This window comes from Amborella trichopoda, chromosome 8 (assembly GCF_054954075.1).
Source record: "Amborella trichopoda isolate Santa Cruz 75 chromosome 8, AtrichopodaSantaCruz75HAP2 v2.0, whole genome shotgun sequence".
Taxonomy (NCBI): domain Eukaryota; kingdom Viridiplantae; phylum Streptophyta; class Magnoliopsida; order Amborellales; family Amborellaceae; genus Amborella; species Amborella trichopoda.
This window is the reverse complement of record NC_142343.1, coordinates 34,299,455-34,371,543: the sequence shown is the minus strand read 5'-3', so window position 1 is coordinate 34,371,543 and position 72,089 is coordinate 34,299,455. Positions and strand designations below refer to the sequence as shown.

The 72,089-nt window shown below is 37.9% G+C and overlaps 2 protein-coding genes across 3 annotated transcripts in view; both read right to left on the bottom strand.

The window, feature by feature from the left end:
- SCAR2 (SCAR homolog 2) overlaps positions 1-19,379 on the bottom strand; it is a 21,605-nt gene extending 2,226 nt beyond the window's left edge. Inside the window, exons 1-6 of one of the 2 annotated variants that reach the window (XM_006828106.4) lie at positions 19,087-19,379; positions 17,780-17,943; positions 5,310-5,433; positions 4,677-4,806; positions 3,912-3,979; positions 1-3,734 (exon numbers count right to left, since the gene is read on the bottom strand). The exon at positions 1-3,734 is cut by the window's left edge and continues 302 nt beyond it. In XM_006828106.4, coding sequence (XP_006828169.2) covers positions 1-3,734; positions 3,912-3,979; positions 4,677-4,806; positions 5,310-5,433; positions 17,780-17,943; positions 19,087-19,241 — 4,375 coding nt within the window. In that variant the 5' untranslated portion in view covers positions 19,242-19,379. The remainder of the gene's footprint in view (positions 3,735-3,911; positions 3,980-4,676; positions 4,807-5,309; positions 5,434-17,779; positions 17,944-19,086) is intronic. The other variant, XM_088874216.1, reaches the window with a different exon arrangement.
- A 4,488-nt stretch (positions 19,380-23,867) lies between these two features.
- On the bottom strand, positions 23,868-47,919 carry LOC18423506 (U2 small nuclear ribonucleoprotein B''). The gene is made up of 5 exons (XM_006828107.4): positions 47,506-47,919; positions 41,761-41,933; positions 26,136-26,229; positions 25,010-25,086; positions 23,868-24,443 (listed from the first exon to the last, which is right to left on the bottom strand). The coding sequence occupies exons 1-5, from the start codon at positions 47,723-47,725 to the stop codon at positions 24,156-24,158; spliced, it is 852 nt and encodes a 283-aa protein (XP_006828170.2). The 5' UTR covers positions 47,726-47,919; the 3' UTR covers positions 23,868-24,155.
- Positions 47,920-72,089: the final 24,170 nt, after the last annotated feature.

Genomic DNA, 72,089 nt, shown 5'->3' with positions numbered 1-72,089 from the left:
GTTCTGGGATAAGCTGAACTTCTCCCTCCAAATTTAGAGAATTCAACTGAGGCTTTGCCAAATCTAGTGAAGATGCAGAAGGGTTAGCAATGTGTTCAGCTTCCCACTCCATAGTTAGAGAGTTCAGCTGAGACTTTGCTATGCTCGGCGGAGATGCAGAAAGGTTAGGAATATGTTCATCTTCTCTCTCAGAAGTCAGAGAGTTGTACTGGGGATTTCCAGTTCTCCACTGAAGAGGAGGAAGAGGTGGGAGAGGTGGCATTTCTTCTACCCCAGCTCCTAGAACTTTAACATCTGGTAATACAAATTCCAAAAAATGCTGGTTTAGTCTGGGATTGACCCAATGTTGTGATGAAGTACCAATCTCATTATATTCTTCTTGGGGTGTTTTCTGTGGTATGGTCACATCAAGGTTAGGTTGAGAAGAGAGAGAACCAACTTCATCCAATGAAGAACATGATGTGAATATCATTGATGAATATGCTACCGTAGCATTCTCAAAGTCCTTGGTTGCAGCTATCTGAGAACCATCACAGGGTAGATGCTCATATCCTGCTCTTTGACTGAAATTATAACCTGAAGAAGCCTCAGAAGAAACCTTAGAGAACCTTTTCTCAGAGTTATCAAGAGCACCTGATTCTCCCGAGAGATGCAACCTTTCAAACTTAAGATCTATATGCTCCTCATTAGGCAAGGGCAAAAAACTAGATTGTTGAACTGCTTCTGACCTGGTATCATTCGCTGGAAGAATTTCTGGCTGTGTGTGTTTAGGAGGAGATGGGGGGATATCCTTTTCACTTTTATGAGGGGCCTCAAAGACTGGTTCTTGATTTCTTTCAGTGGAATCAATAGAAAACTGCAAGAAATTTATGGGAGTCAAAGACATAGTAATTTGTTCCCTTGGTTGTGATTCTTGGGATGGTTTCTCCGGCTGCAAGGAATCAGATTCATGAGGCTCCAATTTTTCAAATTTCTCAACATCAATGGATTCTGAGGCACGTACTTCTGGAACATCTGAGGATACGAAACCTTTGGCCCCAAAATCCTTCTCCATCAAGTTCTCAAAGTTTTCTTCATTTTGTTCAAAAGCTTCCACTAAAGGAACAATTTTCTCTTTAATTTCTATCTGAGAAGCTTGTGGAGAAGCAATTTGGGGGGAAGTAGAATCTGAAGGTTCAGCTTCTAAAGGGGCCAATCCACCAACTGAATCAACAGATTTCTTATAACCGTCAATTGGAAGTACAGCCTCTACAATTTTGGTTGATGAACTCTTTGATATCATCTCATCCTCATGTCCCTCTATGAAAGGTTCCATCATTGTCTCTTCAACAATAGTGGATTGAGTAAAAGTATCTTCCATAGGAGAGAACCCCCATTCAGAACCAACAACTTTAGCATGGTTCTCACTCACAATTGCTTCCATTGAAACATCTGTTGATGAACACTGACTTGGCATCATGTCCACAGGGGTCAAAGTGTGTGTCATTAGTTCCTCGACATTATCCTCCATGCCAAGCTCCAAACAGGTTTTGTTGGGAAGATGGGTCCCTTGAACTTTGTATGAAGCTTGCAGAGATATAATTTCCAGGTAGGGCCCTGATGGGCCCGCTTCTATGGGAGAAAAGCCACCCTCAGAATCAATAGATTTTGCATAATCCTCAGTTAGTGAGGGGCTCTGAGACACCAAATCTGAAGGGTCCAAATTTTGCAATGATTGGTGTGAATCCAGATGCTCATCAACTGAATCATGGCACTTTTCAGGTTCAGACTCAATTTTGAAATCATAGGACTGTGGCTCGGAGGCACCATTCATTGAATGTGGAGAATGCATTGATTTGATTGTCGGGCTTTCAACAGATACATCTTCAGCAGTCCCAGCAGACGTATCCCCCTCGCCAATGGCACCAGTGTCGGAGGGAGGTTCACTGATATGGGGCATAGCCAATTCAACACTTCTAGTATTAATTTCATAAGTAGCTGATGTTTCTGAAAGATCTGAAGTTGCAATGGCATTATTTTCCGATAAACTAATGGAACTTCTATCAGTGATGTCAGTTGGAGAAACCCCAATTATTGGGCTCTGATCGATATAATGCTCACCACTAAAAGAATCTTCTTCAATGTGAACAGTGTCAATGAACAGGGGCATTGCCAATTGAACACTACTTGCAATAACTCCATCAATAACTGGACTTCCTGAAATCTCAGCTGAAATGGCATCAGTTCCATATAAACTCCTGGAAATTTCAGCAGTGGTTTCACATGGAGAAACCCTAGTCGCTGGACTCTGTTCAATTGTGTGATCACCATGCAAAGAATCTGATTCAATCACAACAGTTTCAGTTGACAATGGCATTGCCAGCTGAACACTACCTGAACTAAATTGATTGATAACTGGCGTTCCTGAAACCTCAATGGCTGAAATAGCATTACTCCTGGAACTTTCATCAGTGATTTCAGTTGGAGAAACCACCATTGCGCAACTCTGGTCAACTGGTTGATCACCCTTAAAAGAATCTGGTTCAATCTTAACAGCTTCAAACCAAGGATTATAATAACCTGAACTAGAAATCATGCCTTCTGATGCTTTATGATTATCATCCAAAGAGTTCAGGCCAGGAGCATGATCTTCTTGCACATTGGCCAAACCACTGAAAGAGTCTTTCTTTAACAATGTCTCCCAGTCATGAGAAGAGAGAGAATTCTCATTTGAGAAGGAATGCAGACTTCCAGCTCGCTGCTCATGTTCTTCATTTGTGTCAGAATCCAATTCTTGACGTTCAAAATCATGCTTAGGTCTATATTCAGACTCTGTTTCCATTTCTGAGAAGGAATGCAGACTTCCAGCTCGCCGCTCATGTTCTTCATTTGTGTCAGAATCCAATTCTTGACGTTCAAAATCATGCTTAGGTCTATATTCAGAATCTGTTTCCATTTCTGATTCCATGGTGGTAAGTGCATCCATATAATTATCCAACTCACTAGCAACATCATCGGATTCATATCCACCCCCATTTTCTTCTTTTCTTTCAATCCCAAGAAAGACATCTTCATACCCATTATGATTTGTTTCTTGTTTCTCATTTCCAATGAAGGCATCCACATAGCCATCACCGTTTGCTTCTTCCTTACTCTCTCTCTCAAGCAAGGCATCCAGTAGCTCCTGGTTCCCCAAGGTGAAAGAACTCTCCATTGCCTCCTCTTCTCTCTCTCTTTCAAGCAAGGCATCCAATTGCTCTACATGCCCCAAGGTAAGAGAACTCTCTGTTGCCTCCTCTTTTCTTTCCTTCTCAAGCAAGGTATCCAATAGCTCTGCATGCCCAAGACCAAGAGAACTCTCAATTTTTCCAGTTGATTTGGGAAGGGATTCTATGGTCTGCCCCTTTCCATCCTTTGGACTTCCAGGCAGTGTAAGAACCTTCTCTTGCACATCAATAGAGGTTTTCTTAGAAATGCCCACAGGACGTGATCCATATAATGAATCTTTCTTAATGTTTTCATGCATTTCATCATAATGAGCAGATGATGTCCTATCATGAGGCCCCACATTTGTAGTTATTGAACTTTCAATTACCTCTTTGCATTCCATAGGTGAAGGTGTTTCAAGAACACATTCCATGTAACTTCTTCCACTTTTTGAACTAGAATAAAGGGACCCATTCATCTGCCATTTCAACTTTGCACCGGCAATGGTGATATTCTCAGAACTACGGATATTTATCGTGTGGACAATACTGCATAGATTGGAAGAATAAACATACTTAGCAGTTTTCCCAAAAGGGATTAAGCTTAATGAATCAATAAATGAACAGACAGAATTGTGATATTGCAAAAATCAGTTATTCTAGTGTTGAAGTGTGAATGTTCGAGAATGAGAATGAGAGAGAGAGAGAGAGAGAGCTCAGGTTTACCTCGAATTACCGTGGGGTCCTTGACCAGCCTCTTGTGTTTCTCCATTCCGTGTCCACCATCCTTTCTTCTGTTAGAAAATGCAAAAGGAAAAAAGGCTTGAGAAAGTTATGATGTTTTTCTTCTAAATCAGACTATAACAATATTCAGCTTCATACCATGCCAAAATTTTAGCAAGAATTGCTCGAAAAAAGGAAAGGCAGCACAACAAATAGAATGAGATTTTCCAGCTCTCATAATATGCATATGCTTAAACTAACAATGTCAGTAACCAAGCATGAGGATGCACTTGTAGGATGTACAACTCCTACAAATACTGTCAAAATGATAATGGCAAGGATTAAGAATACTTCAAATTCTAAGAAAAAGCCAAAGCAGCAAGGTTCCCTTTGAAACCCTTCTATTCAGTTATCCATAGACAGTCGCCACAATCTCCTCTCAAAGCCACTAAGTGGTGTTTCAGGGCACAAGTGACAAGTATGAACCTTTGCATACAACATAACCAGGATACATGTAGGTAACAATGATGATGTTGCAGAATAGGAGTGTTTTGTGATATATAAACCACGATATGGTATTACCGGTAATACAACAGACCTGTTAGTTTTTGTAATCAAAGGAGAAAGAAAGTAGTGACATCACAGATTTCAACAGTTATAGAGTGGGTACTATGGAAAGTGAGGTTGAGATTGCAAACTGAGGATAAACTACACGCTTAGTTTTAATTACAACCGCTTCTATCAAATTCAAATTCCAAAGAACCAGACCTTTGTTCTACGAGCCTTCTTTCTTGGAATTTCCTCTGTTCTCAACATTTCAGAGGTGGCCAAATGTGTCTTGAAAAATGATGGATCTGAATATCTCTTTAAACATGTCCCAGCACCAGCAACATCAAATCTGAAACTCGAAAGCAATCAATGCTCTAAAGTATATAGATACCGTTTTGATGGTGTGATATAATCTAGTGGCCTATACAAAACCATCGTCCAGTGAGATCATCAAGATCCAATTAAATGACAGACGGTGGAGGAGAGAAGGTGGGGTATTTTTTTGGGTGAGTGAAAGTGGTAAGTCAGTGGCGATTTGGGCCCCTACCCTTTGGTGAGAATGGAGTCAGAGACCTCACCATGGGGCTCAGCAATACTACCACTAAGGCCCCAGGCCATCTCAAGAGGAGGTGGGGCCTACCATTGGCATAATGTCCTTTTCTGAAGGATAACACTCCCAACCATTGCCCATCATTTCATATGACATTCATGATGGCAATGGCCATATTCGTTTTGATTTTAGTTTATTTTTCCTTATTTCCTTAAACTTTCATTTTTTCCTTAATAGATAAATATATAGAACATATAGACCCCATCATAAAACAGAATCATCAAATCAAATGTTAACCATACCTGTCTAACAAGAACAAGCGGGGTGGACCGCGGCATTCTTCATAGGAGTCCAAGATAAATCGGGGCATGTTGTCTTGAGTAATCAGATTCTCGTCAGTTCGAACATTAGCATGCCACTCATAGCCTGAAAAAGGTAAAAGCTTTGCTTTAATAACATCCAATGAAGAACTGTGATTAGTACCATCCAAGATACGATTTCATCTGCATACCAGGCTAGACCACCTGCCAACTTCAAAGAATAATTATAAGGACAGCTTTAGATAAATCAACTTAGGAACATAAAGGGCAACAATTTTATACATAAGACAAATGGTTATTTTATTTTATCTTTTATTTTTATTTTTTGCGTGCTGCTTTACAATAAAGAAGTTTAAAGCCTACACATACTGATAAGTGAGGATAGTTGTCGACAGTGGTTACAAACGTGATAACTACAATACGGAAGTGTACCATCATATGTAGGTGCAATACAATGATAAAGACATGTCTCTAGCAGTTTCCCTTCAAGTTAATTGTAGAACCCTTGCATAGTGAACTTGTCCAAAACAAGTGATAATCTTCATATTTCTTGTGAACAAAATTAGATATCTTTAAGGTTTCTTCCTCCTACTAGGAATAGTCCTTACAACCAAATCCACCTAAATACTATCGATATCAGACAATATTTCTCCCACGAGGAATTACCATGTCCCAATCGTGATACTTCCAAGGAAATGCCAAAGCTTTTCCACATTGCTGTTGAAAATTGTTGTGCTACTTGAGGGCACTTTTGTAATTTTGTATTATGGGCAACTTTGTAAGTATTTAGTGGAAGGCTCCAGATAAAGTAGTATTTTCTATCACATAACCTATTAATTGTCTTTGATGCGATCGCTTCAAGTCATGTGCAGCCTTACTTTGAAGAAGTTTCAAGTGAGGTGAAAGAAGATGAGAGCATGAATGACAAGCTGAAACGCCCAAGTGCCCCTTAGTCTTGATTTAGATTAAACCATGGAGAATGAGCTCTAGGAAACCAAGGTTACTCTAAAGAAGAACAGGAAATTCAATTTAACTGAAGAAAAAGAAGCACCCAAAGCTCAATATTTGCAGCCACTAAGAAAGTCAACAAGACTGAACCAACCACATATCAAGAGGCTAGAAGATCTGCTAAATGGGAAAATGGCATGAATGAGGAAATGACTGCTTTAGCCAATAATGACACTTGGGAATTAGTCCCATGCCCAAAAGATGAAACTCCCATTACTTAAAAACGGGTTTGTGAATGTTACTTCTTGTTTCTTTGCAAGTCCATTAGATGATGTTGAACCAACCACATATCAAGTGGCAAGAAGAACTTCTAAATGGGATAATCCCACGAATGAGGAAATGACTGCTTTGGCCAATAATGACACTTGGGAAGTAGTCCCATGCCCAAAAGATGTAGCTCCCATTACTTGAAAACGGGTTTACAATTGATTGATACAAATCAAGAGTTGTGGTTTAGGGGTTTTCTCAAAATGTATTAGATTATGAGGAGGCTTTTAGTCCGGTTGCAAAGATGACTACGCTAAGAACCATTTTTCCACTAGCTGTAAATAAAGAATGGAAGTTGTGGCAAATGGATGTGAAGAATGCATTTCTCTATGGCGAAGTAGATCAGGATACTTACATGATGCAACCCCCAAGATTTGAGTCTAAGAACCATCCTGAGTATGTGTAAATTAAAGAATGCTCTATATGGTTTAAAATATGCATCATTGGCTTGGAAGGGAAAAATCTTTGCATATCTTGTATTTTGTGGTTATAAAGCGTCAAATGCTGACTCAAGTTTGTTAAAGTGCTAAACAAGAAAATTCCCATTATATTGTTGTACATGTATGATTTAATTGTCACAAGTGACGATGTCGAAGAACTTGAAAGGGTGCATGACGAACTTTCTATTCGATTTGAGATGAGGGATATGGGGGAGGTTTCTTATTTCCTTGTGACAATTAAATCAAGAGAAGTAATAAAGGTTTGTTCCTAAGTCTGAAACCCATAGAAGAGATTTGGTATGGAAAATTTCAAACCCATAGCAACTACCTTAAAATAAAATCATAAGTTGAGGGCTGATGTTGGATACTTGCTTCCAGAAGTTGCAATGTATAGAAGGATCGTGGGGTAGTCTTGTTTAACTAACACTTTCCAAGCCAAATATCTCTTATGCTGTGGGGAATAATGTTCAAGAAGGCAGACGAGGCAGCTTAGACGGCCAGGGGTCTGGGCCGCTTAGGCAGGGCGCCCAGATTCCTGGGCAGCCCTAAGGGGAGGGGGTTGGGGTGGGGGCCATATATTGGGGTGGGGGCCATATGTTGTTTTGTGAGTGTATGTGCATGCGCACGTATGTGTGTGAGTGAGGTCTCGCATCAAATTCTTAAAGATCATTCTCTTTTTTTCTTTTTTTCTTTTGGATCTGTATTTGTGTGTGTGTGTGTGAGAGAGAGAGAGAGATTGTGAGATAGGGACCTCGCATCGAACACTTGGAGGTCATTTTCTTCTTTTCCTCCTTACATGCAAGGAGGGAGCATATGGGCCCATGTGTATCTTTGTGTGTGTGAGAGAGAGAGACGCCGCGCATTGAACACTTGGAGTCTATCTTCTTCTTCTTCTTCTCATATGAAGAGAGAGCACATGAAGCTGCAAGAGAGAGAGAGAGAGAGAGAGAGAGAGAGAGAGAGAGAGAGAATGGCAATACCAAGCCTTATTTTTGTTTGGGTGGATTTGAATTTTTTTATTTTTATTTTTTTTAGGGGATGGCACTAGGTGGGCGCTCAGACCGCCTAGGCGCCTGCCTTGGGCATGCCCGCCTTAGGCATGCCCGCCCATACTCCATCACGTAGGTGGTTTGTCAGCCAGGCCTCCCAGGCAGCAAGGCAGCCGAACTTTCATTCATTGGTTGGGATTGTAAGCGAATTTATGCAATTACCCCACCCAGAAGCATAAGAAGAATTCTTCGATATGTTAAGGGTACTAGTGACTTTGGATTGTGGTACAAGGCATGTGGCAGGTTTGAAAGTTTGGGATATATTGATATGGATTGGGCCGGTTGCCAACTACTAGAAGATCAATTTCAGGAAATGTATTTAACACAAGTTCAGGTGCCATATCTTGGTGCAAAAGAAGCAAAACACCATGGTGCTTATCAAGCACAGAAGCTGCAACAATGCCAGCACAAGAAATCATTTGGGTAATATGACTTATTGAAGATTGGGCCCATCCAAACAATCATGCATTAAGGTTGGAATGTGATAATCAAAGTGCGATTTTAATTGCATCTAACTGTATGTTTCAAGCTCAGACCAAGCACATAGAAGTGCAATATCATTTCATCTAAAGAAGGTGTTAGATGGAAAGATCGACCTTGTGAAGGTTGATACTCAAGATCAACTCCCAGATATTTTTAAAACGGCACTACCAAGAGACAAATTCAAAAGCTTCAAGGTTAAACTTGGTGTTATTCCTCAATCTAGCGCAAAGGGGGAGTGCTGAAAATTGTTGTGCTATTCGAGGATATTTTTGTAATTTTGTATTAGGGCAATTTTGTAATCATTTAGTAGAAGGCTCTAGTAGAAGGGAGACTTGTAATATGGGTAGAAGCTTCTAGGATAGAGTGGAAGTTGAAAAGGCACCTTCTTGGAAAATTCGTATGGTTCTTTAGAGCTCTAGAAAAATCCATCATAACTCATTGTGTAGAGTCTAGAAAAGGTCTAGAAACAACCATAGGCGTCTATATATACCCATGGCCCATTTTGTGTATGACGGTAAGAGGGGAAAAGGTGAAGTAAGAGAGGAAATAGAGGTTGTTGTATCCATTGGGGGTTTTAGGGTTTTTCCTAGAGAATGTGAGGGCTTGTAATTTGTATTGTAAGTATATTTCAGATTTATATGGGCAATTTAGTAGAAGTTGTCTTTTGTCTTTGGGACCTTTGGGCCTACCCCATCCTTTCCTTTGTTTTTTTTCAAACAATTGCAAAAATAAACCTTAGTCAGAAAAGCTTTATAACTATGAGGCTAATCCACATGATCCTAGGAAGCAATATATAATTAGGGTTCTTGACATAAAAGTTATCATATGACACATCGTACAGGATTGGATGCTTTGACCAAATCTGATTTCCATATGACAATGGATACTGAAAAGCGAAAGCATAAAAAGGAACATAGCACTAAGGAATGAAGGAAAACAAAACTATAGACAAACTGTAGAAACGAAAGGTTGAGATAGCCGGTTATATTGAACGTAAGGATAAGAAAACCAGCTTCTTGAATGACCTACAGGGTATCAACTATGTCTCTAAATCAATTGGATCACCCTCCACCAAAGGGTCTGCCTTCCATCAACTAGTCTCCTCATTCTACCAAAAATTCCTCCAACCTACCACATTTCCCTTGAATCCTATCTTTGCTACTGCCAAGGCTTAGTTCTCTCTTGTTCCTCCCAAGATCCAAGTTTCCAATTGGATCGCCCTCCACCAAAGGGTCCTCACTATCGACCAACTGCGAAGGAGAGGTTTATCCATACCTAACCATTGTATCATGTGTCTGAGGAAACCAATGAACATTTATTCATTCATCGCCCGGTTGCCTTCCTCCAATGGAGCTACCTTCTATGCCTTTTCCATTGGCAATGGGTTACTCTTTTCTTCTCTTCACCCTTATTCCTGGTCTAAACAGGTATCCTCCTCTGGAAGGCATCCATATTTGCACTCTTCTGGACAGCGTGGAATGAGCACAATCACATAATTTTCCGAGGACAATGCTCTTCAACTGCTGTTTTGTTCGATAAGACCAAAACTTCCATTAGTTTTTTGGGCCTCGAACCACAAGCTGTTCAAGGGTATTCATCTTTTGGCCTTCCACCTCGATTGGCTGCCCTTGCTCCACCTTTCCTGCCCTCGAGTGCCTCACGCCTCACTGTGGATGCCACCCAACCTTGATTTCATCAAGCTTAACTTTGATGGTTGCTCCTTAAGCAACCCAGGGCTGACTGGTATAGGTGGTCTATTCAGGAACCACAAAAGCACAATCCTTGCATCCTACTCCAAACCAATTTGGCATTTTGATTCCCACTCGGCTGAAGCCTATGCTCTCCTCAAAGGCCTTAAGACTCGATGACCGCAGGTGGTCTTCAGCCCTGATGATAGAAGGCGACTCAAGTAATGTAATTCTCTAGGCCTCTAGCTCTGCCTCATATCCATGGTCTTTGGCACACATTTTCGAAGAAATTGCTCATCTTTGTTTGGGCCTCTCTGTATCTTGGAGACATGTGTGGCGTGAATGCAATTCTCATGCAGATTCCCTCACAAAACATGGTGCTAATAGTCTAGTGGCTGATTTTTTTGTAGCCTCTAGTGGAGAGCTCCCTAACCTCTCCTATTCGACCCACTAGGATTAGGTATAGGGCTCCCCTAAGCAAAGCCTAATATTTTTATTTTTACAAATAGGGGTTAGAGAGGTGAAGAGAGTTGAGAGAGGGAATTTAGAGAGTCTCAGAGAGTCTTTTGAGAGGTAAAGAGAGTAGAGATAGTTGAGTAGAGAGAGAAAGAAAGTCTCAATATGAGAGACTCAAAAAGTGGAGAGTAGAGAGGGTTGAGTAGAGAGAGAGAAAGTCTCAATAAGATAGACTCAAAAAGTGAGGGATAGAGAGAATTGTTAGTGAGAGAGGGAACACTTTAAGATAAAGGGTCTAAAGAGGAACTACAAAGACAAAAATGTCTTTGAATTTGAGAATACGAGACAAAATAAGAGAAATTCTTTAAATAGAAGAAAAGGTGAGAAGGAAAGTGCATAAGACTTTAATAAGATGTGAAAAGAAGTACATAAGACATTAATGAGATATGTATAATAATTAAGGTAATAAAAAAGCAAAGAAGAGAAAGAGAGATTACGAGTGAGGAAAGAAAGCAATTGGATAGAGAGTCTTAAAGATGGGTAAATAATTGAAGGGATAAGGAAAAAGTACACAAAGAAGGGAAACAAAAGGAATTTTTACGAACTCAATAACTAATAAAGAATGGATTACAAGGACTGGAAACACATAAAGATTTTAGAGAGAACAAAAGGGAAACAAATATAGAAACAGAAATCCTCTTCTTCTTTTTTTAAATAGGGGTTACTTGAACCAACATGCAACAAGGGAGGTAGAAAGCAATAGATGGGATGCTTGACGAAGGGAGATGAGTACTGTGTTCAACTGCCAACAGTCCACCGAGATATCCTTTTAAGGGCTGCGACTTGCTGGCCCTCTCGGTCAGATCAGCTACCAAAACAATTAACAACACATCTCGGTGTTCCTAACCGAATTACGCTCACAATAAAAGAGAGATTCGTTGTGCTGAGTTTCGTTCAGGTACGGGATAAGACGAATCCACCAAAGGACTATTAGAGCGTGTTGACTTTACTGGGCTTGGTTACCCAATTTCTTTGCACGAAGCAAATTCAACTTCAATTCTGATTCAAGTTTAGACCCTTTCTTTTGAAGTGCTCCCTCTCTCACTTACATTTTTCTCTATCCCCCACTTTTTGAGTCTCTCTTACTGAGACTTTCTCTCTCTACTCAACCCTCTCTACTTTTTGAGTCTCTCATACTGAGACTTTCTCTAAATTCCCTCTGTCAACTCTCTTCCCCCTTTTTAGTATCAGAGTCTTCCTCAATTATTCGGCAAGGGTAGGATGTGGAGCATTCTTCAGTATGAGAGAGAGGTGAAGAGAGTTGAGACAGGAAGAATGCTCGACATCTTGCCCTTGTCGAATAATCGAGGAAGATTCTGATACTAAAAAGGGGGAAGAGAGTTGACAGAGGGAATTTAGAGAAAGTCTCAGTATGAGAGACTCAAAAAGTAGAGAGGGGGAGAGAGGTGAAGAGAGTTGAGAGAGGGAATTTAGAGACGAAAGAGAGAGAGAAAGGCTCAGTATGAGAGACTCAAAAAGTAGAGAGTAGAGAGAGAGAAAGTCTCAATAAGAGATACTCAAAAAGTAGGGATAGAGAGAAGTCTCAATCAGAGACGAAACACTTTAAAAGAGAGGGTCTAAACTAATCAGAAGTGGAGTTGAGTTTGATTCGTACAAAAAAATTGGGTAACTAAGCCCGGTAGAGTGGTCACGCTCTAATAGTCCTTTGGTAGACTCGTCTTACCCCATACCCAGACTAAACTCGAGACATTGAATCTGTTTTTTATTGAGCGTACTTCTGTTAAGAACACCGAGAGGTGTTGTTAACTGTTCCGATAACTGATCTGACAAAGAGGGCCAATAAGTCGCAACCCTTAAAATGATATCTCGGTGAACTGTTGGCGATTGAGCATAGAACTCATCCCCCTTCGTCAAGCTTCTCATCAATTGCTTTCTACATCCCCTGTTGCCTGTTGCTTCAGGTAACCCCTATTTAAAAAAAAAAAAAGATTTTTGTTTCCAACTTTGCGTCCCTTTTGTTCACTCTAAAATCTTTATGTGTTCCCAGTTCAGTGTTTTCAGTTTTGTTTTTCCAGTTCCTGTAAACCCTTCTTTATCAATTATTGAGTTCGTAAAAATTCTTTGTGTTTCTCTCTCCCTTCATTATTTACCCATCGTTAAAATTCTTTATCCAATTGCCTTCTTTCCTCACTCGTAATCTGTCTCTCTTCTTTGCTTTTCCAATTCCTCAATTATTATGCATATCTCATTAATGTCTTATGTACTTTTTTCCACTTCTTATTAACGTGTTATGTACTTTTCCTTCTCACATTTTCTTCTATTTAAAGCATTTTTCTTCTTTCTTCTCATATTCTCAAATTCAAAGACATATTTGTCTTTGTAGTCCCTCTTTAGACTCTCTATCTTAAAGTGTTCCCTCTCTCATTAAGAATTCTCTCTATCCCTCAGTGTTTTAGTCTCTCTAACTAAGACTTTCTCTATCTACTCAACCTTCTCTACTCTCCACTTTTTGAGTCTCTTATACTGAGACTTTCTTTCTCTCTACTCAACTATCTCTACTATCTTTACGTCTCATCTCATTGATGTCTTATGTACTTCTTTCCACATCTTATTAAAGTCATATGTACTTTCTTTGTCACCTTTTCATCAATTTAAATCCTTTCTCTTCTTTCTTCTCGTATTCTCAAATTCAAAGACATACTTGTCTTTGTAGTCCCTCTTTAGACCCTCTCTTTTAAAGTGTTCCCTCTCTTTTTTTTTTGAAATCAGTTACTATGAATTACATTCACCCATGAACGATTACAAGGAGGTTCAAGAAGAAAAGGATGTAACCACCAATGAATGTTGGTGCACATCACCCTTTGTTACAGCATCAGCTTCCATGTTAGCTTCCCTAAAACATGAGATAACTCAAAAGAACCACTACTTAAAATGAAAAAGATTTCATCAAAAATACTGCATAATCTCCAAGGTGGCTTCATTTCTCCTTTTGCCCAAGCAATGACATTTGCTTGAATAACCTTTAATCATCTTTTGGCCCTCGAGGTTCTTTATTATCGTTAATCCCTCCAAAGGAGCTCTTGCCTCAGCTTCATTCACTGTTGTAGGTCCACTTGGTCCCGAGTAGGTGAATTTGTAATTACCCATATGATCTCTAATGGTAGCACCATAACCTGTTGGGCCTGGGTTTCCAATCGAACTTCCATCAAAGTTGAGTTTTAAGCAATTTACACGAGGAGGCATACAAATAGCATTTCAAGTCCGTCTATCATTATTAAGCTTAGCAACTTCAGATGGGTTCTCAAAAATCTGTGATTTTGGGATAAACTTACAATCCTTGTTTGTTGAAACCATTCAGTTGTTGTTGCTAAGGTGTTGGACTTCAAAACTTCAATCTCACTTTGTGTTCCTTCAAACGTTCTTCTATTTCTCTCTTTCCAAATATTCCAAATAGTTCACACCCATAAATTCTCCATAACACAGTGCCAATTTTCGACAAACCTAGGTTCATCCATTGAGAAAGGATCAACTCTAGACTTTGTGGGATCAGGATATTTAGATTCAACAACTTTCTACACCAATCCCATATGCTTAAAGTGAAAGGACAATGTAAAAGAATATGGTCCACATTTTCGTTATCCCTCAAACATAGCCTACAAACATTGACAACTATGAAACCTCTCTTACAAAGGTTATCCACAGTAGGCAGCTTTTTTTGAAGAGCTACCCACAAAAATAACTAAACCTTCAACGGCACCTGCAAATTCTATATTCTTGCTAAACTATGATCAGTCGCTCTGTGATTCTCCTCATGCAGCAGTTCTATCAACTTGACTGAAAAATCCCTTGAAGTTGTGAGTTCCCACACCCATCAATCATCTTTATTGGGAACATAGAAAAAATTATGCAACAAATTTATAAGCAATTGGAACTCATGAAAGAAAGAATTCGAGACCTTCCTATACGAGCAAACAATATTCCAAAAAGAGTTGGTAAAATCAGCTCCTCTGAGATCTTTCACTGAGACCAATGGATTGTCGACTTTGGAGAATCTCAATGAGTAAGGAGTCCCAACCACTTATCAAACCAGAACAAGGTTTGATCTCCCTTTCCAACCACTTTGCAACAATGACTAAAATATAATGATCGGCACGCATCAATTCCTTTCCAAATACTTGAAAAACCAACTTTAGATCTTGGACTTTTAATGAGGCCAGTCAATACATCTACCCCATATTTTTCTTTTAACACCTTTCCACATAAGCTATCCTGCTGATTTTAGAAGTGCCACCACCACTTATTCAATAGGCTAGTGTTCATCAATTTGAGCTTCTTAACTCCTAGACGCCCATCTCTCTTGGAAGTGCATACCTTTTCCCAATTCACGAGTTTCAATTTTTTTCCCATTCCTACATTGCCCCATAAAAAATATCTCATGATGGTTTCCAAAGTCTTCACCACCTGTTTTGGCATTCTGAAAATTAACATAAAATAGATGGGTAAGTTGGACAAAGTAGAGTTGATAAGAGTAGATATTCCTCCAAACGACAACACTTTAGACTTCCATAGATCCAATATCTTATTAAATCTTTCAATAATAGGATCCCAAATAGTTGCAGATTGGTTTCCTCCCTCTCTCACGGAGACTACTCTCTATTCCCTACTTTTTGAGTCTCTCTTACTGAGACATTCTCTCTCTACTCAACCCTCTCTACTCTTTACTTTTTTGGTCTTACTGTGACTTTCTCTCTCTCTTCTCTAAATTCCAACGGCAGTCTACCTACTCCCGCTTGATATCCTCCAACCTCAATATTAACAAAATTTACCAAAATTACTTTTTCTCTAATTTTAACAGGAACATTAATGGCAAATTCTGTTAATTTTCTTCTAACATTCATAGTATCAACTTCTTGTCCATGAGAATATTTCACCAGTTTTTCCAAAATTCTTTGGTGTAAAAATTTATGTTAGCACTAATATCAAGAAATAATTTTAACTTTTTCCAATTTTCACCTCCATCTGTAGAAATTTTTGCTGGCACTAGTAACAAATTTTGAGAGTGCACCATTTTCCGAAATTGATATAAATTTGCTTTTGAAAGTTCATCTTCTTTGAATGGTTATTCAAACAATTTCATGTAATCGCCCTTATAATAGTTGAACCAGAAAATACTAATTCGACTACAGGAAATTACCCTACTATTGATTGCTTTCTCACCTCTACTGGAAGAATCAGTATAATGATAAACAATTTCAGAAGGGCTTCCTTAGAGCCCAAATTAATTGCATCGATTATTGACAATGAAGTATTGGATGACTTGCTAATTTTCAGTTTTGGATGACTTGCTAATATCCTAATCATGTTGCCAGAGATTTTATGACAAAATTAGTAAGATATACAAATTGAGAAACGGATTTATGCAAATATTTCCAAAGGATTAATCTTACTGAGCAAGGTTTTATCAGGAGATGTAAAGATGAAATTCTTTATAATCATGAAGCATTAAGAATAAAACCGCTGTCATCAATGCAGTTACTAGACAGCTTCCATAAAAATTTCAAAAATTGCAAGAATTGCCAAACTGGAGGACATTTTTGTATGACTCATTACAAAGAATTCAGCAACATATTGAAGATGAGTCAACAGAGGAGTCTCCAGAATCATCTCAAAATATCTCGCAAAGAAACCAGACATGGTTTTTCTGAAGCAGTTTTACTTTATGAAAAGCGGATTTGTTTTTTATGAGTGGTTTTACTATTTACCTTTGTAGTGTGTAAGAATGAGTGACGAGTGGCTTTGTACTTGTTTTTACTTTTGAGTGGATGTAAAAAATAAGTGACATGTAGATGTACTTGACGTACCAAGGTTACTGTTTTAAGTGACACATGCATGTACCAAGGTACTATATGGTTTTGCTTTTTCGTTTAGGGTTTAGCCCATGGTTTTGTAAACCACTAAGTGGAAAGTCGGTCTATGTTTCAATACAAAGTGAACATTCTTAAATAAATAAATAAATAAATAATTGTCTCTAAATCACCAATTTGGTGCGGAGCATAGTGAAAGTTTTAATTCAAGCAACCATATGAACTGCTATGTAAAGGTAAAAATACATTATTTAGGTGAATCTATATGAAATCAAGAAAGGATATGTATCCATTCCATTAAGAATTAGAAGACGAATGTAGGGAAATGTCTTTCACAGGACGCCATAATTGGTACCATGTGAAGCAGGAGATGACACATATCAACTTCAGCATGAACCAAAGATATGAAGGACACTAGAACAAAGGACAATGACGGAGAACATAGTTCCCCAACAAGACAATAGATCTTGAAGGCGGTAAGCAGCGGGGATCACCCATAGGAAATCATGTCATATAATGGCATGTCACAAAGATGAAAAATACTTTTTAGTAAAACTCCATATACTCACGAATAGGCATTCTTCTTTTTTTTTTGTTCTTTATTTTAAATTTTCTAATTCATCATCGTCATCAAAAGCCTTTTCCCAACTATTTAGGGTACGCTACAAGAATCCTGGTCCGTCATTCTACTCTATCAATGACCATACCCTAAGTGAGGCCATAAGTCCTCATTTCTTTTCTCACTACTTCCAACCATGTCCTTTTGGACCTACCCCTTTCCCATTTTGCGCCTTTCGCTAGGAATTAACTTGCACCTTCCACTTTAACTTGCACTTTAGAGTTTATGTTGAGCACCTCAAGCAAGCATTTATATTGGACAAATGCATTGAATTGCAATCCATTATGTAAACCAAGTTTTCTTTTACCCAATTTCATGGTATTAACACATGAATTGTTAATGAAGAAAAAAAGATCAATTTACATGCGGGTACACCTCATACAGAAGTTCCCACATGGAGAGTACTAAAGCAATTATTCAGGTAACAACCAACATAGTTTCAGGAAAAAATAGATTTCCACCTGAAGTGGTAGACTGAGAAGCTTTTCCCTTTCTCTGGTGAAAATCACAGAAAGCATACCATTCATAAAAGAAAATATATAAAAAATCATACTAACCTACAGTGTAAGCAAACTGTAATTGATTGGTTTGTGAGAGAAGAGTCTTTTCAACAGAAGGAAGTTCAGCCTCAAGTTGCTGAACACGTATCATAAGGTCATGGCCCCTTGCAGCAGTAGCCATCACTTCTTCATGTAGGTCATGGAAAAGCTCTGCTGCAAACCTATTTGATAAAAAATAACAATTACATATTTAGAAAAATCCCTCATTTTGATGATTACAACAATTTCTTAAAAGAGCAATTACTTATATGTCGGGGTATCACTGACAGGCAAATTGTATGTATGAGAAAGTACTCATCAATGTGCAAAGAATGTTAACTAATAGTCATTTGCCAATAAGAAGGACTAATGTGGCATTAACATATAGCCTGTTACCAATTAATCCTCAAAATCATTTGGTTTTTCAAATAGAATGATATGAATGTCACATATCAAGCACTCAGTCGACTGATTTCTTTCGACTTGACCTAATGCAAGAAAAGATACTAAATGGCAAAGAGATAACTTTAGCAAATGGAATATCCTACTGATTGAAAAGCGCCACTTTTCATGCACACGTTCTAGATGCTTATGAGGAATAGGTATAGAACTCGGTTTGATAAACTTTTATAACTACTTGTAATTATATCATCTGGCAAAACCGTCGTGGAGGACTGAGGAAGAATCAAAGGAGGCATATATAGTCGTCAAAAATCTTCATGTGCAAAGGACAAAAGAACAATTTATTCCCTTTAAAGAAAAAGAAACGAGTCAATAAGGTTGACAAAAAGGGTAGAAAAGCAATGGCAAACTCCATTATGAAAATGAAGTAGCTGTCAGAGACCCAAGAGGGCTAGAAACTAAAAATAGACATTGTACAAGCCAAAAATCTCATTGAAACAAACAATCCAAAAAGATTAAACTATCAGACGAAGAAATGTAAATGCAAGATCTAAATAGAAGCCCTCGATAACAGTAATTTGAGCCATCTCAGATCCATAATGCAGTGTCATTTCATTGTGAAAGCGCCGACCAAGAAGGAGAGAGCACAAAAAACACATATCCTATTTTCATTCAAATCCAGAAACTAAACCTATTTCACCCATTTTTCATGAAACTAAATCCTTATTACGCTTAGCACACAAAGAAACACATGCTGAAACTAGAACCAAATTCCCAATTAAAAAGAAAAAAGGAACGAGATAAACAGAGGCTCGTTTGTTGAAATTGGAATTACCCAAGTTTCCAGGAGAGCAAGGAAGAACAAGAAACCCCCAAATTCAGAAACGAGAGCGAGAGAGAGAGAGAGAGAGAGAGAGACTTACTCAGCTAGGTCACCCAACTGGCGCAAAATGCCGACAAGACCGGCCATGGCAACCCCTTCAAGGAGAGCTTCAGGGTCGTCCTTGTCAGCCCCTCTGTAAACCTCCGGATCAGCCAACCCATATTCGCTTCTTATTTGGTATCTCACCAAAGGCATCGCTTTGTTCCTCTGAGACTCTGCTTCTGGTTAGCCCGTCATGTAGAGAGAGAGAGAGGAGAGAGTGCGAAGAGATTTTGAATTTGCAGAGGGTTAGGGGAGAGAGAAGAGAGGCCTGGCTGTGCGTTTTTGAAAGGTGTGAATGTAGAGAGAGAGAGAGAGAGAGATGGTACGTGGGTGTGGGTGGTGGAGGGAGGTGGAGTGGAGTGAAAATGCGGTCTGTGTATTTAATGATATAATTTATTTCATGGCGGGTGTTGGGGGTTTACACCTTCCAATAAAGGCCTCTCTGCGTATTTACTGATTCTCTCTCTTCACTGTATTCCTCTCGCTCGGCCGTGTCCTTTGGTTTTTTTTGTCTCCCCGGTGGACTCCAAATCCAACCCACTAACGTCTCTCTATTGGAGGCCCCCTCACTCTAAATCACCTCCCCCGTCTCTCCCTCTCTCTCTCTAATTTCCCGCCTCCTCTTCACCTCCCCCCGCGTTTAATGATTACAAGGGGCACTCCAAAAGTCCTCACAATTTTTTTTTTCTCATAAAAAACACGCTTTTCTACGAAATTTTCGAGGACATAATCTCTCTCTTAAATCCCTTTCGCTTTCGATTCAAAACCTGAATTTTAAATCTTATTGGGATTTAGATTTAAACTTGAATCAAAATTATTATTCGGATCGAATTTGAGTACAAATAAATCCGATATAGCTCTGGTTATTAAAATATATTATATATATTAATTATTTTATTAATTTATATAAGAGTGTGGTTTTTATAAGATTGCAACCTTAAACAATCCAATTAAGACACCTCCAAATTTTATCTTAACATGTCATTTTGGTGTAAAAAATTCTTACGATTATCTCAAAATCTATTTTTATATCTAATTATAAAATTTTAAAAATTGTCAAAATCAAGTAGATCTATAAATATATAAAATTCTTGGAAATAGACGATCTAGATAATGTGGTGCAAGATGCATTATTTAAGGGACTCAAAATCTTTTTTTTTCTTTTTTCGTATTCATACATCTCGATGTCGAGATGATCAATTAGAGGGTATTTCAACATTAAAACCACATTCTCCGATGGATTTTTAAAGTGCATTTGTAATTCTACATTTTAAGGTTGCAACTTTATATAAACTTTTTCCTTTATATAATGTATATAATATATTTTTACTTTTAAAGACCTAATCTCCATTTTAGATTAGAATGCCGAACTGATCGAATCCAAATCCAATTCAAATTTGGATCTCATAGATAGGGGATCCATACATTCCAAATCCAAATTCTGTATATATTTTTTGGATCCAAATTTAAATCTAGGTAGATCCAAACCCGATCCGAAAAATTCTTAGCCTTCTCTCTATATATATCATCACACCTTACGATTAGACCGAACATGGACCGTCAAATATTCGTATTTTCTCTTTTATTTATTTTGTTGGGTTGCTTGTTTCTGAGTTAGGTGGAGAGGGGAAAGCACATGGCGCTTGGCTTGTTCATGGGATGACAAGAACGTGAGTTTGTTTTCATGTGCCGAGCGTTTGAGCCCTAAGTTCGCTATTTCCTTGCATTTTCTTCGCATTTTTCAATTTCTTTTTTTTTTTCCTTTTTAAGGGCGAGTTAACAGGATCGCTTTTTTTGTTTTCTTCTTTTTTGGAATGCTGAGTTAATTGGAACACTTTTGTCATTTTGTCTTACTTGTTCGAAAGTTTAATTTTTATATTATTGCAATTTAACATTTTTTTTAGTCATTGCGTTCACTCTTCCTTAGTCTCTTTGATCATCTTGGCCATATTTCCTTCAATGAACAAGAATTTTTGTTTATTCTTTTTTACTATTTTAGGAATCGATATTTATTTACAGGGCTATGTTAGGGTACGTGCACATACTATAGAGCATTTTACAATTATACTTAACAAATTTTAAATATTCATATACCTGTATTTTGTACCACGCGTTTTTTTTAGCAAGGTTATTTTTAATTATTATGAGGGGCGTAACATCTTTCACACCGGTGTACCAATACCTACATGGAGTATTAAATGCCACTAGTTTGTTTCATGTAGGTAATGTCACACTCATGTGAATGATGTCATACCTCTCATAATGATTAAAAATACCCTTACTAAAAAATATTATATTACAAAACAAGAATATATATATATCCAAAATTGTTGAGTACAATTATAAAATACTCAATAGTGTGAATACCCTAACATAACCCTTATTCACATTTAGGAACATAAATAAGCCTTTAGCTCTTTTTTACAAAATAAGTGCCAATTTTTCAAGAGCACAAATTTTATCAATGGGCGTGGTTTCCATGAGGTTGCAACATTAAACAATTAAAATAAAGGAGTACCTCCAAACTCTATCATGAGATACAATTTTGGTGCCAAAATTTCTTAGGATGGCGCGAGAATTTGGAGATATTATTTTGATCTCTAATTATAAAATTTAAGCTCTAAAAATAGTTAAAATCAAGCATACCTATAAATGCATAAAAAGCTTGAAAATAGATTATCTAAGTCATGTCCTACAAGTTGTACGTTTTTGGGGGGCTTGAAAATATTTCTTTCATCCATATCCATACATCTCGATATCTCGATGATCGGCTGGATGTTTTCCCAACATCAAAATAATCTTTTTCAATGGATTTTTTAAATGTACCTTAATTCTACATTTTTAAGGTTTTAACCTTATATAATTTTTATCCTTTACTATCACATCATCAACCAAGAGATCCCAACATTCCTCATGAGTCATGATGAAATTAGTAAACATTTCCAACTATGGCCCCACTCTCCCTCTCTCGCCATAAACATATACTATGTACACATTATGGTATCCTATTAATGTATTTCACGTGAAGAGGTCATCTACATGGTAACGGTGACATTTCTTTATTCATGGCCCGCAATAAGAGAGATTTGAGTAGTGATCCATGGGAGATAATAATGTGTCTTTGCCTTAAAGTTTTCTTCATTCAAGGAGTAGAATATGGTGTTAGTTACTAGCAACATGGTACCCAACAACCGCAACATCACAACTCCTATACAACAGATTATATATATACTAATAATACCTAGCAGCACCATTATTGTTAACATTACAAAAAGGTCAAAAGTTTATAAGTACGAGGCTCTAAACAATCAAATTAAAGCACACCTCAAAATTTCATTAGAAGAGGTTGTTTTTTTGCTAAAAAATCCTCAAATTGATCATCTCGACCTCAAGATGCATGGATACGAGAAACAAATGGATTTCAAATTTTGGAAATAGTATATCTTGTAATGCATTTTTGCACTTTCAATTTTCAAGATTTTTTAAAGTTTGCATAGATTTGTTTGATCTACACTATTTTTGAAGCTTTAAATTTATAATTAGATATGTACATAAAATTTAAGGCTATCATAAAGACTTCCGGTATTAAAACGACATTTCTAGATACTTTTTGAAGGTGCGCTTTACTTTGATTGTTTAGAGCCTCGGCCCTATACAAACCGCACCCTTAAAAAAGAGAAAAAGTTTATACAAGGTATTAAGTAAGTGCACCTAAAAAACCACTACATAAGGTTGTTCCTATGCTAAAAAAACCTTCATACCGATCATCTTGACCTCGAGATTCATAGACATGAAGAAATGAGATTTCTAATCCTAAAAATATTCATCTTCTAACGTATTATCTAGACCGTCCATTTTGGAGATTTTCTAGTGTTTATAGATCTACTTGACCGTCACCATTTTTGGCACTTTAAATTTTATAATTGGACGCAACAATAGATTTTCATATCATCACAAGGCTTAGCGGCACCGGAACTGCATTTTCCACATAGTTTTGAGGTGCACCCTACTTCAATAGTACAAACCTCACCCTTAATAGATTATGGTGAATTTTCCATTAGGGATACATTGTTTGGACAATTTCCTCCATATATTGGAAGCTCTAACAGTGCAGAGACCCCACCTTTTAAAAAGAAGAATTTTTTTTAATGATTTCTAAGCATCACATCAAAGATTAACGGAGTTTCGGATTATACATTGGAAAATCTTTCAAGTCTTTCTTAGTTATCTCTAATCATTCGGCAGTCACCTCATTTATTAATTGAAAAAATGGACAATTGCAATCAGTTTAATTTGGACACCTCTAGACGAGGGCTCATTAAACAAAAAAGAATAGAGAACAAAAACTTAGGACACGCCACGACCATAATTTTATACATGTTTTAAATAGAAGGATAATTGACCTTTGTAGCATATGGAGAACTTTATTAAAATCGGGGCTGTCTAAGTTGTTCGCATGATGCAGAAGTGTCATACCTTGCAAATTTAGAATTGGCACTATTCCAAAAAAAAAAAAGCCCAAATTTTGGTTTCTTTTCATTTTCGTGTTTGGCTTTTTCAAGATTAACAAAGTGTGGCCAAAATGTGGTCGCGAAATGAGACCCATGGTATTTCATGAAGTGGGAATTCACAGGCATAGGCATGGTTGGCATTTTTGCTTGCAGATTTGAGAGGGTAACATGAGAGAGAAACAAAAGACGATGCCATCTGGGTGGGCCATAGCGAAGCCCAAGGCCCAAACATAATTCTCTGTAAAATCAAATCAAAGTTAAACAAGTATTGAACAAAATCAGCAGTGTACCAATCTCTATTTCTGAAAATGGTTGAGACTGAGGGTAATACAAAGGCCACTTAAAATGAAAACTGTGAGAGAAACATGTTCCAAAAAAAACATCTTAATATGGCTCCCATAATCAAACTCCACCCAAATTTTACAATGCCTACCAACACAAAACTCCGACTACTTGAATACGTTTGATGATAAAGTATGACGAGAGACAAAAAGCTGTCAATGTTGTCATTGAAATGATGAGAGATGGAGAGAGGGAAAACATACTGAAATTTCGATCACTTCTTTGCGTAAGTGATGCCCATGGGGTTCTGAGGAGTGATCTTGAAACCTTGGAGAGCTTGCATGGCTATGGATGCCTGGATCTCATCAGCATACTCCACAAAAGAAATGCCTGGCTTTGCTTCAACCATTCTCACCTCTTTAAAACCTGGGTACTGTTGGAAGAGCATCTGCAGCATCATACTCGTTGTTTCATGAGGCAAATTCTGAATGAAAAGAATGCTATTTGGTGATGCAGCACCCTCTTGGGCACCAGGCTTTCCTGGGCGGGAAGTATGAGAAGCCTGTAAAAGACCAACATATAGCACATATAAAGTATTTAATAATCAGACAAAAAGTTACACCTTTTGTTAATATGCCAGGAAAGAGATATGGACAATGCATTTATTGTATCATTTTCTTAAAAAAAATGAACAATGAATAGAGGTTGTCCACAGGGAAAAATTTAGACTGAGACTTCTCCTAAAGAGCATTTTTTCTGTAGGCATTAACTGATTATTTGCAGGGTATAGGGTTCTAGGCACCAACTGTGCATGTTCGTTGCAAGCAAGCTAGGAACATTGTAGATATCCACTTGTTCGTGTGTGCTTGTTCATGGCTAATATGGATAAGTATTCAGAGTTTTATTCCACATGAATTGGGTTATTATTGATTCACTACTTGCTTTCACGTTGGAGTTTGTTTACTATACAATGGACAGGTCTCAGTTTTCTTTATGAGTCATTTAGTGCCTGTTCCTCATTTTAACATTTCTATACTCCAATGGAATTATCATATATCAGAAAATAGATAAATGATGTCCTTATCAGGAAAATAATAAGGATTAGATGGAAGTGTAGGGATAACTCACATTATTTGTGCCATTGTTCTGCACGACATTAGTAGCAGTTTGTTCTGCTTCATTTTCTGCCTTGCGCCTCTTTTCAGCTGCAATAGGATAATCATCACAGTCAAACAATAATAAACCAGTTTATGCAATCCTAAACACAAGATTTACAGCAATGTAGGGTCTAAAACCAAATAATCTATTCATAAGAAGTAAGATTCTCAAATAAAAACATGGAAATAACAATGAACACTACAAAAATAATAAACTCAAAGAACAAGAATACTAGCTGAATAAGATTTGGGCTAGGGCTTGACTGATTAGCAGTTAGTGGTCGACAATTGCAACACTACATCCCCAATTCGATACCTACAGCTTACATAAACAAAAAAGGAAAAGAGCATTGGCTGCATCGACTTCTGAAATTTGAGTGATAAATTAAAATTAAAAAGGGTTTAATGGATAGGAAAAAAGAGAGACCAGATTTTTGGCATCCCAATTATAATGAGGACCCGGTTTCTATGCAGCCAAGCCCGCAAATGTAGAAATGCGAGCCTCTTAATAAATCTATCTTTGAGATGGATTTTTAGACCTAATTTTTTAGGACATTTAATCTCTAACATGGAGATCATGAATATGAACTAAAAATAATAATTCTAGTAAGAAAATATTTGGACCGTTAGTTTCCATTGTTTTTAGATGGAACACCTACTTGCATCCATCTTTAACAGGGATACTTTACACTTACTGGACCGCATATGTAGAAATGCGGTCCGGCCCGCATGAAACAATTTTCCTTATAATGAACTACCTCATTGAATGGAGAAACTGAATTGGGCTCCAAAGATACAACACAAGAGGTACGGAAGATTGGTATCATTTCTCAGTGATTTTCTGAAACATGAATCCTAAATTTTATTTCATCAAATTCAGAGAACAAAACACATATAAATGGCAGACAGAGGCTGACCACAACGAATGTCATGAAACAACAATCAGATATCTCAAAATAAATATTAAATTGGAAATATTACAAAACAAGCGGAAAAAAATTATCATCAACAAAGAAAAAAGAAAAAGGATAATATGAAGTGAAAGTATATTATAATCCAACTGGCTACAGGAAAAAGGGGAGGTAAAAGCAGGTCACCTTTTTCTTCCTGCTTCTTTTTCTTTTCCCTTGGAACATATGTTCCATCGGCTTTTGCGATACAATCAGACTTTGTCTTTGCGTATTGTATCCGCTGCACAGTGAATAAACAAGAATATAGTTGTTATATGAAACCTCTATCACTCACTCAGGGAGGTAATTCCCTAAATGAGAGTAACAAAGCACAGATACCAAGAATAAACTGTAGAAAAGGAGAACACAATTTCTCCCTATTGGGAAAAGCGTTTGCCTTTTGGGAAGAATATCATAATCTAATGGACAATGGAAAATCATAGTTCATTGGGGTCACCCTGCCCGATGAGATGGTAAGCCCCACTCTCTTGCAACTGTATGAATGTGATTCAATGGTAATACTCCAACACGCAATGGATTTCCATAGTCCATTTGGTTAATAGTTAATTTCCCTTACCTTTTTTGGTTTCCCCAAGAGCTAATCTTTCATACTACTACGATGGATGAGCTAGTTAGTCCATAACCAGTAACAAGACAGATGGAGATCAATAATGGCAGGTTTATCCAGCACGTATTTCCAAATAAGTTTTCATCATAATATTGCGTATAGATAGTTTTTTCCTAAGAAGTGTTCAAATGGGGGAGACAGCTTTTTTTTTGAAGTTGAAGGTATTGTAATTATAGGCAAATAAGGCAATACATAATACATACAGTTTACATGGTTACAAATAATGAGCAATCTAACATGGTTTGTAAAACTCATAGAAAACAAGGGTTTCTTCAGCAAAACGTTTTGGTGGGAATTCATAGGGAACAGGGGAGGGAGGCCCTACAATTGAGAGGAAGAGAATAACAAAAACTTGGCAAAGGAGCCCCTTGTTGGGAAAGTGAATCAACGGTATGATGAGCTTCTCGCAAGGTATAGTGAAAAGAAACCTGAAACAAGGCATACAATTGAAAAAATCTGCTAAAAAACTGGATCTAGGGGCTGCAGGCGGGGGGAAACTTGTTTGCCCAGCTTACTATGATACACCTTCAATCAACAAGGGAACCCCACCTTTGCTTGTGGAGCTTCAATCCTTCAGGAAGAGTCCTAGCCTCAAGCATGCTTGAAATGGCCTCGCCTATAGGACCCGAGAAAGAGAGAAGGTGGCAACCGGAGAGTCATAAAAGATGAACCAACCCCTGCTGTGCCCGGGCTGCCCAAGGAACATCCATTGAAGTTGAGCTTCTGGGTGCCATAGTGATCCAGGGGGGAGATCTAGGGATCAACCTAGTGTTAACCTGGAAATCGCTCCCCAGTTTAGGACAAAGTCTGTTGTAGAGCACCCTCTGATATTCCTTCGTGTTCTTGCCCAATCTATGACCATTGGCTTCATGCTGTCCCTTCGTGTTCGGCCCTTAAATATTCTTCTCTCTCTCCAACCAGGTATACCATATTAGGGCTATAATATAGGCGACGGCACAGGTATAGCCCTGAGGCTGAAAGGGGATGGGGGAGAAATCTGCGGAAAACAGATGTAAAGTGGTGTCCAGCGTGACCCAAGTGATACCAAACAAATTGAGGAAGAAGGATCACAATTTCCCAGCAAAAGGGCAGTGGATGAATAGATCAGCAGCACTCTACTCAGATCTTCTACGTCCAACCTGAAGACTCTTCTATATGTAGCCTGCAAACTGTAAGGGGCTTATTGCCAATTGCCAACCAGTTGAACACTTGAATATCGGTGGGCACTTGGCTTCCTTTGCTGGCCCAGCAGGGAGGAGGACTTGATAGAGCAAAGATGCTGTGAATAATCCCAAGGGGTTTGATGCCCAGACCACTCTACCCTTCCCTAAACCAGGGATAAAAGCGAATAGACTGAAAGTTCAAGTATGAAGGTCCTCACCATCCCAAACTCCTCGAGGCGGAAACACAACCAAAGTTCAAGAGCCTGAAGATTGTCAACTTCAATGTCATTTAAGTCTCGCCTAAATCTTGGACCTCACACAATAAGATCTCCCAAAGCTTCACAAGACTTGGAGATGAGGCAATCTTGCTTAGGGGTGTTACTGGATAGGTTGGGACCCAGACCAGATCCAGACCCCGGTCAGTTTAGGTATTTTATTATAAATACTTTGTAATATTGATGAATATATACCTAAATATTATATATATATAGGACTTAACTAGGCACCTGTAAGATGAAGTACTATATAAGACTTAACTAGGCACCTGCAAGATGAGGTACTGTAGTGTATATTGTTCGTGGATGACATAATTTTAATCGATGAGATCCGAAACGGCATCAACACAAAGAACTTTGGAGGGATGCTCTATGATTTAAAGGTCTTAAAATTAGCCGGACTAAGACAGTATATGGAATGCAAGTTTAGTAATAATAAGAGTAGAGACGATGAAGTAGTTAAGATCGACAGCCAAGAAATACCAAAAAGAATGCATTTTCGATATCTTAGGTCGATGATCCAGGAAAATGGGGAAATTGAGGAGGATATCACACATGAATTAGAGCTGGGTGGGCGAAGTGGAGATGTGCAACTGAAGTTTTATGTGATCACTACAAATCAATAAAGCTGAAGAGCAAGTTCCATAGAACAATTGTGAGACCAACTTTGCTTTATGGGATGGAATGCTGGGTGTCAAAAAACAACATATTCATAGAATGAGTGTAGCTGAGTTGAAGATGTTGAGATGGATGAGTGGCAAGACAAGAATGGATAGAATTTTATTCATTCGAGAGAATTTCGGTGTGGCACCAATAAGTGATAAGACGAGAGAAAGCAGACTTAGGTGGGTTGGTCATATGCAGTGCAGACCCAATACAACACTTGTTAGGAGATGCGAGTTAGTTCAGGTGGAAGGCTCAAAAGGGTAAAGGGTAGGCTCGAAAGGACATGGTTGGAAGTAGTGAGAAAAGATATGAGGACTTACGGCCTCACTGAAAGTATGGCCCTTGACAGAGCAGAATGGCAAACCAGAACTCATGTAGCCGACTCCAATTAGTTGGGAAAGAGCTTTGATGATGATGATGATGATATGTGTGTGTGTGTCTATGTTAGGTCAGGATGGACCAAAACCCAAAACCGACCTAGATTGGCTAAAGGTTATTTGGACCCAAACCTAAGCTACCCGTGTCAAGCTGACCCATTTGGTTGGCGGGTCAATCCAACCCAATTACCACCCATAGTCTTGGTTATATGCTACCAAAAAAGCTTGAAAGGGCATAAATTCAGCCTTGACTCCCCCATCTAGTGATTTACAAATCGGCTACCCAAGTCGAAGTTGCCTGGTCACTTGTTGATTCTTGCCCAAATTGGTGAGTCGGAACAATTTGTCTAGAATCTCCATGTTCGATGTAGCGATTTTGCACAATTTTCTGCCCAAAATCAAGATATGCCCAGTTTTTTGAAAAATCACATGATATTCCTATTCCAATTATTTACCACCATTTTGGGTTCTTTTTTCATCTGCCCCAAAATTTCTCTCTCAGAAGCCACTTTCTCTTCCTTGTTTTTTTATACAAGTGAGACAACAATGCCGAATAAATCCTTGACAAATTCACCTTAAAATTGAAATTCTCCAATTGAAGGGAGGGGATGTATACCACGTGAAGGAGCATTTGGCTTGCAAGAAGAAGTTGACCCAAGTACAATGTTAAACAGAGAGGGGGGAAGAGTTTTGCACAAGTGCTTCAAGTAAGCCTAGGAAGCAGAATGTGATAGGAGATTATTTCCACCAAGGAGAACACTTGATGCCCAGCCAACAATCAAAGTTTGTTGGCTGGGAAGAAGGCAGTGAAAGGGAACACATATCTCTGACCCAGTGGATGTATGATTCTTGCATTCCTTTAATGCCCTCAACTCCTATTTTCAATCTCTGTTGGACACCATGCCCTCAAGTTCCAAGGAGCTAGAAGTTTGTTGTTGAAGAGGAATGTGGAGAGGTCAAGGGTTTACATAGAGGCATACAAAGAGATATGGGCTAGTTATGGCTGCTCAATCATGGCTGATGGTTGGACAAATGGGAGACATACACAATTGATCAAACTTTTGGTATATATCACAAGGTTAGTCATGGACGGCAAAATTATTTTTATTTTTTACTTTTATTCAACTTTAAAGGATGTATATTTTAATTTTAAAAAATTCTAGGGTTTTTATAGTTTTTTATTTATTTCATGAGTATAATTCACGAAGACTGTTCATAGGTACTATTCATAGGGGTAAAACTGTCATTACAAAATTTAAGTTTAAGTTAGGATATATAAGTCATTTTAATCATTATATAGACATGTAATGCCTTTGAACATTGAGTTTTAATATATAAGGTGTGTGGGGCCTTGAGAGGGTCAATTCCACATGATTTTTAGAAATTGAAAAGAGAAAAGCTTAGGCTTTTGGAACCCTAGCTTGGGGTATTGAGAAGAAACCCTAGGTTTCTTTGAATTATGCTCGTGTTTAGTTTTGTTTCTTGCTGATTTTACTGTTCCCACAAATTTCCCTGCATCAGTTAGCTATTCTCAAAGTCAACTAATGCCTCAGGTTTTGGGAAGACAAGGGAGGCATTATTACATTTATTTAAGGAAGTTGATGATATGCAGGGCCAAATAATATGCTCTAATTTATCACAGAGAATGAAACTAACTACTCCCTTAGAAGCAGTTTCTGCAACAACATTACCCACCTGTTTTTGACATTATGCACTGCTCATTGTATGTATCTAATGTTTGAGGACATTAGAAAGATGGATGATGTTTTGGAAGTTGTATATTGGACCCGAAGGATCACAAAACTTATATACAATCCTTCATTTTTCTGCAATCCAAAGAGGATGCACACTAATGAAAGAGATCTAGTGAGGCCTACAATTACAAGGTTCGCAAAAGGATGAATTCATGGATACTATTGGAACATAGTTTATTACAGTCCAGGAGTCTTTGGTGAAGGTTCTAAGGATTGTTGATAGTAATACCAAGCCTGCCATGAGTTACATTTATGATGCAATGGATAGGCATAGGAGGCTGTTTCTGCAATTTTTAAGTATACAAAGCCCAAGTTCAGGCACTATTGCGAGATTATTGATAGGAGATGGGATACACAGTTGCATTGCCCAATACATTCAGCTGCTTATTGGCTCAACCCAAAGTTTTTCTACAACAAAGCCGCATTTTCCATTCATCCTGATATTTCCAAAAACTTGCATTCCATGATTGAGATGTTGTGTCCTGATGGGCATATGCAAGTGACGATTGGAAGGAGATGAGCTTGCATGAGAAGGGTCAGTAGGATTTTAGGTGAAAGATGGCACTGAACATTCATGAATATATCTTTTGAATGGAAAACACACATGAATATATCCTCCAATGTAATTCAAGTATCCTCTTTTAAGTTCGAATATCAAAGTTCCATTCTTCTATTTGTTATTTATAGATTGATTCTAGAGTGTCTACATGTAACAGTTTGATACAAATTACAATATCTTGTATTGTTCACTATTATTCAATTTCAGGTGAATGATGAAAATGATTTGGTGGGGATGATCCTAACCTTCAAAAGTTCATCATTTGTATCCTCAGCAAAACCCGTCGTGGAAGTGGTTGCAAGAGAAATTGGAACATATTTGAACACATCCATTGAACTTGAGCGTAAGAGGCCTAACAACCCAGTTTTTGTGTGATACAACTTGAGGTTGAGGCAAAGATAATAAATTAGGTCGACAACAAACTAAGTGAAATAATATAAAATGTAGGAACACTCAAAGACCCAAACGTTGGACCAAACTTAACCCAGAGAAGATTGCAAACTAAGTGAAATAATATAAAATTGGGAACACTCAAAGACCACATGTTGGCCCCAATAAGATTTTGGTGTGGCAACTAATCCCAGTATGGTGCATTTCACATGTTACGATGTGGGGTTCACCTAACTTCATACTTCATTGGTGACTTGAGAACATGTGGGTTTCCTTTTTTAACACCTGCAATTGCTCAACAGTGCCTTTTTCTAATTATGTAATACAGCCTAATTTTTTTTTTGATACTGTTAACAAATAATACGTTCATACTAATGATGCTAATACCGGACAGGACAGGTGGGTCCAAACATAGAACCAGTGGCTATTCAGGTCCAATGCAATACGTTGTTTCTTGTATTCAATTTAATGGTTTTATTGCTTTAATAAGTTTAATATCGATAAGTTTTACTTATTTGGTGGCTTATATACATTCTTTGGTATATAAATCATAGTTTTTTTTTTTTTTGTCACTGCAGACACATAGGAGTTGGCTCTGCAGACTCTCAGGAGTTGACCTGTCAACATGGATGACATGCTCAGGCCCATGTGGTTCCTATAGCATGGTCAGGTCATACTTAAGCGACCGACATCATAAGAGAAAATACTTGAGCATTCAGGCAAAGCCTAAAACAAAACACAGAGGAACCAGGGAGTTCATGAACCTTATAACTGACATCCATTATGACCATATTACTGAATCTTCATCCAACCCTCAGCTTTTGACATTAGCCCTTAGCAAAGTCCGGCTCTCAAAAGGTAGAGGCGTATATTATGCCCACCCCAAAATTTGCCTAAATGAAGATACTCATTTGGATCATTTGCAAAATAGGTAGCCACCACAAAATAAATGCTGTCCAAGATTTTGCCCAGACCATGATATGTCCTTCCTATAATTGACACCAGACTTCCTGCTCATTTATCTAACACAATAGATGTTTGGAGTAGGAGACCCCATCAGTGGGAGGTCATGGATACTATAGGAGCCTCTTAAAGGAGTTGGGTCATATGGAACCCCAAGATAATCTCATACCAATCCTCAGATTTAGAAGCCTTCTCAGTGAAAATCCACTTCAACAGGATCTCTGTTGCCTTGTTCTGAAAACTTTCTAGTGTATGGCCCAAACTGCCCTAGAGAAAACCTACAGTTACAACTGGAATCAGCAACCCTACACATCCAGTTCCTTGGGTAATCAGAGGCGACTTTAATGTCATTAGATGGTTGCATGACGAAAATAGGGATAGTAGAATAAACTTCAGTATGAGAGCCTTCTTGGATGTTGTTGGCTGTAATTGTTGACATTACCCTCAATGGAGCAATATTTACCTGGTCAAACCATGCATGTCCTTACCTGGTCAATCACTTCATGGTCTCAACCGATTCGGATCTGGGATCCTGGGTACCATCTCCGCTCGACTCCCCAAGACAACTTCCAACCATGGACTGATCTTTCTAGATATCCTACACCTAGACCAGACAAACCTTTTCAGATTCAAGCTCACTTCACTAAAGGAGCTGGATTTCTCAGTGGTGATCGTCCTATAATGTTCAAGGGTGGGAAGGTTTCAGCCTCAGCAAGAAACTGCAATTCCTCAAAACCTCCCTCAAGCAGTGGAAAAAGGACGTACCTAGCAATTTAAGAAACAGAATTCAGGTCCTCAATACAAAAATCCAAGCTATGAACTCCCTGGAGGAGTCCAGAGGTCTCATGAGCAAGAAGGAATTACAAACCACTGCAAAAATGACCTTTAGTTTGCTCTTAGACGAGAAGAAATTTATTGGTACCAGAAGTCCAGGATAAAGTGGTTGTAGGGCGATAGAAAGACTAGTTTCTTCCAAAAAATTGCTGGTTACAGATGTCGGGGAAATACTATCACCCAATATCACTATCAAGGTCATACCTTCACTGAAGCTTAGCAAGTCAGCAGAATAATTATTCTCCACATCCAAAAATTGTTCTGCCCTAGACCAGGTCCTCAACCTGGGATGGCTGATCTGAATTTTAGTTCCCCCAGGAGGAGGACGTCTGATGGCTTAAAAGGTCCTTCTTCGTTAAGAAATCACAAGAGCAGTAGTGGACCTTGGCCATAACAAGGTGCCTATTTGTTTTCCATAAGTTTTTGAACATCATCAGTCCAGATATGTTGGCCTCTTTGATGAGTCCCCCGATGGGCATTGCATCCATAAAGGAAAGAAAAATGCACTAGTCCCCAAGATTGAAAGTGCATAAAAAATTAAAGATTTCCACCTGAACAATCTGCTTAACTCCACCTAAGAGATCCTTCTAAGGTTCTAGCTAGAAGGTTAAAGGAAGTTATTCACAAAGTAATCTCCAATACACAGTCAGACTTTATGGAGAATAGACAAATGCTGGATGGTGCACCGCTAGCCCACAATGCTATCCACTCAAGGCTCACGGCTATGAAAGAGGGGCTAGAAATCAAGATAGACTAGGAGAAAGCTTATGACCATGTGGAATGGTCACTATCAATGCTCAACCAGGCGGATGCAGCCGCCTAGGCGGTCAGGGGTCTGGGCCGCCTAGCCGCCTAGGCGGTCAGGGGTCTGGGCCGCCTAGCCGCCTAGGCGGGCGCCCAGACACAAAGGTGGCCTACATTGGGGAGAAGGGCAGAGACTTGAGGATATTGTTGGAACCCCCACACCTCCTCCTCTTTTATTGTATATAGAATTAGCATTTTGTTATTTAATAAGCAATGTTAAAACTAACTCAAGAAAAATAATGGCATTAAAAATTATGGTCTATAACTCATGCATAAATTTTCTTTTAAAAATACTCATTCAGTTTGGGGGCAATAGACATTTTCCATTGAATTGCTTTCCCAAAGGCAAACTAAATATCAAAATGGGAAAATAATCCAATTTTTTTTTTTTTTGGGTGAATAATAATCCAAAAAGTTGATAGCATATCAAATATATATCATAAAGTAACAAAAAGAAAATACAAAAAGCAAAGAATAACACCATAAGACATTGTAGAAAAGAAAAACATAACCTAATAAAAAATGTTGAATATACCAACATTCTTGAAATGGAATCGATATCGGCCCAAAGAGGAAAATTTTGGTTCCCAAATCTCCTCTTTTACAACCACCCATTGGGGATCAATATCCTTTAATTACGTGAGTATCGAGGAGGTATGAAAAAAATTTCAATCGCTATACAAATCTTCAAATCGTTTTTTTTTAAAGGTATTTCTCACTCTAAAACTCACTAAAAACATTATGGGGGGCAAGAATGGCCCCCCAAAAACCTTTTCCCCCTTTTTGAGGGATGAAAATGATGAAACTACCCAATGGCCAAGGGGCATTTTCCACCATCGATCTCGATTGTTCGAGGCGGCGCCTAAGGCGCCCACCTCTTAAGCCACCTAGACGAGCGCCTTGATGCACCCGCCTGGTGCATACTGCCTAGTCCATGCCTAGGCGGTTTGAGAAAATGGCTGCCTAGGCGGCAAGGTGGCCGAATTTTCTTTCATTGGTCACTATTGGACGAAGTCCAAACCAAAATGGGTTTGGCATCAATGAATCACTAGAAGGCTACTCCACAGCTTCCTATGGCCTTCATTAGGGGAATCTTTGTCCCCCTTCTTCGTAATAGTAGCTGAGGTGCTCACTTGATCAATTTCCCGACTTTATGAACGAGGCCTATTGAGGGGTTCCGCATCTCAAACAATGCTCAGATATCTCACATTTAGTGTACACAAATGATGCCACTATTTTCTATGTGCATCTCTACAACAACTCAACAATCTCTGGTTTTTCATTGGATGTTTTGAGATCTCTATTGGGATGAAGGCTAATACATCTCAGATGAAACTTATGGGAGTAAGCTTGACGATCAGGTTGTTGAAACAATGGCTGAGAGATTCGGGTGTGCAGTTGAAAGACTGCCCTGAAATTGAGGCTACATTATGTATCAGCAAACCAAGGAATCAGCTCTAGCACATAATTATCATGAAATCTAACAGAAGGGCTGTTTGGAGGGAGAGGAAGATTTTTTTCCTTGAGGGGGAGGACAACAATAACTAAAACCACCTGGCAAACATCCCTATCTTCCAAATGTCTATCTTTCGTATGCCCGTGTAAGTGGTTGCGAACCTTGAGAGCCTGATGATAACTTTCTACAGTCATGAGCAATAGCGAACATAAATTTCACCTTATAGCATGGGGTAAAGTGTGCTTTCCCTCTTTGTATTAGAAGGATCAAGGAAAACGATTTGGCACTACTGGGTAAATGGTGCTAGAGGTTTGCCACTCAAGACAACCAGCTGTGGCAAGATGTATTTGTGAAAAGTATGGCATAGAGGAAGGTCGCTTATTCCCTGAATGTCCTCTCCATCAAGCCTCATGTCCTTGGAAAAGCGCATATAGAAGCAAACAAGTATTTTTAGCCAATACCAGATTTAGAATAGGAAGTGGAGAGCAAATTTGGTTTTGGAAAGATCTCTGGGTGGGTGCGCAACCTATTGTAGCACAATTGGCCTGCTCCTTTTGATAACTAGTAGAAACGAAGAGGCTACGGATGCATATGTAGTCGATCTTAGGGGAGCTAATGTCATTTGGTTATCGCTCTTCCGAAGGCCCTTATCAGAAGAGGAATGTGAATAGCTTGTGGCCTCAAATCAATCTCTTACAAGGCTCTTCTTCAAAAGCTCAATTCTAAACTGGCTCATTTGGGCACAAGTTGCTTCCAGGAATTTTTGTCTCATCCTTTTGTTCCACCATAAGGAACAACTAGGATCCCATATATTCATCTTCCATATGATTTGGAATGCACCAATACCTCACAAAGTTCAAGCATTCAATTGGATCCTACTCTAGGAAGGGGTCCTTACAACAGACCCAACTACAAAAGAGAGGAATCCAGCTACCAAACCGATGTGTCATGTGCCCTCAAGAAGAAGAAACTACCGACGACCGTTTTATACATCATAAGTTGACTCTGTAGTATGGTCCAAACTCCTCCAAGTTTTTGGCTAGCAATGGGTTTTCTCAGGAATCAATCGTCCAACTCCTCACCAACTTCCTAATTTCGCCCTTGCCTAAAATTGGTTGACTCCTTTAAAAGGCAACCATATTGGCTACCTTGCGGAGAATTTGGAAAGAATGGAACTCCTGAATCTTTCAAGCACATGTAGCATCACCACAAACCCTTCAAGATTAAATCAGGGACAAGATAATCTGATGACCTAGGGAGTAGAGACCTGATGAACCTGTGAACCTCTAATTTCCTAAATTGATGGGAAATTATCTTGTTCCTAAATCCAACGCCTCAAATCAGACGTACAATTTGGGTCCCTCATCCCCTTAGCTCCCTTATATTAAATATGGATGGCTGTTCCCTAGAAACCTCAGTCCTTGAGGCTCCAAGGGCATTCTAAGGAATCTAAAGGAGAACCCCTTGTCTTGTTCTCAGGTTTTATAAGCTCCAGCAACTCCACCATGGTAGAGACACTTGCCCTTTTTGAAGGCCTCAAACATATCCACCAAGCTAATGTCACTATCACCCACCTTATCATTGGGGTGACTATAAATGTCGTTGCATGGGGTAGCGTTCAAAGCCCAAAGAGACTGGTGCATCGCTTCGAGCATATACACTTCTTGTGCACGGCTTTACAGGTCAGCTTCAACCACATAACGAGGGAGGCCAGCTACCTAGCTAACAGCCTGGCGAAGAAAGGGACAGCAAGTGACCCGCATTGTAGAGCTCATCTTCATTGCTTAAGGGCAGTCGCTCCCTATCTCCTTATTTTCCTATATCCTCATACCATTTCCCTCAATTGCTCACTCTCCTCATACTTCATTCCTCTCCATCAATCCCTTTTGTAAAGGAGCACCACATTCGTATGCAGCCATAAGCTTTCAGTCATACATATACAGGAAGTAGAATAGTAAGGGGTACCCTGTCACCCCATTTTAAACAAAGCTACCGAGCTGTGGGCAGCCTATTTTATTCATTCTTTTTGCATTAAGGTACAATTGAACAGTAATCCAATCAATATTTCATCAACAGATATTAAATTAAGTATTTTTTCGTTTTTTCTTTTCATTTGCTTTTTTATTTTATTGTTAGTTCTTCAACCCTTTAATGAAGCTATGGAAAATGTTGACAGATAATATTTGTTCATGAATTTCGGGTATTTTCTTTTCTGTTCTTATTTAATAAAACTTAATTTTTTTGTACTTCTTTTTTGTTTCTTTAATGCCAAAATGCAATGGCGGAAATGTTGATCTATGGAAATATTTAATTTTTCCCATTTTCATTTTTCTTTTTTCCCCATACTTTCCCCATTTTTCAGTTCTTTTGATTTCCCTATTTCATTATTTTTTGACTGATCTTACCAATGCACCGGTCAGGTCCTGCTAATCCCATTGATTAATACGAGTTACTATTTTTCAAGAAAAATATTATGGAAGAATAGGTTGTTGATCAAAAGTGATCTTTCCTCTACAAGGAAGTTTAAAGTTTTAGTTTGTAAGTGCTTACTTGGAAATTTTGGTAGTTCAAGACTCCTAGGCTCCTTTATATGTTAATAATATAAAATCTTTCCCATAGGTTGTGGAGATGAGAATTTAGAGGGTTCCATTGGAGGTTATATCGGTGATGATGATAAGGTGGTGATCATGATGAAGAAGAAGTAGACAAAGATGACAACTACGTATGACTTGCATATATCTGTTCTCTCATTTATGTAATATGTAATAAGTTGTGTCTAATTTCATAATTTAAATTGCTTTATGCATTTATGAAGTGAGAGTGGGACACAATTATGTTCTGCAGTTGTGGGGCTTTCTAATTTTTATGGATATGGAATTCACTTTACTACTGTACATGCTTGATGGCCTTCAAAGTCATATGTTCAATTGGCTATTGCTTAATGAGGTAGTTCCTCAATGGAATGCATCATGTGATATGTAATGTTATTTTGTAATTTTGGCTTCTAATTTGTGCATTTAGGATTTTATAATTTCTTATTGTTCCTGATAAATTTTTGAAGTTGAAACTGTCTAAATTTTTCAGTCTTTTTCTTATTTTTCTTTTATTTGAATTAATTTGAATTGTCTTATTGGACTTGTGTAATCAAAACCAGAGAGGGTCTTAGGTAGAGAGAGTTGATCATCATCATAGCCTTTTCCTAATTAATTGGGGTCGGCTACATGAATCCTGGTCCGTCATTCTGCTCTATTTAAGGCTATATCCTCAGTGAAGATATGCCCCCATATCTTTTCGGACTACTTCCAACCACGTCGTTTTGGGCTTACCCCTTGCCCTTTTCAATCCTTCCACTTGAAATAACTCACACCTCCTAACAAGTGTTGTACTGGTCGACGCCACACATGGCTAGCCCACCTAAGTCTACTCTCTCTCATCTTATCGCCTGTTAGTGCCACACTTAAACTTTCCTGAATGGATTCATTTTGAATTCTATCCCTTCTTGTCTTGCCACTCATCCATCTCAACATCCTCATCTCAGCTACACTCATTTTATAGGTATATTGTTTTTTGTCTGCCTAACTTTCTGCCTCATAAAGCAAAGCTGGTCTCACAGCTGTCCTATAGAACTTACCCTTCAGCTTCATTGGTATACGACAATCACATAAAGTTCCAGTTGCACATCTCTACTTCGCCCACCGAGCTCTAATTCTATGTGAACATCTTCTTCAATCTCTCCATTTTCTTGGATTATCAACTCAAGGTATTGAAAGTGCAGTCTTTTTTGTACTTCCTGGCTGTCAATCTTAACTACTTCCTCGTCTCTACTCCTATTACTACTAAACTTGCATTCCGTATACTCTATTTTAGTCAGGCTAATTTTAAAACATTTGGATTCTAGAGTATCCCTTCAGAGTTTAAACTTTGTGTTGACGCCGTTTCGGGTCTCATCGATCAAAACTATGTCATCTGTGAATAACATGCACCATGGTACCTCATCCTACAGGTGTCTAGTTAAGTCGTTCATAACTAAGACAAAGAGATACGGGCTCAATGCTGACCCTTGATGTAGACCTATTGTCATTGAAAACTCACTCGTCTCTCCACTAGTTGTTCGCACACTAGTTAGCACTCCATCGTACATTTCTCTTACCAAGTCGATGTAGCGTCTGGAGAATATTTTCTTTTTCAAAATCCTCCAAATCAAATCTCGAAGTACTCTATCAATAAGCTTTCTCTAGGTCAATAAAGATCATGTGGAGGTTGAGAGAGTTGATATGGGAGAGAAAATCTCTGTGTCGTTAATCTTTCATTTGTAGGGCAGGGAGTTACCCCCAAAGTGTTTAAGGGTAAATGACCCTAAACATTGCTAAAATGACCATAACTTCAGGCTATCTTGCGCAAAAATAAAACTATGGCATAGACAGATAAATAAACAATTTGTATGTATAAATGCACTTACATACACATCTATTATGCATGTAAGATTGTGTCTAAATGTAGGTATATGTCTTTGTCTCTGTATAACACAAACATGTTCACATATATGCATTGTTTGAAAATTCAGCCGCCCAACTGCCTAGGCGCCCGGGAAGCCAAAATGCCTAGGCAGAGCCAACGTGGGCACCTTAGGTGTCCATGCTCCTAAGCACTCACCTAGGTGGCCAAGGTGCCACCTAGGAGGTCACCTCAAGGCGGGTGTTTAGGTGGCACCTTGGAACAACTTGGCCGATGGAGGGCCCTCAGCCAAGGGCAAAAAATTACTCCCCACCCCACCCCCTAAAAAAACACCAACCAAAAAAATGGGGAAAAAGGGTTTTGGGTAGGGGGCAATCTAGTCCCCAGACCCCAAAAAGGCTTTAAGCCCCCCTAATAAACTTATAAAAAGGGCTTACAAGTGTTGGGATTGTATCACTAATTTTTGGCAGCTAATAATGGAAACTAATGGTTAATTGGGAGAAATTAATGGTTAATTTAAGGAATTAAACTTGTGACTTCCGTTGATGATTTCAAAAAGATTGCTTCTTTTATTCTTTAAACGTGATTTTGAAATGATAAAAGGCACCCGTCTCGATATGTGGTACTAAATGTGCAAGGGATCCTCACAAATTAGATTAGTTGAATGTTTTGATTAAACGGGTGACTACGAATCAGTGCAATATATTGTTTCATAATACGCAACAAAGAATTTGTGTGAAAAGAAAAAAATGTATTGTGTATGTATTTGAAGTTATTGGAATATTGCTGTTTGAAATAAATAGACTTCAGTGCAAAAAAAGAAAAAAATGCTTATGTTTGAAATAAATAGACTATATCCGAGGTGTAACATATGCCTGCACCCCCCCAAGGTGAAGTTGTTTCTGGGCACCCACCTAGGCGGCCAGGACCCCAAACCTAATAGGCGGATGCCTCCACCTTCTTGAGCATTGTGTATATGCACACATGAATATGCATGCAAATCTACTGCCAAAGACAAAATTCACATAGTTTAAAACTTGAGATTTGGCCTAGGGAGCTGCCTAAATACAAGACCACCATTAAAAAGAGTGCAGACAAAAAGTGGCACAATGGAATAAGAGAGTAAACCATATAGTAACAAAAGTAACATCTCCTTAAAATCCATATAGGAGTTACAGGCCAGCAGACGAACTTAAATTCATGAAAAATGCAATAAGAAAGTAATCCATAAGGCAAGAACACCAATATCTCGAAATATCTATATATAAATTGACAGGCTAGCAAAACTACTTACATATCATGAAAAAGACAGGTTAAAAGTAGGCTATGTTTCTGACTTTGAAGCATAATAAAAACAAAATGTCAACCCTACGTTGAAAAAAGAATCAGAATAGCATGGAGGGATAAGTATCAAAAGATTCAGTATAATGAAAGAAGCTCTCACAGACCATTGGTTTATCATAGAAAGGAAAGCTCTGCATTTGGCGTACTGCAGCACTGGCAGCGGTAATTTCACTGAATACAACCCAAGCCTGCCCTCGAAGCTTGGGTGTCTTTAGAGCAACAACATCCGAAATCCTTCCAAATTGAGAAAATAAAGCATAAAGAGATCTCTTCAACTCTGAAAAAACCAAGACACAAGTAGTCAAATTACAAAATACGTAGATAATTAATTTGTCAAATTTACTCAAGCAGCAAGATGTGAAGAGCCTAAGCCATGCATTATTCCACTTCTATCATTTAGAGAGCAAAAATTATCAACAGAAAATACACAAGAAATTTCCCTTTAAATGCATCTTAAAAATTTTAGGTAGGAGATAAAGGAAAGTTTTATTTTGGTTTTAATTAAGAACAAAAAAAAGAGAGTAAATAAACCAAAATGTGCCAAAATATCAAATAGAACAATGCTCAAAACAAGCTAAAAATCTCTCAAATATTCATGCTCAAAGAGACATAATTATTTTATTTCTCTAACAAACTATAGGAACAATTGAGATAATCATTTAAAGATGAGGCAAAACTTATGTAACCTACAAAAAACCTATATGCAAAAAGTTGCATAAGGCTAGGAGCCACAAAGATAAGTCTTCTCCATACATTTTTCTTTTAATGCCCAGTTTAATGAAAATACGCAGTTTCTTTTAAAAGCAGGCAGCATTTGTACATCAGTATTGATATTTATCACTTCCATACACTGGCAACTAATCTGTTCCAGTATAAACCATATATTTTATCCTAATTTCAATATTACGAAATGGGAGTAACAAAGCAACCTTATCATGAATGTTGCCGGAAAGATAAACCCAAATGGATTAAAAAATAAATAAATCAGCACAATGTTTGAAAATATATGCCTGATCATGAAGAATTCCGTATCGGTGAAAAACAATGTTTATGCACCCAAACACAAAAGCTTAGGAACTTTAATGATAGGAAAAGACTTAGAACATAGTCGCTGGAATCTCCCAACATGGGTGGCGATTGCTCTGGAATCTTGCTCTGTGGCTCCAAAAAAAGGATTTTCAAGGACCTCGATTTTTTTATTTTGGGATCTCAATCCCCACTGTTAAGAATCCCGATTTCTACTGTTAGGGATCTCGATCCCAACCTTATAGACTAAGATAACAACCAAGATAATGATTTTCTTAATTTATAGCCAACTAGTAGTATAATTATGCTTTTAATATAGTTGCAATGCTTGATGGCTCTAAAAAAAGAGATCCCCACTTTAAAAAGCATATATAATCCAAGACTATATATACTCTTTAATGTTAGGAGCAAGATCCTCAAAAAGTTGGGATCAAGATCCCAAAAGGTCGGGATCGAGATCCCCAGGAGGTTGGGATCTCGATCCTTAATATTTGGGGATCTAGACCCCTAACATGTACATTATACAGATAGTGCTCCCAACCATAGGGTTCTTTTAGCATTTCACGATGCCTTGTTCCCGCACCTGCTCCCAACAACTATGGCTTAGAAACTCTAATGATAGGGAAACAATAAAGAGGCATGAACATTTTTTTGCAAAAAGTCGCATCACTGACAAATTTTATGCTACCAGTTAAAGAATAACAATGCAAACGTATAATGACGATGGAATTAGAGGCAAGCTAATGGTGAGTATACAAATAAATTGACAGTGTAGGATAGAGTTCAGTGTCTAAAAATTTGTTGATCTGGATTAAAAATTGTTGATACATATGGGGTCTGTAGGAGTCCAATTTAGAGGGACTTGCTTGGTTCCGTCGGAAAAATGGGCAAGTTTGCGAGCGAAGGGCGATCTGGATCTGCCGATCACCCAATTCCTACCCAATATACTTTTCAAGTTTTTTTATTTTTAATTATTACAAAATAGAAAAACAATAATTTAATATTCTCCAGATTGGCCAAGAGATTCACGAATCTAGATCAAGAATCGCCACTCCTTATTAGCCCAATGACATGCATGTTTACATGGCCAATCTAGGTTTCTAAACACTTCAAGCCAATCATATGCAACCCAGATTGGGATCAAGACACAACATGGACATATTTAGAGTCAATTCAAGACTTGGACTTAGAGTGTCTCAACAAAAGCATTATAATAGCAGCTAAAAACCGCACAAGAGCTAAAATTTAATTTTAAAAAAAGACCCTCAAATGGGTTTTAAATGGATGAAGAAATGGGGGGGGGGGGGGGAGAGAGAGAGAGAGAGAGAGAGAGAGAGAGTAAGAGGGAGAGAGACATGAAGTAAGAATCAAAACTAGATAGAAAACATGGATATATAGATAGGGATGAACAGGGGATAAGAATCAAAACTAGATAGAAAACATGGATATATAGATAGGGATGAACAGGGGACGAGAGGATATGAGAAAGAGAGCGAACATGAATCCAATTTTTGGGCTAAACTAAAACTAGTTGAAAATGGGACTTGGCCAAGTCTCACAGGACATGGTATGTCCAATGAAAGACCTTGTCCCGTGAGGGACTTGGTATTTTAGTGAATCTTGCCCATTGACCGCATTCTATGTCGACTTGGTGAGTCCAACAAGACTCGTTGAGTCTCACAAAGGGCTCTCCTGGTCTCGTGCAACTCAGCAAAGACTCTCCTTTTAAACATTTTTTAATTTTTTAAATGTTCTTATGATTTTTCCTAGCCACATGGCTTGGTAGGGACCTTAAATCATCTCAATCAAATCCCACATTTGACTTGACAAGTTTTCATAAATGAAAAAGCATAATAATATTTGCTACATGATGTCTAGATTATGGGTTTTGATACAGGAAATATATCTGGTCAGTGGTAAAAAGTGAAAAATGGGCATATATAATAGGCATCAGTGGTAATAATACACATCTTTTAATATCATAAACCTATAGACTAAGACTAAAACATCAAATATGTGTAAAACTTATTTTCATTGCAGAGATCTAAAAGGTTTTCCCTTCATGTCTTTAAACACTTCGCAGAAAATTCAAAAGATATAATAACAGCATGGATGTTAAAGAATAATAAACCAAGTTTCCCTACTTCAAAAAATAAAAGATTTGCTTCTTAAAGAAGAACTATGAATCCATAAAATGCTCTAGGATTCTTATATGCAACATTAAAACAAGCAATTCCCAAGCATGATCCTAAGAATAAAGAACTCCAAGCATTTTTTAATATGAGAATCAGCTGGTTACTAAAAGTAATGATCTTTATTCCCATAGGGAGTCCTAGCAACATTAGATAGGAGAGAATATGTTTTAAATCCACTTATTCCCTTATTCCATATGAATGTTAATTCTTGGAACTTTTTACCTCTTGGACTGGGTATAAGGTGGAGGTGATACCTAGTTCCTAACTTCCTACCTTGGGCTCCGCTTATGCATGGGAAAATTGAATAAGGGGTTCTAGTGCTTGTCATTCAGAAGCACTAGAGAAGGCCAACCCCTTTGGAAAAAGCTAATTCCTGCTGAGGCAGCCAAGTTGGAGAGGACTAAACAATCACGACGTAAGACCAAGGGAGTTTGGCTCCTACATGAGTGTAACACGTGTGTACACAGAGAGAAAGGGTTTAGGTACAATTGAGAGCTCTAATTCGAATAGATTTTAGAAGTCTTAAAAGGGATTGAGTCCCTACAGAGATTAGGACAGCGGGCCTTTATGGCCTTATGAAGGTTTCCTAATTGGGGTAGAATTGTATGATATGAGGTCTAAATGGAGTAGGACAAGCATCAGCATTATGGAAGGCTTTTGTTGGGTTAAGGTAAGGTTTATGCAGGCTTTAAGGTTTCTAAATGGGTCAGAGATTGAAGGAATTTCTCAGTCCAACAAGGAAGGCGAGGATAAGAAGGGTGCTAATTAAATTTGCAAGTTTTTATTTGCAAGTTCGGGAAGAAGAATATCATCATCATCATCCGAGTCTTATCCCAACTGGGAAGAAGAATATCTTACTACAAATTATAGATGATTCTAACATTCCCAATTAAATTAAACCTCGACTTAATTAATTCTAAAATCTGCAATTAATCATTTCAGCAGACTTTCAACTAGGATTTGAAGCCCAAAACATTTGACTACTAAAAACCCATAGAGATAAGATCCATAGATCACGAAGAGATATTTGATTTAAGCTTTAAATCTCCTCAAATGTTTATCCAGGTGAAAGTCTATGCCTTTAAAAAATGGTCTGCATCAAATGAGTTTTTGGGGCAAGGCAAAAGTAAAGAATGCAAGTCTCACTTGGTAAGAAGGGTAAGATGTCTTTTAACCTATGGAATTTGGGGGCTTGGGGAACATGTGGCTGAGGAACAAATAATCGTGCATCAATAGCTAAATGGAAGCCAACAAGGGTGAAAATCTTCTCAACCGTGTCTTTATAATGCATAACCCCAGCTCATGGGGCATCCTAGGCCCACCACTAGCTATCGCTTTCAGATGGATGCTGACTATGCACTAGGCTCTCGCTGATAACCATCTTTGGCACCAGGGGCTTTAGTTCCCACATATGATATATACATATTGGAATATTTCAAAGAGTATATGGACTGTCTTCTCATGGCCCAACTAGCATGGTAGTACTAAAGAGGTTCAGAAACAAGCTGCCCATGTCCTTAGAGAAATGGTCCATATATTCTTTTAAATATTATTTGAGATCCCATGTTCTCCACCAAAGAGGTTCACCCTTGTGGAGATCTACATTAAAAATACTATCTGGGGTATGTTAGAGATCAAGTTAAATATGATTCTATCATTAAGACTATGGTCTAAGAGGAGTTTTGTGGACTCAATAGAATTTAAGATTTTGTGGACTCAATAGAATTATAAGAAATTACGGAAAGTGGTTTATATTTCAATTTTCATGCTGAATGGTGGAAGCTCAAGAGGAACATTTTCTGAAAGCATGCTCCAATTCATCTCCTGAGCTTAATTTTGATAGCAGCTAAATTGTGGCCTCAAAACATTTCCTCATAATTGCCTAGGTGGTAGATGGATACTTGTTACATATGGTTAAAGGGGCCAAACACGAAGCTAGTCAAGCATGGATCTTGGGTTGGAGAGCTTCTACCTCAGTCATGCAAAAGGGACAACTTTCCAATTCACCCTCAAATAAGCAACCAAAGAACTAAATGTTCAGTACCCACGAATTAATTGTTTTGATTACATTTCCATGTCCTTTGTATACATCTCTGGTTGTATCAAGTTCTAATTTAATAGTATAACAGTTATTATCTGAAAGCCCATAAGAACGTATTCTCCCCGTAACTTCAGAGTACCCCAATAACAAAGAACAAAACAATTGGGAGTAACCAAATACCATGCCAAGACTAATTTCACACTTTGAATTTGAAGGTAGCTCGCATCAACAAGCTTCGCCAACTAAAACGCATTACAGACAGAAACTCCATAAGGTAAAACCAGGTCGTCAAGCTACCAATATCTCTAAGATCATTATTGTTTTTTTTTTTTTGTTTGCCCCCAAATACTTTCAATTGAAAATTTCTAGCTTATGTAAAACAAATTTCTAGTTTATGTAAAACCTAACAAACCACATCTTCGCAGATAAAGATCTTATTAAGAATAGGGAGAACAAAGGGTCTTTAAAGTTGAACTGCAACAAGAACAACGCTATGGGTTTAGGAAAAATGAAAAGAGCATTGAGGAAAAAGAAAAACAACTATATGAAGAGCAGAAGATTATACAGAGAAAAGCAGGTAGGGTTACCTTCTTTCTTCACTTTCTCATTGAGGTTTCTGACATAGATGGTTTGGTTGGGAGGAATGTCACCTGAAAGCATGGCTTCGGGCAGGCTACTGATAAAGATAGAAGTGAGAGAGAGCGTTTGGACTGAAAATGCCCGTGCAAGCTCTGCCGAGCACAAGAGGAAGAGAGAGAGAGGGGAGCTTGTACCAAAAATACCCTTGAAAGTTGTACGCGACAACATAAGCCGGAAAGGTCCTTAGGGAGTTTCCCCACAGGCAATTGTGTCATTCAAACCGAACGGCCACGGTGCAAATGGCCTTCTTCGGCCCGGACGGAAAAGGCCCGGTCAGACATGGGGCTGGTTTTGGATGCTTCATAGACTCTGTCAAGCTGGACCTTAATTCAAGACGCTGAGGTTAACAGGCCGAGGTCGTAATATTTTCGGGCATGGTGTATACCTAGACAAGGGAACGCCATGAGTAAAAATGACGGACGGGCATGGTCACAAAACCATGAGTAAGAGAGTTCCGTGAAAATAAAAACCCAAACACAATGAAAACTCGAAAGGACACCGTGAGTAAAAAATGGAAGAATAAGGGTGGACATGACTGTAAGGTCATGGGTAAAAGAACCCTAAATAAAAAGAAGTTGGTGAAAATCGTTTCTATGGCGCCACTTCCCAAGTCCAAGTGAAAACCCGCAAAGGGCGCTTGGACCAAGAGAGCAGGTTGATGTAGTACTCGCCTCCGTAGATGGCTTCAAGCATCCCTCCAAAAGAAAAATTCCCGATACCAGAATCCCCTGTTATCGGGACCCAAAAATAAGAGCTTCAAGAAGAATCTGACAGTCTATGTTTGTTCACCAAAGGACCCAGGAGTCAGAAGAATCGCCAAGACGGCAGGTCAGGGTCCCATGCTAAAGGACTGCATTCTCAGGAAGTAAAAAACAAGTCATTCCGACAAACCAAAGATGCTCTTGAAGGCAAGAAACTGTCAAACCAGGCCAACACTTACGTACAACAACTAGGGTAGAGCCCTTTCAAGGTCGCCTCGCTAACGTCCCTCCCTTACCGGACCAGACATTCAGGACAGGCCAACAAAAAGTCCCCGACTGGGTTCGGCAAGATGAGGCCCACAAAGGTACCTTGCTTATCAAAAGCAGACCCAGTGTAGCAGTAAACAATGCCCACCAAGGGCTCCTTGACTGTCTATCCAAAGCTCCTGACGTGGATGATGGGCATTCCATGAGATGTCCCCCACCAGCATCAAAACAAAAGCTCCTGACATGGATGATGGGCATTCCATGAGATTTCCCCCACCAACAGCAAAACAAAAGTCCTTGACATGGATGATGGGCATTTCATGAGATGTCCCCCACCAGAAGTCATAAAAACCTTGACTGATTGGGAAGAAAGGCCTTAAGTAAGGCAACCAACCGCCAGACAAGCTTGGATTCTGAAAATTAGGTCTACAAGATTTTAAGCAAGGCCCTCACCTGTTGGAACCCAAGGAGAGCTCTTGATGTGGATGATGAGCATTCCATGAGATGTCCCCCACCAGTAGCAGTACATCTAATCAAGAGGTAGGCCTTAAATCATCCCTCAGAGAGTTCCTGACGTAGACTATGGGCATTCCATGAGATGTCCCCCACCAGTAGCTCAAGTCTCTTCTCTTCCAAAGTCTCCACAAATGGATCTGCGACAAATGCTTCCAAACGTTTCAACATCCTAGTTACAGCATTGCGTGGATACCTCCTCGGTGTTCACGTGGTCTTGTGGTTAGGAAAAATAATGTAATAAAGCCGAAGGAAATTTTCCAAATGTTATCCTTCTCACTTCTCTTGAAGCACAACATTCGACGGGGCAAGTTGTTTGAAGACATTGTTTAGCACCTTGGGTCCTCGATGCGGAATGCAAGAGAAGCCGATCAATAAAACCCTGACTTACAGTAAAATTTTCAATAGTCTCATAAATTCCCCAAAATGGGTGAGGATCTTCCTAAGGACCTCATAAGGCCACCGGCCAAGTTTCATCACAATCTTACATGTCTAAGGCAGTGCAGACAAAGAAACAGTTCTAGAAAAATCGGTCTCTAACACCCTGAAAAGGATCCTATAACTAGAACCCTATTAACAGAGCATCACGTGGTTGTGTGACTCGCTATTGGATCCGGCAAGGTAAAAAACCCTTAGGGGTAAAATTTTAGCTTTAACAGACACTCCAGGACAAAGTTATGGAAAAAAGACTGAAAAAGGAGAGGCCGCATGCTATTCACGTGTGCTCTCCCTGCACTAATCTCCATTAAAGGAGACTGGTTTTCATTGTCACAAATAGCAACTTTAAAGACTCATATCTCCCTCATTTTGAGTCAGAATGTACTCAAATTTTGCGAGCGTGTTCGTCTCGTTAAGACAAGCATTTGATATGTGGTACGGCCTGTGACGACACCCGAGTAGGGAGAAAAGCTAGAGATAAGTTGGGGATTTGGGATCAAGGTTGTAGGAAAATCAGCAGTAGTACAACCCACTAGAGTGGCCATATCACGACGCTCGCTACCCAATCGATGCGAAACCAGTTACATTACATGCATGAGATCCAGGGCTATCTCTGGTCCGAACCTCGCACATGATGAACGGTTAGATTTGGCATACAAAGGTGTTAAAGTTGTTATAAAATTCCAACCGTCGATATCCAAGTTCCGGTAAAAAACCCAAGATGGTAAAATCTTCGTTCGGGCAAGAAATCGAGCTTCGTTTGTTGCAACGCAATCGTGACAGTAGGATCAAAGAAATTCAACGAAGAAATCACGAAAATACATCAAGACATTGACACAATATCGATCGAAAGTTTTCAATATTTGCACAAATTTCAAGTCCAATGATCGTGGCTTAATAACGTGATCTGTGGCTCAAAGTTAGTATCAAAACGATCATCATGCCAAGCCCAACAAGAAAGTAATCATCTTTTGGTCATGCAGGCATCGAAACAACCCCGAATCATCCATGGAAGATCACGCACGTTCTAGAGCCACAACAAGGACTATTTTTGAATTTCATGTATTGTTGGGTAGGGGCAAAACTATAATTTTGTACCCATTTTTACATTTTATTTTAATTCAAATAAATTGTAATTGTCATCAATTAGGTTAGATTTTGGGCATCCACCCATGTTTTGGGCCTAAGTCTATATATACCACGCTATACCCCATAGTACAAAACCTTCAATTTCGATTAATAAAAAGCTTTAAGATTGAGGGCCACGTCTAGGAGAGAGAGAGAGGAGAGAGAAAGAAAAATCTTAGTACCCTTAAGTGAAGGTAATTCTCTCTCCTCCTCTCTTCGCTCTCTTATTTCTTTCTCTTTTCTTTCTTTCTCTTTCATCTTCTCTCTATCTCTCTCTCTTTTTCTTCTCTTTGTCTCTTTCTTCTGTACCTCAAACATGCACAGCAATAAGCATGACCGTGCATGTCCCTCCTCTCTTTCTCTCTCTTCTTCTACCTTTCTCTCTCTTCCTCTTTTTGCCTCTCTCTTCTCTCTCAATATGCACAGTAGTAGGCACTGTAGTGCGTGTCTTTCTTTCCCTTCTTCCCTCTTTTCTCTCTGCTCTCCTTCCTCTATCATCTCCCCTCTTTCCTAATCCTCCTTTTCTCTTTCCTAATCTTCTTTCTCCCCTTTCCTTTTCCCTTTCTCTCTCCACTCTTTCTTAATCTCTCTCTTTCTTTCCTTTTCTCCCTCTAATCCTTTCGTTCCCTCTCCTCCTCAGTTATGCACAACGGTGCCCATCATCGAGCGTGACGTCCTCTCTCTCCTGGCATATGTACAATGAGTCGAGCCTTAACCCGAGCGGCGGGCTGAGCCTCTGTCAAAGTTCCTCTTTCCCTATGTTGTACACGGTGATGCTCAAAGTTCATCACCATGAACGACATTTCTTCCCCTATCCTCTAACAAGCATATTGAACCGGGCCCTTTCCTAAGTGGCAGGCCGGGTCATGTCTAAGTCCCTTCTGACACGCATGGTGATGCCTATTGTCACATATGTCTTTTCTTTTCTCTCTCATGTCATGGACGGTGGAACCCATCGTCGTCCATGTCCTCTCTGACCCTCTCTCTCCTGTCATGGATGGTGAAACCCATCGTCATCCATGTTCTCTCTTTCTCTCTTTCTCTTATCATGAATGGCGAAGCCTATCACCGTCCATGTTCCCTCTCCCCTTCCCCCTTTCTCGCTCCTCTGTCATGGATGGTGGAACCTTATCGTCGTCCATACTTATTTCCCCTTTTTCTCTCTTTTTTCATGAATGGTGGAACCCTATCACCGTCCATGTTACTTTTCTCCTATTCTCTCATCTCTCTCTTCTTTCTTCTCTCTTTTCTCTCTTATTTCTCTCTCTCTTCTTTCTTATCTCTTCTCTCTCTCTTCTCTCTCTTCTTTTCTATTTCTCTTTTCTTTCTTCTCTTTTTTCTCTTCTTTCTCTCTCTTCTTTCTTCTCTCTTCTCTCTTCTTTTTATCTCTCTTTTCTCTTGTTTCTCTCTCTTCTTTTTTCCCTCTTCTCTCTCTTCATTCTTCTCTTTTCTCTCTCTTCTTTCTTTCCCTATTCTCTTCTTCTTCTTTTCTCTACTCCTCTCTTCTATTCTTTTCTTCTCTCTTCTCTCTTCTCTCTTCTCTCATCTCTCTCTTCTCCTTTTCTCTTCTCTTACCCCCTTCTTCTTCTTCTCTCTTCTCTATCCTCTTTCTCTATGTTTCTCTCTCTTCTCTTTCCTTCTCTTCTCTTCTCTCTTCTCTTCATTTCTCTTACTCTCTCTCATGTCATCTCTCTTAATTCCTTTTCTTTTTCTCTCTTCTTTCTTATCTCTCTCTTCTCTTATTCTTCTCTCTTCTTTTATCTCTCTTCTCCTCTCTCTCTTCTCATCGCCCAGTTAGGAGAATACTTGATTTTAATGCCCGTTAGCCTACTGGGATTGGGCTTTTTAGCCTGGCGGCCCACTTGCACCCCTGCAAACAACAAGTTATTGTTTAGCACTAAGCTTTCAATCGGGAGTGCCTAAGTGGTTCATTTAACAGTGTAGAGAGGGCTGGTAACGCATCGGGGCAGTCCTAGCCCTAGCCCTAGCCTGACCCTATTCTGCTAGGAGCCAGTCGACCCGGCCCATTGTTACCCCTAACTCCATATATCTTTTTTGGGAAAACTTTACAAGCCGCAGCATATCATCATGGAAAATGATTTCTTCATCCAAATTTTGAAATATACACTCTTTTCATTCTAATGAACAATCACATAAAAAAGAAAAAATTGAAAACACAATCTAAAAAGTATTTTTTAAGTCCAATTAACATAAGCCGTTCATTTTAGTGAGATGCTTAGATCTAGGCCTTAGAAGGATTTTTTCATTTCTAATTTTTTTGGATGGCTTTATTATCATTAGATGAACAATGTTAAAAAATAAAAAAATGATTTTAAATTTATAAAGGCTAAGATCTTGAAATTTACTAAATGAATGGTCTAGATTCGTTTTTGGAGGGAACTCATTTTGACTATATCTAAGGTTCAAATTCAACTATTTTTTTTTTTTGATTGATTATTGAGATGAAGATAGTATGTGCAAAATTTGGAGTCATACAAATACCACAAACATGATTTTCTAGAAGTGTCATTCCATTATGCTATAATACAGCTGTTGCATTAGATCATTTGCTCATCAAGGACACCATCAATCTTTTTCTAACTATTTGTGGTCAACTACATGTTAAATTACAAATACAAGACTCTCATTTTTTGAACGAATGGCTCATATAGTTCCTATGAAAATGTCACACAAAATTGGAAAAACCCTGCTAACTCTAAAATACTTTAACCCACCTTCTTCTCTCCCTCTCGTGCACTATTTCCCCTTGTTCCCGCAGTGAGAATACCACATATTTTCTCTCTCTCTCTCTCTCTCTCTCTCTTCCCCTTTGAGAATACCATAGATCTCTCTCTCTCTCTTCCCCTTTGAGAATACCATAGATCTCTCTCTCTCTCTTCCCCTTTGAGAATACCATAGATCTCTCTCTCTCTCTCTCTCTCTCAACCTTTCCCCTTATCTGCCACTATAAAAATTACAGGGTTGTCTCAATACTACCCCGTCTCTCCAAATCAAAATCCCCCCCTTATGTGCTTCTTTGACCCTATCTAAATGGGTGATCTTTAGCCCTAATACCGATTGAATTATATGAAGAAAAGAAATGTCATATTTTCTTATATTTTTGATCTTGTTTCTACATAATCGATATTGGGTTATGTGGCTATTAAAGGCGTAACGGAATCGATATTGGGTTATGTGGCTATTAAAAGCGTTATAAGAGCTTGTATAAACATCTCATATAATGAAACATAAACTCAGTAGGAGTGTCATCATCTTGTAGACTATATTAGGCAAATGTTATTCATTAAAACTCGGACTTGGCTTGATGTGCTAGGCCAGTCGAGTTAAAAAACCTAAGGTACTTGGGCATAGAAATAAATTGTTGAGGGTTTTGTGAGTCATCCCTTGATGAAGTCGGAATCGCTCAGATGAATGAGTCGAAGGACTGTGTGACTCTTTTATGTGATGCCTTTTAGAGACTAAGCTAAAACCTCATCCCCGAATTATCACACGACATGTACAAATGATAGTTGTATCAGGAAAGCGAACCACCTTTAAGGGTGAAGCATGTACATGTGCAAGCGATTACTTCTATGCACCATAGAGTCATGGTTGTATCATGGTCTAGGAGACCATGGATTCATCTCTGGGGGGACCCTGTAGTCCATAGACTGAGATTATGTCTTCTAGCCTATTAGCTGACTTTGGTGACCCAATCATGAATATCTACAGTGGTATTTGGGTCATGAGAACCGCTTGATTAATTTGAGAAAGCTAAAGTAGATCATAGTCCGCAGTTGAAGGTGGAGTGCTCCTGCTATTTATTAATTTTTAGACCTATACGGATCTGATTCCTACCAAAATTATTTAGTTTCAATTATTTTTGATGATATATGACTTTTAGATTGATTATTTGAATTTTTGTGAATCTCTAGATATTTTATTTTTATTAATTGGATTTGAGAGGGCCCACCAAGTCCACAATTGTGATGTGTGTGGGGCCCCTATGTGGGCCCCATGGGTGGCACACCCCACTTAGTGCGGGTATTTTTTATTTTCTAACCTTGTGAATCAAGACAATCAATTAAGTTGAAAATTTATAAAAAGTGTTTTGTAGAGATTTTGATTGAAACAAGAATAGAAAATTTTGTGATTAAATAAATTTTGAGTATTCAATTTTTGGTATGTCTTGTAATGCAAGATGTATGACTATTCAAAGTTTAATTGAAAGAGGAATGCATATCTATAAATAAAGAAAGTATGCTTGTTTTTTTTTTACTTGAATGCTTGATAGGAATAAGTTTAGAAAATTGAGGATAAAGTTATAGCACATTCTTTTGAATATTGATGGTGTATCTAATAGATGGATGACTCACATCTCTCACCCTACAAGTCTCTTTAGATTAATGATACAGATTTGATATCACTAAACATTAAAAAATCTATAAATAGGGATCCCCTCTCCCCTAAATCTCAACGCCTCTTCTCCTCTCTTCTCTCTCTAAGCTCTCTGCAACTCTCGCCTTCACTCTCTAGGGGGCCGCCCCACTTAAGGAATACTCTCTCTCATTCTAATGTTCTCTCTCATAATGAACTAGAAAGGAGCATGCCCCATTTACGAGATATCTCTCTCTTTTATCTCTCTAGGTTAAGCCAATGGGGCTTAAGGTAGGCTAAGACATTGAAGCCTTAGCATTTTGGTTCAAAATAGTTCTCTATGCTTTTATTATTAGAGGCTTTTGTCATATGTAGTATCTTCGATATTGATTATTGATCGGAGATTTGGTGTTGGGTGTACTAACCCCGGTTGAGATAATCTTCGACAATTTTTACTTGTTTTATTTTATTTATTTTTGTGTTTTTTTATTCCTATAGAGCAATGTGTCAAGTTTATTTATCAAATAAAAGATTTGTTTTAGTGGTAGCAACTGAAAATTGTTTTTATTTATTTATTTCAAGAGAGCTTTTATTTTATAATTGGACATTGTAAAATCTAGTCCGTGAAAGAAAAAAATTAAAATTTATCTATACCGTGCTTTATCACATTGTTCTACTTTTAATAAAGGGTTTCAAGCTTTTCGGTCCTGGTTTTGAAAATAAAAAAAGGGCATCAAAAATCAAGTAAACTTGTGAGAAGAAGCTTTGGTTTTGACGACTATATTTTGTGCTGGTTTAATTTATAGGAATGCATATACCGTGAATTTGGTTATAATAAATTTGTGACAGAATTTTCAACAAAATGATTGAGAGAGATGTGATGGCTTGGAATGCTATGAAATTCACTACTTTCAGGTACAATTTCATATTTCCCTGGTATTTTTTTCGTTCTAACATTTATGTTTTGCATGGGATGCTTAATTCTATTTGCAACCTTATTTAAGATAGATTAGTGAATGATAGTTCTATTTTTGTTATTACACTGTTCATTTGGAGGCTAAAATTGTATTGGATGTTTAGCAGAAATTTGTTCCTTTTGTCATTTTTAAATATCATGTTTGTCTCATATTTTATATTTATTGCTTTTTTAATATTTTATATATCATGTGGGTTGATGGATCTTTTTTTAATATTGACATGGAATAATTATAAACATCAACCTTTGTCACTTTTCTCTAAACATCTGCTGACTATCTCACTTTTTTTATTATCTAAATTTGACAATTTTAGCTAATAATTTATTGTGATTTAAAATCTCTTAAAAAGAGTTTCATGTACAATTGTGCAATGGTTTCGCCCACTTTCACAATCATGGGGAAAACTTTTTGGTTGGCAAACAGAGAGGTGTACTGGAAATTGCTATTTTTGAGTTGGGAAGATCCTTAACTCTGCCTCTAAAGAGATACACCCATGAGGTTTTTGAGCTCTTTCATCATCATTACTCTAGGAATTACTTACTCTTAAGATTGTTTCATGTAACAATTTTTCGTTTTTGGGATATTTCATTTTCAGAATAAGAGATGAATTTCGCATGATCAGTTGTCTCTTCATCTGCTTGTTTCCTTAGTTTCTCATAGAAAAAAATTTCTCAATAGAAAATTTTTGAGGAATTTTCATTTCCAAATGGTTTTGAGGATCCTAAGATTTAAGACATGAACGTTCTACATAGACTATTATGTAGGACACGGTCTATTGTATTTATTTCCAGTTTTTTTTACCCTGTTGCAGATGATGAAACAAGGAGACAACATCCTCTTTTTCTTGGTGAGTCGGAGTTGCTTCACATTTTCAAGTATGATTCTGAAGATCTTCATTACCAAATTTGTTATGAAGGTTATTAGGAATCTCTATCCCTATAGGGATAGCTACCTCACACTATAACTCATTTCATGGATCATGAAGTGGGAATTGTTATGTGGAACACGTCTTCGTTCATGTAAAAATCAATAATTACAAGAGAAAATATCCAATCTATTGAGGCTAATTGAAACTTTTTTTCGTTTTTTTAGTTGTATATTTACAATGAAATTTCAAGGTCATTTTTTTTCTCATAATATTATACGAACGTGTAAAATTTCAGTTTTATTTTATTTTTCAATATTGCTGTATGAATGTGAGATGCCCTACCATATAGCATTTGCAATCGTGGTTCCTATCTTTAGACGAGTATAACTGAAGTCCGAAAGTAGGGACCCGTAACAAAAAAAATCACCATACTGCTCAAAAATTAAGTAACAGGGACCTGTAATTCCTTGGGGCCACTCCATCCTGGTGAGCATATGATCAACTAAGGTGGCCTCCCACTAAAAGGAGAGACAAATAAGTCATCATCATCACAGTCATTTCCTAACTAATTGGGATCGGCTATACGATTACTAGTCTACCATTCTGCTTTATTAAGAGTCATATCTTCAGTGAGGCCATAAGACAAATAAGCCATAATAGTAAACAAATGTATACCTGAGGTTACCACAATGTTCAAATACAAATGACAATAATATACCATATAACCATATAACGAATCAAAATCAATATACATCAGTCATTTAACAAAAGAATGTCAACACTTCCCTAATGTTATTAATAAGTTCTTACCCTAAAGCTTGTTTAAACTAAAAAAAGCCATAAACAACCGACCAAGCTATTGAAACTCCTCAATGAGACTGGAAACTTTATATGCACAAGATTATCAACTTATTAGTGGTAACTTATAAATCACTATTTTCAGAAATGCAATTTCACAATCAAAACACATCTACAATAAAAAAATGCATATCAAGGAAAATAATTTACCCGAGGACATGTAGTTAGAGGAAATCCACTTATGCTAATCATTGGTTGGCATAGCTTCTGGCTCTATTATGGGTATTTCGATATCAAAATTGCAAAAGTTGCAAACTAATGAGCGGTTAATTCAAAAGACAGTCTGAAAATAAATACTGTACTACATAATTTTACCCTTGAGTCTTTAAAGTTGGACAATTGTGCCTGTTATGACCAGAAATTTCGCAATAAGTGCATTTCCTCTTGTTCATCCTCGCCTCCCATCGTGCATTTTTTCTTGCATTGCAAGGCCACACCTTTGGTCGACCACATGGTGGTTCAAGGATAGAGATATTTGTGTCAATCAATGGGGCATCATGACTATGACTAAGCATAACATCTTTTTGATTGCTACCTTTGACTAAACAATTGTCTCATTTTCAAACTCCAATCTCTGTCTTTCCGCATCATCATAAAACTCCTCAAGACTCTTTCTTATATATGCCCAAAGTCTTTCACTATTTGATCCACTTGCCACAATTTTCAAAGCAACTCTACTTAGATCACCATAACATAATGTTTGGGATTTTGTTGTCAGCCCTAATTTGAACACAATCACCTTGTTTGCTTCTTAGTGTGCTTGTACAAGTGATAGGTACAAAGTGCCTTCATTTCTAATGCATTGAATTACACAATATATTGCGGCCAACTAACCTCATATTCATACATAGGCACTGCCCCCTCAACGCTTTAACTTTTGCAACCATGGGAGGTATTTTTAGAATCTCATCTATAATTGTTTTAAACATATCACTAGTGTACATCTTTCCTACTTGTTTTTTATATTGTAATGTTGTTCTCATAACTGACAATGCCATGATTGTTCTTAAAGTCCACATTATTTTCTCTTTCATATAGATAATCAACTCTTTTTTGGCACTGCTTCATAAATTATGATAAGTCAGTATTTGAATTTACATATTTTTTTTAATAAAACTAATTACGAACTCACTTCTTTGACTGGAACACACACCAGCAAGAAATGTTTCTGTCATATACACATCAATCCATTGAGAACGACATCCATATTATATATCTAACTACACTTCCACAGATATAGTAGTTTCTTTGATATGCATTTTTTATCATATACGTGTTTTGGTTGTTAGATTGCATTGCTGAAAATCGAGATTCGTAAGTTACTTCTAATAGCTCTATAGTCTTGTTTATATAAATTAGGCAAGCCCTACTGAGTTATTGCATTGCTGAAAATAGAGATTCAATAAGTTCTTGTCCCAAAGCCTGTCTAACAAACGAATGTCAACATAGGCAAGTTCTCTCTCTCTCTATAGTGAAAGAGAGAGAGAGAAGTACAGAAAAGAAAGTCCCTTTTTCTAGTATAAAGACATCGTAATTCAGTAATACTCGTCCAAAGGTAGGCAGCACAATGCAATGATCATATGGCAGTGCATTCTCACATTCATATAACACTATTCAAAAACAAAATGAAATTGAAATTTCACACCTTCATATAAGACTATTGCAAAACGAAATGAAACTGAAATTTCACAATAAATATACAGCACAAAGAATAAAAAGATTTCTAACAGCCACAATAGATTGTAAATTTTTCTTGTTATTATCGACCTTTACATTATTGAAAGTGTTCCACATAACAATTCTCACTTCATGATCCATGAAATGAGCTGTAGTATGATGTAGCGATCCCTGTATGGACAAAAAATTCTTAATGGCCTTCAGAACAAACTTGGTAAAGAGGATCTTTAGAATCATACTTGAAAATGTGAAGCAGTAGTTGTCGGAAAAAGAGGATGCCTTCTCTTTACTTTAGCTAGAGGATGCCTTCTCTTTGTTTAAGCTGCAAAAGGGTAAAACAAAACTGAAAACAAATACAATAATGTTATACATCATTTTTAACGTGCATGTATCCCTGGGGGCAAATAAGGAGAGAGTCGGCAGTAACCTAGTTCCACCGGTACCTAAGACACCGCCAGACCACAGGAATATTGTAGTAATAAGCCTAAAACTAGGCGACTTATGAAGACATATCAGAATGGCCTCAAATTTCATGAGAAGGTAGTTTTGGATACCCTAAGGACACCCACAAAGTTTCGTTGCGTTTTGATAAATTTTGATATAATCAGGACAAAACTTGGTTTTCAAATCCAGCTCCTATCATGTTGAAAAAAGACACTATAACTATAGTCCTATTTTCTGGATTTCAAGACAGTATCAGACCACCGTTATTGGATCCAGAACGTCGAAAATCCATTAGGTGCCAAAATTCGGCTCAATCGGACCCTTCGGGACCATTTTGGGCCTAACTTACCATAAAGAGTGGGTTTTATACTATTGCGGTGCAGCCTCGGTGAGTACTGTGTTTTCTCATTTCGGGACAATTTTTCAATGCTCATAACTTACTCTTTTTGAGTCCAGTTAAGTTCAAATTCGAACACGAGCTACATCTCAAAGACCCGCTCATTTTGACATATGGCACGCGTCATGGCCTGGACCGAAACGAGAGAATTTCTAGAGATAAGATGTGCTCGAAACATGAAAATTCAGATTTTATAAAGAAGAAAATCCAATTCTTTAAGAGACTAAAGCTCAAGATCCCAATGTCATATCATCGCAAATATGGATTTGTTACGACCGTGCTTCGAAGAGCTACAATTTGATATAATTTTTATATATGATCAAAGTTCGGATGATATGACTTTCCAGGGCGAAAATGACTTACTTTTCTGTTTGCCAAAATCCCATTTCCTGATGACTTCTCAAAATTGGAATGTGCTCAAATTGAGACCGAAATTGACAAAATTTATTGCAAAATGATCGTGATAGTATCCTCTTCAATTTGTGATCAAAATGAAGGTTTGGAATATCATAGATCATGCCGGATTGGTGGTCGAAGAATTACAAGTTTATGGAGCTTAGCTGGATTTTGGGCTCTTCCTAAAAAATTCGTTTCAAGACGATCAAATGGTATCAAAACGTGCGCAATAGTTCAAGCATTGATTCTACAATGATTGATCACCTGAATTACCACCATAAGCATCTGAAAAAGCTCACGAGGCCTAGCAATAGCAAGAGGCCCATCATGGATGAATAGTTTTGTCATTTGTTGAAAAGTGCCTAGGGGTATTTTGGTCATTTCGTCAAAAAAAGGATTAATATTTAATTCAAAAATGCGTATTTTTTTGGCAATTTTGGTAGTTTTTGAGCAATCCACACTTGTTTTGTGGTTGCTCTATATAATAATATCATCAAATTTAAAACAATCTTATTTACAACTATAAGAAAAATAATACATTACATAATTTATTGTAAAAGTGATTAAAAATTATTAGAAAAGGCTTCCATATCATATGATTAAAATTAAAAATAAAATCATCAATAAATTCTAATGTTATTATATTAAAAAAAATTAAAAAAACTTTACCCAAAAAAAGAGAAAAATAAATATGTCAAAATTTTTTTAAATAAAATCCGATTGGCAATATGCACAAATAGCTACAATAAAAATAAAAATAAAATATTGGAATAAAATCCATCGAAAAAATCATTTTACTAATAAATAGTAAAAAAATTTATATGGCCGTTTTTTAATTTGATATACTAATTAATTTATTTAATTTAAAAAATATGTTGATGAGGCTCGCCACGTTAATTTGCAAACAACGCTAAGCATATGGTTTGCATGGCTATTAGGTGATGGCTTGTGTGTTCTCAATATGGATGATGGTTTGCACGTTGCTGAAGGCAAGGGAATCGTTCCACATCGAAAATATTAAGGGGCTTTCACGTCCATAAAGCACGTGAGGACGAGCACGTTACGGCCTCGTAAATGATTGGGATATGGGGCACGTAATTGTATGCGTGTGGGTATTGTCAGCTTAGCGCAATATTATCTTTATTTTGAAAATAAATATCCTAATTACCATATTATTTTTATTTTAAAAATAAATATCCTAATTACCATTGGAAATGTGATACACGTCCAGTTATGATGTCATTAGTGTCAACGCACCCTCTCCTCTATAACTGGGCGATATACTATTTACCGATTCCACACAATATACTATTTACTGATTCCACACAAGGTTCGAGTTAAAGAACAGGGCGATAGAGCATTTACCGATTCTACATAGTGACTTTGTGTCAACGTACCCTCTCCTCTACAATCGGGTGATACACCATTTACCGATTTTACACAGTGACTCTTTGTCAACGCACTCGGTTCTAGACCGCGTGATACACCATTTACCGATTTTACACATTGTCTCTGTGTCAACGCACCCTCTCCTCTAGAACTGGACGATACACCACTTTTTACAAGAATCAACATAAGGTGACCGATTCCCGTATCAACTCGCCCGAGTCAGCACCGAATCTGTGCTGACTCAACGATTTTAAATCACTAGTTGAAACTGTGTCAACGCGAACCTTTGGAAAATCAAAAAGATTTATTTCATAAAGAAATCTTTCTAAAACATAAACACGCCCATATGGATTCATCAAAACCAACTAGTCAGTTAGCCATGATGCACATATCGTCAAAACATTCAAGTATGGATTGATTTTATTTTATCTTATATCTTTTGTAAATTCACATTTAGCCACATAGTTATTATTGGTGTGTCATTTTTCAATAGCAACCCACAAATCTTTAGTACTATCTTAGTTTTCAAATACTTTATGTAGTCTACCACTAAAGCAATTCAGAATGACAACTCTACATGTAAAATCATCTTCTTTCCGGTTAATAAACCTTTGCCTATCTCTAAGAGTTGTATTATCATAAGGTTTGACTAGTTTTCTTCATTAATTATATATATAGTAGTTTCATAGTATGGAGCAAGAAAAACAATTTACTTTTTTAAATTGAAAAGTTGAAGCCATCTAATTTCTCCATCTTCACCAAATCGAAAATAATAGTCTTTCTAGTAGCCATTCAAACTAACATCTCTCTGATACCAAATGTCAGGATCGACTTAAAGTGGCTACTAATATAAATTAATGCAAAATCAGATTTGAATAAAAAACTCTCTTTGAATCTTATTAAAAAATATAATTAAACACTTCACATGTATATAATTAAATCACATAAAAAGTATACGCATATATCTAAAGCTAAGGGCTCATCAAAGCTTAGAATTAAATGTCCAAACTATTATCATCAATTTCACTTTTTTTCTCTAATCATAAATAATAACAAGATGAGCAAATATGAAGTACGATACAAATTTACCACTATGCTCCAACTAACGTTAAGAGCATTAAGAGCATCCCTATACCTTGCTGGAAATTTTAAAGTATGAAGAGATTGGTAGCAACGTAGAGTGAAAAGTTCAGGATAATGGTGCATAAAATTAGGCTCAGCAGAAGCTTGTCACATGGTAACTTTGCTAGGTTTTTGGTGCTTCCTTGAGACCAAATCACCTCTGAAATTTGTTGAGAGAGAGGAATTATGGGTAGTGAGAGAGAGAAAGAATAGAAGACTATAGCTTTCTCTCCCACCTTATATCTCATTTTAAGCTTCAAAATTCCAACGGGTGAATTTTTGAGAAATGAATTCTTCTAAGCGAAGAACCTTACCAAGGCTTGACCTGCTGCAAATCCTCTTGATAGAGAGGGGTGCCTTCGGGAACGTAGACACAAGTGGCACATGGCTATCGTCAACTCGTCTCGTAACGTGTTGGTTAAGCCCCACCATGAGCATAACCCTCGTGTTTAGTTGCCACCATTGAGTTTGGAACCTTGAACAGACTGTCGGCGATAAGCCGGAGGAAGGTGAGGATGACGTCAAGTCATCATGCCCCTTATGCCCTGAGTGACACACATGCTACAGCGGTTCTTTTTTAACACTTGGCAAAAAAGATACATGGACAATATATTATAATAAGACTAGGGGTATTTTGATACTAAAAAACGTATTTTAGAAAAAAAAATAAAAAATGGAGAAAAGAAACTCATGCCAACAAAAACAAAATGAAATATATATCAAATGGGAGCTAAAATTGGTGTGATATATTTTTAATTTGTTTAGGCTATACTATTAAGATTTGGTTTGGAGAATGTATGATTTTAGTTGTAGATTACTACAATTATATACATTAATTCTACAAATTTCATTACGTTTTCAATAGTGAAACAAGAGGCCTAATTAGAAACAAAGGACAATAAACGCATAGCAGATAAATCTGACAATATTTTCTCAAATTATGGATTTGACGGAGTGATGACCAATAGTGTGCATTTTTTAATTTCGAAAACCTTGAAAGATGACATAATTTAAATTATCAGTATAAAATCAAGGGGATATAGGGAAGCAATCCTATTTTGAGTTCGAAGTTTCATACAAATTAAGGAATATGATTCCTAGGAACTAGGAGATTAGTTTCTAAAACCTTGCAAGCGAGCACTCAAAAAATAATTGAATGCCACATATTTGATATTTCAATATGTCACACATGTTAACATTCAAGGGTAAAATCTATTTGAGTGTGTGCTGATTGCTTGAAATCCAATTTGACTTCAAACAACAAACATTTGGGTCGGTATGGGTCGGATCCTGCTGGACCCATATCCAAATAGTATTCATGTCCAAAATTTGGATCCATATGCAAAACTATTGGGTCACGAGTTTGGTCGGATCCATTGCCATCCTATGACTATGAGCTTAAGTTTTTTTTTCCTTTTTGCCCTTTTTTACCATCATATACTCTATGACTACAAGCTTCTTTATTTTGCCAATAGTGTTGTAAATGTTGCCAATATTTTAACAATATGAACACTATAGACACCCCCTCGAAATTCTGGCTAAGGGAACTCCTAAAAACCTCGATTCTGGCTAAGGGAACTCCTAAAGGACCACACAAACCTTAGTAAACCGTAGGCAACCTAGATCCAATTTAATTAATCCAAAACTACTCAAATCCTATTTCAACTTGAATTAGAGCCCAAGAGCTTTCCAATGGTTCAAAAATCGTCTGAATCGGACCTACGGACAAAACGATATAACAAATAACAATTTAGTCCCTATAAGACCCTACTGTCGGGCCGCGTGCCGGGCTGTAACAGACCCGACAGGCACAGATGCGACCTAATGATCCAGACACAGCATTTATGACGCAGTTAATATGTTTTATGATGTAGTAAACACATTTTTTTTAATTAGATAAGGCTAAAATTTCAAAATAAATCCAAACAAAAAAAAAAACTCTAAAAAAATTAGAAAAAATCACCAATAGAGTTCTATAAATACCCCCTTCATAACCCAAAAGAAAGAGACCATAAACCATAAAGAAATCCCTTATAAATTCCATAAATTAGAAAAATAGCCCAAAAATACCCAAAAATAGGAAAAAATCTTTAGAAAATTCTTAAAAATTTAGGAAAAATCCCAAAAAATCCGAAAAATTTAGAGAAAATTCCAGAATTCATATTCAACATCTAGAGATCCCAAAATTCTTAGAAAACTAATGAAATTCTCCTCTAATTCCAAACAAAAGCTTAGGCAGACCCTACATAAAATTCTCAACTTTTTCCCCTGCTTAAGGAACCTTATATCTAGGTAAAAAAACCTTAGATCTACCAATTCCAACAAACAAAGACATCCAAAAAAGGAGATGGTGGCGCAAATGGGAAGAGCGGCGTGTTTCAAGCCCGAAACTCCGGGTTTCGGGTCCATAGAAGTAAGTATATTTTTCTTTGCTTAATTTAATTTGTTTTTCGTCATTTAATTATCAGTTTTATTTTATTTTTTTGGAAATTAATTCATTGTTAGATTTAATTAATTTTAAAAGCGTTTTTTTCAAAATATGGAGATGGAGCTAGCGTTGCCAGTGGACTCAAAAAGAGACCGGATCTATATAGATCTGGGATTTTTCTGAGCCTATAATTCAAGCGACCCCAATTTCACCATATTTTCAAAAAGTAACTCAGTTTTTTTTAAGATTTGAGCAGATCTCATCACAAAGATTGGTGCAAATCTGAACGTAAACAGTTTGGCCCCCCACCGTGGGGCACCATGAGCTTCAGATCCATACTTTAGACTTAAAAAAGCTTTTTTTTTTAGTCATATTTATTTTTCCAGTAAAATTTAAAATAAAAATATATAAAAAAAGAAGAAAAACGTGGTAGATTTAAAAATAAAAAATAAATTCTTTTTATTGGATTCTATCTTTCTTGCTAAATCTTATTTTTTTCTCTCTCCATAAAAAATTTAAGATCTTTTTCCTCTCAATCTTTAGATCATCTTTTAGATTTCTCTCAATCTTTAGATCATCTTTAGTTTTTTTTTAGATCATCTTTCTTTTAAATCCATCTTGATCATATTTACCTTTAGATCATCTTTTTTTTTTATCCATCTTAATCATCTTTATCTTTATATCATCTTTTTAGAAATCTTTTAGATCATCTTTATCATCTTTTTAGAAAATCTTTTTGATCATCTTTATCATCTTTGTTTTTTTAGAACATCTTTAGATCTATCTTGATATCATCTATATAATCACTATCATCTTTTTCATAACTTCTTTCATTCATGCTTATCTTCTTTAGATCATAATTATCTCTTTTAAGTGCATATTTATCTTTTTAGAATACATCTTTTAGAAATAATCTTTTTTTTCTTTCCTAATAACATAATAATAATAATAATAATAATAATAATAATAATAATAATAATAATAATAATAATAATAATAATAATAATAATAATAATAATAATAATAATAATAATAATTTTTACGTCTTTTGAAAAATATTTAAAAAAAAAAAAGAAAGTTAAAGGAGATAGATCTAAACTTTCTTTGTTTTATCTGTTTAGATTAGAAATATATCTCTTTTTTTTTTATCTTATATTTTGTTGTTAAACCTTATCTGCATAGCTTATAAATTTTTTTTTTTACATTATCTTAATTTTTTTTAAAAAAAATCTTTTTCTTTTTGGACACATCTTTATCTTTTTTTTTAGATGGCTAAAAAAAGAAAAGGGAGGCAAAAAAAGAAAAGGGAAGATTTTTGTTACATAATTTTTCTAGTCATGTCTGTAGTTCGTGATGACTCGGATACTGAGTCTACTGCGCCATCTAGGCCCCCTAGGATGACTAGACCCACAGAATATTACAGCTTAGTTCTCTAGGCCTACCCTGTCTCCGGTCGGTTGAGATCAGGCTCTAATGGGTCCATGTCCCACACCCAAGGTTAAGCATAGCCAACACATTTGTAAGGCAATCGAATCGTGGAGTCCAGCAAGTATGTATGGCTCGAGACACCCTCAATAGTCAAGGTATTCAACCTGGGTCTAAAGAACTATAGTTGAACCCAACTTCATCTACGAAGTCTTAGTTTAAGGGAGTTGCTGCCCAATCAGGGGCACATTTCCCACAAAACTCTGGTTCTAGGGGACATTCCGCCCAATCAGTAGCTAAAACCTCTCTATCTTCCAAATCTAGGGGAGATGCTGCCCAACTAAGGTCGCATTGCCCACAAGTGCCTGAGTCTAAAGGAAGTCTCGCTAAACTGGCGGCTCACCCTACATCATCATCAAAGTCTAAGAGTGGTGCTGCCCAACTAGGGGCACACCATCCACCTCTACAAAAGTCCAAGTCTGAGGGAGGTGCTGCTGAAATTTACACCATTGGCAACACCCCAGCACCCCCTAAAGTGTCTGACGCATAGGGTCAAGTAGACCTGAGTCTACCTCCTCAAATTGAGAGTTTGGTCAAATCACGTCGAGATCCTCAAAAGACTCATTCTAGGGGCTCCAATAGTCATAATCCTAGCCATCATAGTTCATCCAACAAGGGAATGCACCCTGAGATCCATCAGTTTGATCAAGAACTCCCCGAGTTTTATAACACCTTTGAGAGACTCAAAAACTTACCCGAGGTCAAGGATTTTTGAAACATGCTGGCCTTGTTGAGTCACATGCCTCACCTAGGGCATCGAGTCATCAGTCAGGTCAGAATCAGATGATCTCTTTAGCCCATGACCAATAAAGTCATGTGAGTTCCACCCCGTCGGCGAGCCAGCATCGCCAATCTTCTCATCCTCCAACTCCTATAGATCCGGCTTGACCACATGACCGTCCATCCCATAGTTAGTCCAGATCTAACCCTCCACAAGTTATATGTAGTCATCTATTTGTGCAGCCTCTTCAGCCCGCCTCAGTTCCATACTATCAGTCACAGGCACCCTATTCGGCTTCTATTCCAACTCAGTATCCCCCAAGTCCGCCATACCAGTCGACTCCATACCCTCCGATTGTAATCCCAGCCTCTAGTCACCTGTACCTGGGATATCTTATGCACCAGGCCTCAACTGTCAATTTTTAAGCCTCGACACCGGCTTATCAGCCTCCGGCTCCTCCAATCCAAGCTCAAGCTTACCCATACCATCCTCCAACCATCTCGTAGGCCCTGCCTATGTCTGGTCTAGTGCAGCCCATATCAGCAACATCTGTTGCACCACAAATTATGCCATCAGCCTCGGGCAACCAGCCAACTCCTGAGTCGATTGAGCTCGCTCAGCTGAAAGGCGAATTAACCACGTTTAAAGAGACCATGGCTAAGATAAGAGTTCTAAATATACTCCCTCCATGATCTTATGTCAAGGATGTTCTCAGGGATGTTGAACCCCTTCCTCCGGGTTTCGTGTTTCTAAGGTTTGAAAATAAGTTCAGCAGGAAGGGTGACCCTGATAATCACATCACCGCTTACTTATTGACTATTCCAGCATTAGAAGACAAATCATGCCAGGCCATGTTTCAATACACTCTCTCCGGACCACCTCTAACATGGTTCCGAGAAATAATATCCAGGTACCCTGAGCAGACTTCTGACGAATTGTTTTGACGATTCGTTGAACAATATCAAAGGACCAAGCAACAACCTATGACCCTCGGGGAGTTGGTTGCGACCAAACAAAACATTGTCAAGTCGTTCCCTGACTTTGTCAATCGATTCCGGGAACCTCCATCAAAGGTCATTGATTGCGCAGTTCCCGAGACCTCTCAGATGAGCATGTGCTTAGAGAATTCCCTACCAGAGTACATGAATTTCTTCAGTCATGGGTTGCGACCTTTCTCATTTCAACAGATGATAGATCAAGTTGCTTTCTATGAAAGGTCAAAGGTCACCGCTTTCGGTGCAAAGTTTGAGAACTCAACAGTGGCCGTACCATCATAGACTAAAACAATGGGCAATTATAACAACAATCCCAAAAAGAATAATATTATTGCCCAGGTAGGCTAGATTGTCGTTGCACCAATTCCACCCCAAGCTCAAAAGATAAATGATCCGCCCAGGGGCACCGGTAGGACTAATAACTTCAACTCCAGTAATAACACAAACATTGGATACAGGAGGCCCTTTCCAGACCCTGTTCAACCAAAGTATGAGGTTAAAGATAAATCCAGATGGTGTGGATACCATAGAAATCACACCCATAGCACTCAAGACTATTATAACTTAAGGCGCATCATCCGGGAACTCCTAGATAAGGGTGATATCAACTACACTCCCACCGATATGCCGATGGAGGCCTCTAATCAAAAGATGGGAATATTTGCCAATCTACTCACGAATAATGGCAAGAAAGTTGAAATAGAATCTCCCGAGGAGGTCAGTTCAGTTGTCATTACAGTGATTGAAGATAAGCTACTCAGGGGTGACCTTAAAGTGCAAAACCATAAGGATACCCAAGAAAATATGTCAGTTTCCCCTTGGGATCATGCCATCTTCAAAAGTAAAGAAGCCGTAGTCAACAGAGATCCATGAATAAACATTATTTCAATTAATCAGGACTACAGTCCCTCCCAAGATGAGAAAGCTGAAAATCCAAAAGAATCTAGACCAGGTGTCATCGTCGTGGCCAATTAAAACCCTCAAGAGGTTGACCACCTCACGAGGAGAGGACGTGATTTCAACCCACCTCGATTGATGGCCGACACTCTAGAAGAATGGCTTGGGAATCTTCCCAAAGTTGATCAAAATCCCAGCATGCCCAATGAAAAACAAAGGAACAAGAAACAGACATTGCTGAGCCCATCACACAGTACAACTTGCCAGCTCATCTCAGTAAAATTTCAGCATCCATTTCTATCATGGATCTAATGAAGAACTCGCACATTCGTTGGGCCCAAATTGATGAAGTACATGGAAGGACTCATGTCCCTACCCATACTAGACCCGAAGAGCTAAGCAACATGATCAATCTTTTAACGGCACCGACCCCCATTACATTTACTGATGATGACATACCTCCGAAATTCGCTCTTTTTCATACCCATCCACTTTATATCACTGTTTTCATGAGCAGTTATGAAATCAGGAGAGTGATGGTTGACAATGGGGCATCTCTGAACATCTGTCTCTTGAAAACTATTTCAAGAGTAGGGTTATCACAACAGACCTTGAGGTCTCAAACATCTCAATTGCAGCCTATGATGGGGCTCAAAGAGAAACCTTAAGGATCATGCCCCTCACTCTTAAGATTGGGCCGGTGGTCCAAATAGTGAGGTTTTATGCCCTTGACATTGAACCTTCATTCAATCTACTCATTGGCAGGCCTTGGCTACATGAAAATCTTATTGTGGCCTCCACTTTGCATCAATGCCTGAAGTTCCCAATTACTGGAGGAGTGATTTGCATACGTTTAAATGCATTCAAAGCAGAGAAAGAGAAACTCTATGAAAATTTGAAAATCCAAGAGATCCCACTTCTAACATAATCATGATCCATGAAACGCATGAAGCATTTGAGAAATTGAAAATTTGTTGTAGTCATCACGTTTTTGGTTCATGCATGGTATGAAATATGCTATTAGCTCAGGGGTACTGCCCCGATTCTGGCCTTGGAAAAAATGGGCAAGGTGTTGCTATGGCAATTACTCAGCCCCTTCATGCTAAAGTGGACACTAACAAACGAAGAGGGTTGGGTTGCACACTTTCTAAGCTTCAATGCAAACTCAAATCTTCTTGACAATCAGGTTTTATTCTTGGAGGAATTCAAGGTCTTGACCACCGAAAGACCGAATCTCTTCTAAACCGAAGATCATAATTGAAATTCCTCTAGAAGAAGAGTTGTTAGAACAACAACTTTCCCATCTTACACTTAGAGCCCATATTGTGGCTATCACCTCCTATGCTCCCAAGCAAACTAGGGCAATTACTGAAAATTGGAGCATTACTCCCTTATCTATTGAATCTATCAAGGGGATATAACGATACTTTCAAGTCCTTATGCCAAAAAATAGGCATTCTGCATGAAGCCTCTCTAACACCATTACCTTTTCGATTGTAGAAAATGCAGTCAAGATTCTTGACAAACCAAGTGAAAACTTAAACGAAGTCAATGAAAAAAATGAGGATTCACCTGTCGATAAAAATTTCAAGGCAGATGAAGAACCTCCTACTGAGGAACTCATGTTCCAAGCTAAGCAGTTTAAGACAAGATTCAACAGTAGTCCTACTGCTATTGTTGAGGAGACCTTAGACATTAATCTAGGAACTGAGAAAGATCCGAAGATCACTAGAATTGGAAGCTCTGTCACCAGGGAACAAGATAAGATGATCTCCCTCTTAAAAGAATTCATTCACATATTTGCCTGGCCATGTGAAGATATGCCTGGCTGAAATCCCGAATTGGCACGACACCATCTTGTACTTCATGAAGGGGCAAGAGCCATCAAACAGAAACTATGTTGACAAAAGCGTCACTTGGAGTTGAAGATAAAAGAAGAGATTGACAAACTTTTAAAGGCAAAGTTCATCTTACCTGTGGACTATCTGGATTGTTTAGCCAATATCGTAGTAGTACCTAAGAAAGATGGGAGAATCAGAGTTTGTATCAACTATATGGACCTGAACAAAGCATGTCCTAAGGATGACTTTCCTCTTCCAAATATAGATGCCCTAGTTGACAACACTGCTAGACACCAAATGCTATCCTTCATGGACGGTTTCTCTGGCTACAATAAGATCCTCATGGTGAAAGAAGACCATAAAAAGACTTCCTTCATCACACAATGGGGGACATATTGCTATAGAGTCATGCCTTTCGGTCATAAAAATGCTGAGGAAACCTACCAAAGGGTCATGACTGCTATATTTCATGACTTGATGCATGACATTATGCAAGACTATGTGGATGACATCCTCGTCATAACCAAAAGTTGGGATGCCCATCTTCCCAATTTGAAAAGAGTATTTGGCTGACTTCGAGAGCATCAATTAAAGTTGAATCTTCAGAAGTGCA

Bases quoted from the DNA above. Each gene is read 5' to 3' on its own strand.
- LOC18423506 (XM_006828107.4), bottom strand. From the start codon at position 47,725: ATGTTGTCGCGTACAACTTTCAAGGGTATTTTTGGTACAAGCTCCCCT. The intron at 26,230-41,760 runs GTCTGTGAGAGC...TTCACTGTGCAG, and splicing joins CTTTCTATGATAAACCAATG to CGGATACAATACGCAAAGAC. The intron at 24,444-25,009 runs GTGAGTTATCCC...GGTCTTTTACAG, and splicing joins AGAACAATGGCACAAATAAT to GCTTCTCATACTTCCCGCCC.